Source organism: Amaranthus tricolor, chromosome 4 (genome assembly GCF_026212465.1).
Source record: "Amaranthus tricolor cultivar Red isolate AtriRed21 chromosome 4, ASM2621246v1, whole genome shotgun sequence".
Lineage (NCBI taxonomy): Eukaryota > Viridiplantae > Streptophyta > Magnoliopsida > Caryophyllales > Amaranthaceae > Amaranthus > Amaranthus tricolor.
The window spans coordinates 25,301,598-25,373,271 of NC_080050.1; the positions used below are offsets into that span (position 1 = coordinate 25,301,598).

Genomic DNA, 71,674 nt, shown 5'->3' on the forward strand with positions numbered 1-71,674 from the left:
TGTAATGTCATTACCAGAAACAGAAGCTGAGTCATCTCCAGGGATGACTCTAGACATTGGAAATGCAGTTGATGGCAAATGCCCACTTCGAAACTTCCCGGGTGGCGGCAGCCCGAAACCTCTGCTGCCGCATTTGCTTAGTATTGGGTCAATCCTAGTTCTAGACATTGATACTGGTTCTTCCTTTTCACTGTTCACAGAACCCTATAACAAAAATTCCACCCAAAATTAGAAAATAGCAGATAAAACTAAGCTAACAACATTACCATAATCCAAAGAGACCCTAAATCAAGCACAATAACTAGATATAAATCTACTGTTCTACATATCAAGATTACAAAATGCTTAAAAAAGGAATTAAATTTAGCAGAATCAATCACACTACCAAAAATCAAAGCAAACCCAGAATAACTAAGATAAAATTAAATACTGAAACATAATTAATACAAGAAAACTGACCCACATTAGCAAAATTAAATCACATTTTAAAAAAGGAAATAAAAAAGAAATTAAATCAGTACCTCTCTAACCCATTGAAGGGCATTTTTATCAAGGCCTTGAGTGAACATAATTGGGAAGAAAGTGTTGAAAAATTCGATAGAGTTCACCTAGCAAAAACCCAGATTTGTGTATTTACACATTTAATAAATGCACTCAGAAAACAATATCCAAATTGGGAAATTAAAATTATGTTGTTTTTATGGAATGGAATGCAGAAAAAGGAAGTTAAGTCACATAGAAAGCTTGAGCTACAGAAGCAGAGAAGCTGTCAATAATCAGAGAAATAGTAGAAAGAGAAAGCGAAAAACAGGAGGAAGAAGTTGAGGGTTTTTAGAGAGAGAATATTAAATTTAAAAGAAAAAAAGAAAGAAAGACTACTCCAGTGGAGTACGAGATTAGATTTTAAATCCTAGAAAAGAATATTGAGAGAGAGCGGCGTGTTGCTTAATTGGGAAGATTTACTCAAATAAATTTCCTGTTTTTCACTTATCCTAATTCTAAATCTAATTCTAATTTTGTTGTTTTGAAATAAAATAATATTTTTTTATTTATTTATCAAATTTGCAAATTTCAATACAAACTTTAATTTTGCATCTAACAATTATAGAATGTTAAATTTTAAAAATACATTGAGACCCTTGTCTTAGACAATAATTTTAGGAAAAAATATAGGCTCGATTTTCACATAACTTCCCCGCATATCCCGTAATAGAAACAAACAATGATCAAAGAAAAAAAACTCCACTTTACTCTTTTTTTTAAAATATTCTATCTTATTCATTTTAATTATTCTAACTGTGTTTAATTAAAATTTATAAAAAAAAATATTAAAATTAAGAAGATTTACATTATTGTAAATTCAACAAGCGCCGAGTATTTTTTAATTTTATAGATTAAAAATAAATACAAATTCAAAATAAGTAGTAAATAATGCAAAATCTCAAATTGAATATACTTGTGTAAGTTTTTTAGGATGGTTGTAGATTTATTTATGAAAAAGTTTTACCTTAGTTTAGCGTGTATCATTTTCCAAATTTAATTGAATTTATCAAATAAAAAATATTTAGTTTTGACATACACTAGAATAGAATAGGGTATACCAAGTTTATACTAGACTTTTTCTTTATTTTTTTTTAAAAAAAAGAGACTTTTTCTTTATTTTGGAGTATGATTGTTTTTGTTTTAACGAATTAGTTAATCTTATTATTTAATAATAAAAACATAAAAAAATAAAAAGAGATGGCGAAAACTGAGGGAGCACGATAAAGGTGGGGAGTGAGGGAGGAAGATAAAATAACCTGCGGGTGAGGGTGTATATAAATCTAACAGTCGAACGTTGCAGTGGGAACTCGTAGTGATTTTCGGAAATTTTCAAGGATGTCACATGGAATAACGGGCCCCCCTAGAGAAAAGTACAAGTACAACCTTGGTTTGTATTTTTCCGTGGTTGTTCCGCCAAAAAATATTTCTGTTTTATATGAGATTATCTTACAGTGAAATATCTTTATAATAAAAAATTTATAAGTTAAAATTTTTTATTATTAGATTATTTAATTAGTATGAGGCATGTCAGTTTTATACAAGAATTTGTGAACAATGAAATCTTCATTCACACTTGTACATGAATAAGTTTTTTTAAATAGTTTGGACTGACTCAATTGAAGTCGTTTCACGGTGAGACGACCTTAATAAAAAAATAAGTGATTATTAATTATCTCGTTTCATTTTGATGATCAAGCTTTGAAATATTTCATATTAGATTTATACTTATGTCATGCACGTCATCATGTTCTAAATAAAAATTGTTTATATATAAATTTTAAAAGAATTTATGTATTTTACATCATCAATAATTATATTGCATGTATGGTTATTCATGTGAAACATAAGGGCGTTCAATCATTTCATAGTAGTGACTCTAATGTTGTTATAATAGTTAATCGCGGTTGGATGTTGATTTAGGCAACAATATATAATTACGGTGACTTCAACTGATTCTCGCGCTTGTAAGTAAGAGCACTAATATTTTATAAAAAGAAAATATATTTGTAATAATACGCTGAGGATCAAACTTAAGACCATAAGTTATAGATAAGTTGTGCATTGACCAAAAGTGCTACTAAATTTCTTAAAATCTATATGTATTCGTTAATTAACATCCTCTACTAACCGATATATACGTGTAACTAACATAGCTAATCCACCCATCGTGGTCGTCACCATACACATATTCCCGCCACCATCCCAGTGCATAGAATTTTTGTAAAATACTATCAAATTTAATCAAAGTAGTAAAATTTTAAAAAATTAATTTTAATTTAAATTTATTCTTGATTAATTGATTCTTGTTCTTGATTAAATGATTTTTGATTAATTGCAATCATTGTTAGTTTTAAAATAAATTGCATATATGGTCTTGATCAATCGATTAGTGATTGTTCAAGTATGCTCTTGATTTTTTAAAATAAATTTCAAATTAAATTAATAATTTTTGATTACTGATATTTAATTGTTAAATATGTAAAGATTAGAGTGAAAAAATACCTTTAAAAAATTATTTTCATGAGAATCATCATCTTTGCAACAACAAGAAGTGAGACAAGTTAATGACACAAATATTTCCGAAAGAGTTGATGGTTCATCTAATCCACAACCTTTTAAATGTAGAATTAAATTGAACAAACTCGAAAAAGACCCAACAAAGAGACAAAAAAGTTCAAATGTTTTTTCAGCTCTAAAAATAAAAGTTCAAATATTTTTTCAGACCCAATAAAAATAAAAATTATAGTATGTAATATGAAGAGTTCTTCCAATATAAGGTTTTTTCAGCCCAAAGTTGAAAAAATCTCAAACAAATATTGGAGCGAAAATGTGCAAATTTATTCCTCAGTGGTATTATACGTATCCGAATTGGTTTGAAAGTATATTATTTTTCTTGCTATTTTTTTAAAAATGAAATAGGGGATCAATGTGGTGGTGAAACATTTGCCTACTAAGGGTCTTTAACTCTTAACAATAAAGACGAATATTCTGACATATGAAGAGAGAACTAATAAGGATAATTGAAAAGTTGAAATTGAAAAAAAAAAAAAAAGTGAGAAAAACTGAAAATAATTAAAAGTGAAAAAGGTTTGAAAAATTCAGATTTAAAGGTCAAGAGGTAAAAAAATCAAAATAAATTGAGAGAGAATTCATATTATCAATTATTAGAATTGATATATCGATTCAAGTAGTCGATCTTCATCTTTTGATAAGGGTTTAATATTGTCATTGTTACGATCTTTTCTCTGAATATGAAATAATTTAATTTTGATGTCTTCTAATTATAAGATGTAGTTTTATAGGAAATGGACGATTTTACAATAATGAGATCCAAAGTTTTTATCGTACCAATGGAGCCTATATAATTAGTTTGGAGTAGTAATTTTCATTTTGGTGAAATTTTTTTGTAGCCCAATATTTATGAGTGCAAATTTGTGTTTTTTGCAATGCTAAAGTACCTAGAAATTGAAAAAAGCAAGTAGAATTACATAATAAATCATTAATAAAGCTAACAAAAATGAAAAGAAAAGTGGGAAAATAAAGTCAATGATTATAAATTTAAACCAATACTTCTAGATAAATGTTAATTTAGAGGGAAAAAGAAGCCTTTTAATATGGAATAAATCCCTTTTTATTTAGAAAAAACATTGTATTAGGGAGAAAGTAACTTTAATTAAGTGGAAGGATGGGATTCTAACGGATAGTTTGATCATAAGCTTTTGTTTAAACCCAAAGTATGGTCACAACTTGAGGTGTTCAATGGACTGGATAAGGATCGGGTGGGGCTTAATTGAATATGAGTTGAGTCGGATAAGGACCCTTTAAAATTAATATGGGCTTTAAATGGGTCGGGCTTTCAAAACCCGGTCCGGCCCAACCCGACGCATTTTTACTATTAAAAATTATTTTAATCCCCACTTATCAATTTATAACAATTAAATTATCATTTATAATAATTAGATTGAAAAAATATTAAATAATTTAATTGATATTGTCATTTATAATATTTAAATTATACATTAGTTATGCTATTTACAAAGACCCGTTTCGGCCGTTATTGAGCCCTTTTATAGCACGCTTTATTTTAATTATAATATAGCCCGTTTTCGTCCCAGTCCATTTTCGACCAGACCCTTTCAAAGCCTTTTTAAAAACGGACTGAATAAGAGCTCAAAATAGAAATCTAGCCCATTGAACAACCCTGGTCACAATACATATACAATTATCATAAACACAAATGGAGGATTTGTAGATGACTAAAATTTTGGAATAAAGTCTCCTGTACGGATAAAAGCATGCACAGTAACGTGAATACTGAAAATAGCAATAACTTAGTATTTTAATTTATTTTCTAAAGTCTATTAATTTATTTAAAACCAACTTAACCAATGAATAATCATTAAACTTAATTCTACAGAGATAAAGAAAGCATAATACATTAGACTTATGTTTAAAGCAAATAAATCTAATGACTTGATGAATGAAATATATTGATAATATATGAAATATTCACATTCTATCATTAAATTATCTTCAAGTTATGAGCATAAGTGAAATATATTAAATATAATGATAACATCTATGAATGTAATGGACCAAATATATTAATAATGCAAACAAATTAAGAACATAAAGGAAAAAGAAAAGGAAAATTATGAAATGTGACCCATGTATACTTTAGTTTTGCTTATTCAGCCATGTTACTACTTACTAGTTTTTTTGTTCTGAAATACTCGCTATATAACGGTTTTTGACATTATTTATCGTTCAAACTTATTTTATAATTTTTAAATATATATAATTCAATATATAAATGATCAAAATAACACATTAAATTGCGTAAAAGTCAAATGTAACAAGTATAGTGAAACGGAAGAAGTATATATATTTCATCTATTTTATTATACTTATAATAATTGTTACTATCAATTATAAGTATTTTAGAACAAAGGTAATAAACTAAGTTTGCTCGTGTAAAAATATGGCATAACCATTGGATCTAAATCAAATAAGGAAGTTAAAATTGGGAATTCATGGTTTTAATCCTAATTTTTTAAGAGTTAATGTTGGGTGCATGTCCCTTATTAAACAAGATAGGAGCGGCCATCAAGTAAACATGGAAGCTGACATCATAAGAGTGGGTTTAAGCATCTTTTACGTCAGATCACAAATATTAATACATCTTTTATCTATTTGTAAAAACAAAATTTAATATTAATAATTCAATCTTTTAATTATCTATTTTTAATTTTAAATTATTTTTTAATAAATTAATATTTACTTTTAGGTTGTTGCCGGCATTCTAATAAGGTATGTTGATAGCAAACTTAGAATTATTATAAAATAAAAAGTTATGTTGATAGTAAAATAAAGTCAAATGTTAAATTATTAAAAAATAATCCAATGGTGGATTAATCATAGCAGACAGGTGAAAGGTTGTTGGATTATTAATATTAATTTTTCCTTTATAGAATCGAACTTTTGCTTATTAAGCACAAGTATCACTTTTTTTAAGATCAATTTTTATATAGTCTTTTTATTTTCTCAGTCTATTTATAATTAAAATTTTACACACAATGAAGCGTACAAAAGAATGGTCTCTAAAGTCTCAACTCGTAAAAATTGACAGATTTTTTGCAAGTCCTATGCAATTTCAAGAATTATGATATTTTTCTAACATTTTTATATCTTTAAACATTTAACATATATTATTTATTTTAATTTTAAGAGTTCTAATTTTTTGGGCTCAATACAATCGAATATGTTGAAGATATCAAATTCCGAAGAAAGTACAATACAAAGGTAGTTCTCAAAGATGTCAAAATAGTAATTGTAGAGCATATAAACAAAACAAGATATAATTTCATTCCTTTTCTCAAATTTTTTGGATGCAATGTGCACTTTATGACATACCATCGCTGATTCAAGTTTTGCAAGTCTTAGAGACATTACATATAAATTACCAACAACAGATTACATTCCATTCCTCCGGGCAACTTCCGACCATCACAGCGCAACACTCCGATTTCCTTCCTTCTTTATTTCTCAATTTAATTACTCATCAACGTTACATTCGCCAAGGAAGGCCTTGATGCTCCGAGGAGAACCACAGTTTCCTTCCGCAAGCAGCACTCTGTCGTTGGCTGCCATGTGCACTACTAACTTGTATATCATTTCGATCTGCACAACATAGTCAATTAAGCTCCAAATTAGAATGTAGGGCCAAGTAAGAAGCAAGCGCAAACACGTAGGAGCAAACAATTTACATCGTCAAGGCAATGGCAACGGTCCGCAATTTCTTCGATTGTCAATGGTTCAATGGGCTCCTTGCAACTAAAAACAAGTAAAAACACGTTTAGTTAGTTGAGGAAATGCATTGATGGAGTGGATGTAATACACAACACGTACAAGCGAAAGAATGAAGAATTAAGGGAAACACACCTGGCCTCGTTGAGCACAGCAAGTACCCTTTTCTGAAGAGCTAATACCTCTGCTGCCGCTTTTTTACCCGCCTCCACACCTTCATGTCATGGTAAATTTGATCCGTCACATAACAAACAAAAACATAGTAATAATGTTCGGAATAAATAGATCCCTCATTTTGTCACTCAAGGGAGTGTTTGGTTTGGCACAAAGCGTTTTTGAAGAGTAGTTTGGCCATATTCTTCCATTTGGTTTGGGAGGGAGAAACCTAAGGATATGATTTGGGAAGCAAGCAGTTAATAAATATATTGGAGTAACTATTTCAAGTAAATAGATTTTACACCATAGATGAAGCTTCCTTTCGCAACATTGAATGATTAGCCATGTATACCCACGATGACATACAGTGGAGCATGTTGATAGGGACGTACCGTAGAACAAGCAGTGACATTAGATAACAAGGAGATGCTCCGAAGTGATTTCAGATCAAATTTTCCAAAAAAAGGAGGGAAACTGACCAAAAGTTGACTCAGAAGGATTAAAATCAAGACTAGGTAGCTTTAATGAACAATTGCGGCTCGTTTGGTAATCAGTACTAAATGGTAGGAATGGTAATGGAAAGTAAGTGTAATTTAGTAGAAATATCTCTTGACAAGTTTAATGACCATGGTTATCCTCCTCCAACAATCTTATTTTCTTAACAAAATTCATTCCAATGCATTACCATTTAAACATGTCGTATTAGATAGTAATGGGAAATTGTGAAGAAAAAACATCTTTTATGAACAAACTTTCATTACCATGGGAATGACATGATACTAATCATGAAAATTTACACTACAAATCATTTCTATTCCCATCATTTAGTACCGTTTACCAAACGGGCCATTGGGGTATTGCACGATAATAGCATATGTACAAGGGTGAAAAGAAAATTCAACAGTTAAATCATCATATTACAGATCAGAATGTTAATAATTCGGACAGATATTAGCAATAATCCAAGATGGAAGAAGGACAGATACTTAAGCTATGATGGGTGTGCGAGGCAAACATTCAGGGATAGAACTAAGAATGAAGATATGTAAAGAAACTTAAAGCGGCATAAATTGAGGGTTGGAAGAAATAGAATCGACTATGTTGGTGTAGACACACATGAAGTAACTGCAAGAAAATCTCTATTCGCCGTAAATTAAAAGAAAGAGTTGAAACTACAAGTACTGTTGTACAAGTGGAAGAGGGCAAAATGACTTGGATGGCATCAGAGAAAAGTTATAATAAAAAACGGTCAGCAGGAGCAATGAAATTAGACAAAAATGAATGAAAGTAAGTTTTTGGGATGACCACAAGAGACAAACTCATAGATCATGCAGTCAACTCCATATTTTCGCATTGAGGCTTTGACATTGTTAAGTTGAATAAGGATTGCGACATATTCCTTTGTATCTGTTTGGTTCGGAGGTAACGCAGCCGATGCGATGCGATGCGACCTTGTTTTTACTCCATGGACTAGCGTATCCCAGACAACGGTGGAGAGGGTTTGTCACAAGAGTGAAAGGGAAAACCCTTAACCACTAGGCTAACCCACGATTCTCGAACCAAACACAGCCTTGATTCAGATTGGTGCATGGAATTTTACAATAAGTCAATTGAGTCAATGCCATGTATAATACCTGGTTGGTGATATGCATTAATGTTGACAAGTGAGGCATATAACCCAACAGCTCGTTCGTATAGTGCTATCATTGCACCAACTGCCCTAGGTGTCACTTCTTGGACAGTGACCGAAATAGATTCACGATTATTTGCATAAAGAGCTGATCTTGTCCCCTGTAAAGCACCAATTATTTGCAAAAAAGCATCAATTAGATAATGCAGAAAGAGCTACCAGTAGACGGTGTTCCAAATCCAGCTAACATTTCCGAAAAAAATCCAGTTAATATTTTAGGGCTCTCCGTTGAATCTCTGTAATGGTTAATTAAAATCAGCCTAAATTCAGACTACTAGAATCAGCATATTTGATGTGTCTGACCCCCACACCAGATGGATCAGCCAGGGCCCAGAGATGAGATCCCCGTGAACACAATTGGATGAAGACGCATCATCGTCAGAAATCTTACGCATTAAGGCTATGTACTGTAGTCTGTACAGTTGCAATTTCAACATCATAGTGAAAAGGTTATTTCAAGCTTAGTTTTAAAAAGCGCGCCTTTGCTGCCTCGTGCGCCTCGAGCTCAGGCTCGACTGAAAACGCCTCGGATAGGTGAGGCAAAGCCCACTACACGAGGCGTGCACCTTGGGCGCCTCAATGCGCTTCACGCTTTGTGCCCTCGGTGCACCTCCTTGTTGGGTTCGGTAATTAACTTATGCTTGTTTGTTCGAAAAAGTAGAACTTGAAACTGAAAAATCGTTGCTTCTCTAAGAAAATTAAAAAGTATTCGAAGAAGAAAATAACTTTTGGAATTCTTTGTATTCTCATTATAATAGTTTTGTGCTAAAGTGGTGTTTGCCGTAAAATAATAAATATTTTAAAGCTTGTTGATACTAAAATATGAATCATGTTGTTTTAAGTATTATATATGTTTTAAACTTGACTTTTAAGCTTTAGCGAAAAAGTGCGCCTCTCATTCAAAAAGTCCGCCTCTTCGCCCTGCGCTTTGCGTCTAGGCTCTAAGGGCCTTTAGCGCCTCCAGGTGCCTCACGCTTTTCAAAACTAAGATTTCAAGACTGCAAAAGCTAGATTCAAGTATCAAAACTCATCCCAATAATAATGAAACAGATTAAGGTTTTCCTCTGTTCACCTACAAAGTTTCCACAACAAAATGATATCAACATGAAGGCGAATAAGATCAGATCATACAAATTCATACGGACTACTCAATTTCACTTCAAGCCTCAAATAAATTCATTTCAGTTCAAATGTATAAAATCCACCCATACAAAGCTAGGTTAGTCAAGGTAATCTACTGCAGAAAACAGGAAGTGGAATAAATTTAGGGCAAATTGCAACTATATAGTTTCCATACCACAAATAGAAGGCATCATGCAATGTAATTCGTGACCTTAGAAGAATCTAGAATATTTATAAGCAGAGCCCTTATTTACCAACATTTGATCAAATATAAATATATGCTATTCAGGCCAAACCCCATAAGAAGGAAACAATACCAGGAAATCAAGTAATCAACTAAACGATCTTCCAAAAGAAGCTAACTTGGGGAAACACACTGCAAACTAAGCCTAAACAATTATCATTTGATATGCAAATAAGATCAAATCAAGTATCAAAAGCTTAACCTGTAACATTCCAAAGAGATAGTCACCACATGTTACACCTGGTTCAAGGTCCCAGTCATGACCAGGAGGTCTATCACGCAGTACTTCAATAAACGTGACAAAGAAGTTGTGAACACCCTCCCTTAGTTGTTGAATATAGCTACAAAAAGAAAGATTATTCAGTCATAGAAATCCCGAGATATGTTTATCCATATAGAAGGCTCATATGAATAACAATAATCCTGTGCTGACACAAAATTACACATTTGCAAAAACTTACGCGTGCTGATCTGTGCTTCCTTTATTTCCATAGACAGTAATCCCCTGGTTCACCTGTCACAACAAAGAAGACACTAAATAATAAAGGCTTTTGGAAAATCCAATAAGTCTAAATACATTTACAATTGATTGGTTAGGTGATTAGTTGGGGTATTCAAAATAGACTCGACCTGACATATATCCGACCTTGTATAACCGAACCAACTTTGACATGACTTTAAATATCGATTTACAATTATGTAAAAACCTCTGCAGACACAAGAACCACTTTTGACCCTCACACAAAACCGATCTGATAATCGAATGAACACCGATAGTGTTTGGTAAAATAGCTAATTGGACAATTTAAGCTTATTTTGGTACAAACAGATGGTTGGGGGTCAAACCATCGAATTCAAGTGTTGGATTAATTAGCTGGTTAAAATAACTTGTTATGAATCAGGTATTTGTTGTTCCTAGCAATGTGTTCTAAATTAGCTTGTTTTTCGTTTGCCAAACACCCTCCTTTTCAATTGTGCTACATAAGTCCGCAATCATTTGTCCAAATGTGATCATTAATTAGCACTATATGCTACTAAGGGCCGAGGATCATTAGCAAATGTGTCAACTTGGGTTGGTCAAAACGTATTTAATCATTGAGCTATTAGTGTTCGGTTCGAGCTCCAAGCATCAATCAACTGCTTTGAACTCATGTTGCAATTTTATTAGCAACTACACGTCTACACCACTTTAGGAAATCCCAATTTTATCTTCTACTAACCTATTATGAAAACAAATGCCCACTTATGCTTACTAATTGTTTCTTCCCCATCACATAACTCTTTTCTCTTCAATAACCCTTACACATTCTCTTACTACTTTACTCATTTTATCCACTTCAAACGATTGTATGCTGAAAACATTTTTGCCCATCCCCCACTACTATAATTACCTGTCTCAAACTAAATGCATGCAGTCATAATTTCCATAACAACTTTTAGTATATGAATGTTCTGAAGCATCAATTAAGTCAATTCTCATGGCAAAGAAGAAAAAAGTAGACGTAGCCAACAAATAGATGGGTAAATTATACATGGGTATCTTTAGATTAAATAGAGTTGAATGTCTATTCTAATAAATAAGATTTAAGTTTCCAGCCTATTTTCTAATAGTTTGAGACCCTGAGTGTTTGTTGTAACAAGCAATTGAAATAGATAACGGGTAAAACGGGGTTTGTTATTGGTGTCATTTTTCTAGCATAAAAATTGAAATTCCAAAACATCACCTTAAAGTACTTGACTATTGATACCATATAGCTTTAGGAGTAGTAGGTAAGTAATGTGAGGGTAGTATCTTATGACTTAGTGATTAAATCTGGTCTACATATTTTCCATTGTGGCTCTTTCTACACCAAAAAAAAAATGAATACCATACTTCTCCAAATCGCATTTCTTACATCAAATAAGTATCTGGTACAATTTCAAAGCACCACCTGTTATGGCTTAATAAGAATGAAGGTAATTATAGTCGAAGATGTGGAAGTACTCTTGATCCCTTCAGTGCTCAATTATTTCATTTTGCCAATGTAAATTCAGTATTTGTATAATCTCATAATTAAAAACAACATTCGATAAACCCAGTGCCCATAGGGGCTACCACCTAGGAGGGGTTTAGGTGAGGAGGTTGGTTGTACGCAATTTCACCTTTATAGTAAATCTGGTAATTTCCAGATCAACCCTTGATCGTGAACAAAAGACTTTGTTGGCTGTGCATATAAAAACACTGTTAAAGATGCATGCACTTAATCCTGCTGCATCACTACAAGCTATCAGGTCGTATATTAGTTTGGTGTCTAATCCAAGAAAGCACGGCAACCGGCTCCTAACAGAAGCTGCCAAAAGGCAGAATTTCTAGGCAAGTGAACAGAAGACTAATGTAAATGATCCTCCAGTAAAGAGCTATTATTATATGGATGAACAAAAATATGACTATCCAACATGCATACCCGGTTACCGTCAAGGTCAAACTCCTTTCCAAGTGATTCCATGACAAGCTGTTGCAAATACCGGCTAAAAAGTAATAGACTGTCCTTGTATGGAAGTACAACCATATCCTACACAAATGAAAACAGAAGGGGAGAGACGAAATCAACAATTCGTAGAACTGAACAATATGTCCCCAATTATTCAAATCACACATACACCAAGGAACAATAAATACCTTGGAGCCTACACCATCTGTAGCCCAATACCAGCACATAGCCAGCAATGCTGCAGGATTATTTCTCAACTGTAAAGGAGGATCACACGAACAGAAAGAGTAAGTATGGTGATTTATAGTCAGATTACAATATATTGCATGATTTATCTTTCATAAGAATACAAGTACAGCAATCGTATAATGAGCATGACAAGCAAGAGAGCTTACCACAGGAGTTCTAGTTTCCTCATCCATTAAAGCTGCACCGGCAAGCATTTCTTTTATGTCAATTCCCTGCAGAGTCATGGCTTCAGAAATTGAACCTAATCTAAGATGCGGTATATTTAAGTGCTCGCAGTGAGAGGACTAACTTGAAGCGCTGCCGGGAGTAAACCAACGGCAGACATTACAGATGTTCTACCTCCCACCCAATCAAACATTGGAAATCTTGCTATCCAGCCTTCAATTCGTGCAGTGTTATCCAACAAAGAGTTTTCTTGTGTAATAGCAACTCCCTGCCGATAGCAGTAAGAAGGTCCATCATATGAAATATATATGCTCTTATCTAATTGTCAAAGAAGATTAAATTTTCCAATTGAAAACACTGAGCTAATATGAACTAGTCGCAGAATATATAAGAAAAGGCATCCTAATAATGCATATAAGACATAGCATAACATTTATGAAAAGTTGAAACAGGGAGCTGAGATAAAGACCTGTTTTGCGAAAGTCAATCCAGCTTCACGGAAGGCCTTTTGTACTTCCAACAAACCATTTCTTGTTTCTGGCGTACCACCACTCTGACGAGAATGGAGGAAAACGAGGCAATTAGTTGAGTTGATTAACATTACTGAAACTCATATGCATGATAAGAGCAGAAACTTGTCTACAAACCTTTGAAATAACAACCACAAGTGTTGTAGCTAACTCAGGACCGAGCTGCGCAATTTGATGATCAATTCCGGCTGGGTCTGTATTGTCAATAAATCTAATCTGCATGATGTACAGAAGCAAAACATGTTCACAGCTTAAGTAAAGAGAAGAAATTCACAAGAAAAGGTCGATAGACTCTAAACGGAGAACAATACGCGAGCATTGACAATGACGAGAAAATACGGCTTGAGGAAATTAATGAAGCTAATTTTGTAGAAAGATAATCAGATACCTTTAGAGGAGGATTGTCAGGAGCCAGTGCTTCTGCAACAAACTGAGGCCCAAGCGCAGAACCACCAATTCCAACAGAAAGTATTTGGGTAAATTTTTCGCCAGTCGGGGCCCTAATCTGCAACACTTAATGTAGTATGATACCAAAAGCTCCAAACGTAACATTCATGAAACATAAATACTATGCATCCATCATGGTACTATAACTAAAATGTCTAAATACAGCTCACAACTTTTACCTTAACACCACACATAAAGACTCCATTTCCTACAAGTTTTTAAACCCAAATTTTGATACTTCTAGATCAATACAACTACGGAGATCAATGACTCCATTGTATAAGCTTGACCTTGATCATTACATTTGCCCTTAGCTGCTTTAAATTATAATTTTCAGTTTGCACTTAGTGTAACATAATTCGCTAGCTAATTCACTTTTAGAATTCACGATTCGCTCAAATTTTTCCAAGAATAGCCCAAAACCGACCATATTCGGTTTTTGCGATTCGTGATTTGCTAGGAGATTAGCGAATACATCATATTTCAGTTTTAAAAGTTATCCTCAAAGATACCGAAACTTACATTAAAGCTTTTCATGAAAGCAACAACTAGATAAAGTGAGCAAGTCCTTTTAAGCTTGTACTAGTTACCAAAGAAACTCAATATGGCTTCACTACTTTTGCCAAAAAAACCCAACCCCAAACTATCCATTAACAACTTTCCACCATGTCACTAACCTACAATGATCTCATAACAATGAAGTACCTGACAAACACAAAGATATATTCCCTCCATATAATAAGATGTTTACACCTTCTATTTGTGTCTGTTTTATAAAAAATCTTCTGCATACTTTTAATTATTCCTTCTTTTGGTAAACTCACTCTCAAATTTGTACCTACTTCTTGAAGTTGCAAACCACCCTTTCATCAAAACATACCACAAACTACAAATGTTCCTCTCATCACATTAATTCATCAAAAATAACGACGACTTGTCTTGTATGAGACCATCTCACCATGAGATGGATTCATATAACTATTCCATATCTCAAATTGATCGCTTCAAAATTGTAAGTGATCACTTTTACTCCCTTAACATGCATTCGGTTACCCCAATGTCATTAGTGGATCCACCTAGGCGGTGTTTGGGATCCAAAAAGTTATCTCCATTGAAACTACCCAATATCTCCATTCAAAGCGTTTAACTTTAATCAAACTTACCACTGTGGCAATGAGAAAAGAACATATAAATAAAAAGAGCAAAATGTTATTCTTACCCTTTAAAAAGCTTAAAGCTAAGTATGGAGCATAATATATACACTAAACAAAAATGCGTGAATTTGGCATGATAATAAAATGATCCAAAAAAACAGTATTTGGAAAACAAACCTTGCCGGAAACAACATCATGAGCAAATTCCCAAACACGATCAAGAGTAACATCAATCTGGGTCTTCAAAAATGAGGTAGGAGACAGATTAGAATTCCTTAACCAATAATGACCCACCATTCTTCCTTCATCAGGGTTAGCAATGGCACCATTTTCAAGCTCTTCCATAGCTTTAAAAGCTTTCTGAAACTTAGGCTCCATTTCCTCAACAAATTCCTCGGTAAACCCCATCCTACTAACATCCAAATAAAGACCCAACTCTTTGTGTTGATACAACCAATCCACATATCTAGCCCACAAGGCTTGTGGGTCTTTCTCCAAAAACCCATCCCCTTTCTTCTTTTTCTGTAAAGATGGAAGATTGTTATTGGAATATGATGATGAAATTGAAAGATCTGCTGGGATGTCCTTCGCAACTGAACAGATTGGCCAAAAGTTGACAGATTTGGGGTTGGAAATTGGGTTTCTTGTGATGTTTAAAAGGGGGGAAATTTTGGGTTTTAGAAATGTTGATGAATAAAGATTTGAAATTGAAGATGCCATTGTTGATGTTGTTGACTCAAAAGTTTTTTTCTCAAATGTTAAAAGAGTGATGTAAACAAGGGAGGATTCAGACCATTGGTGGCTGGTTGGTTGATATTTTTTGGTATGTGAAAGTTTGAACTATGGAAAGTAGTGAAAATGTCTTAATTGAGCCTACATTTTCCCTCTAAAATAGTAGTAAAAAGAAAATTAATATTTTTAAGAAAAATTGTATATATTTGATAATAAATAAAAAAAATTGTGTATCTAATTAAAAATGTTAAAATATATAAATGAGATTAAAAGCAAGTGATGATTCATTATCTAAAAATAGAAATAATATTAAAATAAAATGAACAACTAAAATGTAAAATGATGTTAAATGAAAAGAACGGACGGAATATATTCTTTATATTAACTCGGTTATAAAATACTTACAATTAATTGTGATATATTATTTGGCAAAATATCAATATCACTTCTAATTATAATGTAACCAAATAAGCATGACGTTTGTGGTCTTCAAAAATAGGCCGGGATTCTCTGTGCATAATGTTGTCAATTGTGACAGGTAAAGGTTTGTCATCTTCAACATAATTTAAAAATGGTGGGCTGAATTTGTGTTGATTATTTTAGGCTGTTAATATTTAATTTATATCTTTCATAAAGATACTTACGTGGATTCCTTTATGCTTTGTCCTCATGGTTGGATGGTGATTTCTTCCCTTTCATTTTTAAGTGACGGTTTCTTTGAGAGACCAGTTTTAATTGATCGGCCTATTATATATTTTTTAAAATATTGTAGATTGACATTAAGAATGATGTAAGTACATATTTAAGATATTAAAAGTAGACATTAAGGATATAGTAAGTAAGCATTAAAAATACGATAAGTAGACATTAATCTTTAATCGATTGGACTTGAAATATGTCTCTCAGAAAGATGGTCTCTGAAAAGACTAGCTGATTTCATTTTTGCCTTTTGTACTTGATCTTCCATTGGTGATCATTTTAATCATTAAATGGGATATTTTCTTTGAATGGGAACACATTTCATGAGCAAATGTTCACCTTAAACCACGTGAAAGAGGAGCAAGTCCATTAGAAATTATGTATTGAGCCTATTATGTATAATAGTATTAGTCTTGTGTATAAGAGTTTATTTTATTTGTATGTTTAGGATTTTAGTGAATTACAGTTTTAATGTTTATTTTTTGTAGTTACAGCCACTAAAATATCAAAGTCTTTCGCTTTCAAGTCAAATTACATAATTTCAACTATTTTAATGGTGGTAAATTTAGGTGAAGTGGTCGAAATTCTATGAAATGGATTGAATAGGCTTGATACTTTGATGTTGTGATTTGCAAAAAATAAATATTAAAGTTGTAATTCGTAAATTATTTATTTATATGAGAAATAGTAGAACAAGGGCTTTAGTTTCCCTTCATTATATTAGCATGTTTAGAATATCAATTTTTTAGTCTATGTGGCTATTTCTTCTTGCCCTTGACATCCATAATTAGGGTTTACCTTCATCCTTTATTACCCTACAATCTTTACTCCTTTAATTCACACCTCCTAAACCATGCTTTCTAAGTCTAAGGTGTGCACTGTACAGTAAATCCATACTAGACTAACTTATGAGTTAGAACTCTTCACATAATTAAAAATACGATTTCAAAAATACATCAAATTTTTTAAAAATAATAAAAAAAGTATATCAAGTTTCATAAATTTTTCTCCTCTATAAATAAACACTCGTTTGCATATATTCATCACAAAAAATAGAAGAGAAAAAATTAAGGCCAACTATAGTGAAAATTAGGATAAAAAAGGAAATAGTGATATATTTTATGATGAGTAAAATAGGAGATCATTTTTTTCTGTGATTTTCAAAATGAATATAATACTTAAATTTCAGTGATTAAAAATCGATCATTTTGGATGATCTTATAAATATACTAGTATTTATGATGTTTCTTTTTTGGGATTTTTTTAGATACGACTAAAGATACAAAGCACTGCATATGAATGATATACGACATACGAGTATAGGTTTTGATATCCATTATAATTGGGGTGGATATATGTATAAATTTAGTGGGTAATAGATGAATATTGCTTTATAAAATCTTACCCATTATGAGTAGTAGGTAGGTGATATATATGAATTCAAATTTGACCTATACCCATTCGCCCTGCCTTATACCCAATTCCGACCTGCCGCACCCCATACCCGATCACTTCATAACATGATACTTTATATCAACTTCATATATTTTGTTGAACATTTAGTATATATTAAATTCTAAGTAATTATCATCAAATATTATAAGTAATAATGAGACAAAATCTATTTTTATTTAATTTAATTTTATTAATATATATATATATATATATATATATATAAACAATAAATTTATTGACAGTAAAAAGAGAGCAATTTTTTTTACCTATTCATTTTTACATCTCATGAATAGTAGTGTTTTATATCTTGACACGTGTACTCATAGGAACACAAGATTGTTCCACGCAGCACTTTTCGACTGTTCATTTCATCATCAATCTTCCTGCTTCATCTACCCTTCCTTCATGATTCATCAACCCTTCTGATTCATCTTCCCATAAATTTCTCTTGTCATACATTTTTGTTTAGATATTACAGTTATAAAGAGTCCAATTTCCTTCATTTTCTGTTTAATTTTACTTCATTTTCTCCCACTTTCATTTTGCTCAGAAAATTTTGGTACTCTTGGGGTTGAATTTGGGTAGCAAATTGATTTGCTGATATTTATATGTTTGTTTTACCCTAATTTTCTAGATTAGCAAATTGATTTTACCCTAATTGTTATACAGGTTTGATATTACAGTCATAAAGAGTTCAAGTTCCTTCAATTGCTGACGCCTGGTATCACATAGCATTTTTCATTTTTTTTTGAATTTTATTTTCATATGTTAAAACTTGTTTGTATTCTCTTTGTTCAAATTATCAGCACTTGATCTAATTGTTTGGTACATTGAATTAAGGGTCCGTTTGGTTCAGTGAGCAGGATTGGAATGGTATGGAACCCCATACCAGGATGGTATGGATTCAGAATCCCATACCAGATTAAAACTGTTCAGTTCAATCCTGTAATAGATATTCAATCCATTTACACTGTTTGGTTCAATTATGGAATGGATTCTCTGTCCAGTTTATATATATATATATATATATATATGTAGATGCATACATACATTTATTAAACACACAAATACATATACACAAACTACTAGCTCAATACATTTTCACTCAAAATGGTGTCAATACATCTCTACACAAAAAGATTCCAATATATGTTTTTGACAACCGAACACAAAGTCTAGATAATTTATAAGTTAAGCATTTTCATTACATCACTTGCCCAAGTTAGGATGAATGAGGTTGATTATAAATTCTTTCTTCCACTTATCATCCGGGCATTGGTAAAAGAGTGAGAGTTCACTTGGATTGGAGGCCAACCTCTTGGAAGCTTCCATTACTTCAAATCTTGTCAATCCTTCTATGCGAAGCAATTCACTAACTAAAATTTTTTTTTTGATTTTCCTCAACTTCTTTACGAGCCATGATAGCTTGTTCATGTAGTTGTGTAGTAGAGAAGGCACTTGCAATGGTAGACATGTGCTTGTTCATCTCATTCATATGATTTGAAAAGCTAGAAGACATATTATTAAAAGAAGAAGTTAAGTCCACAACCTCCGGCTTCTTCCTTTTCCTTCCTTGTTCATTTGGAGCCTTTTCTTTTTTGGCTTTCTTTGAAGAAGGTTCACTTGGAGTTGATTGTTTTGATTGGTTGACGGACTCATTATCATCAAATTCATCATCTTCATCACTACCACCCTTATCTAGTTCAATGGTCTCTTTCTCTTGATTGTCAACAGCTTCGACAAAAGTCTCAGATTGCACTCCAGTAGCTCGATCGGCACCAAAGATAACTGACAGTTGATCATAAAATGGAAAAGGAACATTCCATAATCCTTGAGCATTTCTGTGTTGCTGAAATTAAACAAGAATTTGAATAAAACAAGAATTTCTAACAAATTGTAAACAAGTCAAAGTATTTGTATACCTTACAAAATTCTTCATAAGATTACCTTTCACAAACAATCATATTCTTTTCATTATCCCAAGAAAAACCAGAAGTGCGAAACATTTCAGTTAGCACATTATATTTATCCTTAAACCATTTGATTTTTGATTCAATATGGGGAATAGCTTTCAACCCACACCCGGGAAACTTCTCATTCAATTTCTCCTCTAACTTATTCTTGAAACCACCTTTGAAACCTCCATCAACTTTCCATGAAGGATCGGCACTCATCTCCAACAAACCATTAATCAAACACTCTTTCTCAGATTTATTCCATGATCGCTTGTTTTTTCCTCTTCCACTTTGAACAAATTGACCAACATTCATCTTATACAACAATGATGTATTAAAAAAAAGATTACCAAATAAGGCTATTTTCTTATTTGCAAGATAAAATAAATAATCCAATTACATCATAAAAAGGAACACCCAAACATAAGTCCAAATAAACTAAACAAACATTTATGTTTGGCTACTATGCCTAAGTCTCCAATTATTATACATATTTTGTGCTAAGCTATTCCGATAAGTAGTCCAAGCATCCGTAGTATCTATTTGAGTAATCAACTCAACTTCATCATCTAGGCCCTCATCATCACTTTCACCTTCTTCACTATCGGAATCCCAAAACATTGTGTAATCTGTTGGCATATGTTTTCGAATAAGATTGTGTAATAGTACACATGCTTGAACTATATGTCTATGAGTACGTATTGGAAAGAAGGTTGGGGTCCTAAGAATACCCCACCTTTCTTTTAATAGTCCAAAACATCTCTCAATAACATTTCTTGCCTTAAAATGTTTCATGTTGAAGTACTCTTCCGCGCTAATTGGTTGTCGGTCCCCCACTCTTTAAGGTGATATGGATGACCTCTATATGGTGCTAAAAACCCTTCACAATTCGTGTATCCTGCATCTACCAAATAGTAGGAACCTTGACATATGGAAAAAAAAAGGTCATGACATTGTTTATTGGACTCCACAATATAAAATCTAAATTCTAAGTATGATTACCTTGTGGCACTTTTAAACCATTAGGCCTAGTAATAGCATCTCGAAGGACACGACCATCATGAGCGGATCTTTCCTAACCAGGTTGAACATATATGAACTCCAAATTAGGGTTACATACACCTAACACATTCATAGCAATAGAACCTTTCCTTGTCCGATATCTTGCTCTATCCTCACTTGGCACATGAACACTAATGTGAGTGCCATCTAAGGCTCTTAAACAATTCTACAAAAAAAAAAGTTAAGAGGGATAAGTTTTACAATAAACAAAGTGGATAGATTTTTAAATAATATAGATGAAATTATGTTATTACCTTAAAACATTTCCATCTATCCACTTCACAATCTTCTGTTATAGGTGTTGGCTTTTTAGCAAGTGAGTATGTAGTTTTAACACGGCAAGAAGACATTCTCCACTTCGAAAGAAATGACTTCTAATTGTCCTATTTTTCAAATGATGTGCCAAAGTGTACAAGAACATAGCTACAATTTCCTCCAAAGACGTATTTCGAGTGCCATTTAAACCACCGACATCTCTGACCATCTCACAAAGGACATAAAAGGTTTTTCTATTCACACGAAGTTCACTTTTGCAGACTACATCACTATCCTTGATTAGTGCATCCAAGTGCTTTTGTCTAAGGTGTTTCTTCTCACTTTTGCTATAACGTAGTCGTTCAATTTCATAAACAATTACACCCATCATACACATCACCAAGTACATGAGTGTGACGACATTGTTAACAACCATGAGAAGTAGTAGTAATTCAATTTCTCTTCTTCCTTCTTCTTACTATGGCTAATTGAGATGGAATCATTTCTGTGAATGTATATATGCATCATCATATTAATCTAGCAATCATTACTATGGCTAATTGACATTGTTAACAAACTGAGCATTTGAATTGGAGGCAGCCTAGATTGGTATGCAAGCACATTTTTTAAAAGTAGAGGCTACTACATCCAATACTACTGAATCCAAGACCTAAACAATAACATTTTAACCACCACAAAGAAAATCATGAGAGCAACAGAGAAGACATGAAAGAAAATAAATCCAGTACAATCAAAACAAAGCAATCAAAAGATAAAAAAGCAATCAAAATAAAAAATCAGCAAACATCTAGTACAAAACAAAACAGCAAACATCCTTTAATTGAATGAAATAGCAATCAAAACATCAAAACCAAGCAATCTTCAGTACAATGAGTTTGATCGAATTGATTAACAAATATTGTTTAACGATTAACAAAGCAATGTATAGCAAATTAACAATTGAAATTAAAATTTCTAGGGAAAGAAAGAAAAAAAAATTTGGTGGTTATGGGCGGTGCGTTTGCCGGTCTGCGGCAGTACTGTTGGTTGCTACCGTCTGGACGCTGGAGGAGAGGATGGAATGGAGGAGACTGGGCTGCTGGCGGAGAGGCTGAAATGGAGGTTAAATAGAGGAAGAACAGAGTACGGGGAAACCGAATAACCGAAGAACAAAGGGAGCAGGAGGTCACCGGTGAGGGAAGGTTGAAGAAGAATGAAGGAGGCGGAAGAAGATTGAAGAACAGGGAAAGAAAATTTCAGATTGAAGGAAGAGAGGGATTTTTAAGAAGGAAGAGTGAATTAGGGTTTGAATATGGGGGGAATGGAGTTTGAAACTTGGGGGGTAGGAGGGTATGGAATTCTAAGGAATGGAATGGTATGAGAATCCTTTGGGTATGACATCCCAATGTAAAAATGCATAACCAAACATTGGAATAGGTTCTGATACCATTACATACCAATAAAATGAACCAACCAAACATGCCCTAAGTGCGTTGGATTCATTCTTTTATTCCATATCAATTCTGATGTTACAAATGCTTAATGAGGAGGCATAATGCTCATGAATGCCATAGTTTTAATGGTATTGATTGATGGTCATTATGCTTGATCATCAATATGTGATTGAATGTGCCATGACCTTTTGGTATACTTGTACTAGTATAAATAGAGGCTTGGGGAAGGATGTTACACACACCTAATTTCTGAATTCTTTGTCCTTCTTTCTCTCTTACTTGTGTTCTTTCAAAAAGAGTTATAATCTTCTTGATGGAATTCCCAAAGTTTATAATTCACCAAACACCTTGTCATTAAGTGACATACCCTAAGTACTAAGGGTGTGTTATGTTGTTTGTATTTCGTTGTAAATTTCCAAGTCAAAATTCAAGTACCTTTGTGGGGAAAATATCGTAAAAGAAAAGTGACTACACGCCTACAACAAGTATTAAGTTTTCGGGTAACGATTGTCGCTACAAAGTTCATCTTCAAGTTTATTTTTAGTGTTATTTTGTAAGTTTTATTTAGCCATCAACAAAGGGAAAATACAAATCTCAATTGTAATATGTATTTTGCATTATTCATTTGTAGAAAATTTCTATTGATAGCTATTGGCAAAAAATTTAAGGACGCTGTGGATATGAGTATACTCAATTGATCCTGATGGGTGGGGAAGGGTTTAGTAAAAAAAAGAACTACCTGCAGTTGCCATGAGTTATGGATATGAGTATAGGGAGGTCGAGAGGGGATAATGCATCGGCTCACCCATTTTGGCATTCCTAGTATAGCTACTCTTCCTATCTTTAAAGTTTATTCCATGAAAATTGCTATATTTTAATTTTTTTTGACTCTCATTCTCCCTTTAATTATATTCCATACATTAAATTTATCTTTTCATCTTATCACATTGAGTTAGTTAGATTATTGCTCTGGGTTTTTTAAAACGGGTATTAAGAGTTGGAATTAAATCACACCATTTTTTAAAATCTTAAATTAGTGTTAGATTGTGTGGAATGGAATCATTTAAGTGGGACAAAATAATTATGATTAATCAAAATAGAAAAGGAACATAAGAGTATAAATTATAGAGTAGAAGGAAAGTTTATAAAATTGGAACCAAAAGAGAGATTGTGTTCAACTACACCATTTGTGCAAAGCATCTTGCATGTTGCCCACCAATTTGGTTTCATATGCCAATACTCAATCCCTCACTCTCAATTATTAGCTAGAATTATTTAATCCAATATCACCAATGTCCAATTAGTATGTACAAGCAACATTCATTAATCTATTAGGAGTATTACTTTACACTTTATATGTAGGTTCATTAGATAAACATTGATTATAATAATCATAAAGCCAACCAAATAAAAAAAGAAATGTTGGAAATTAAAGTTTGAGGCTAAATGACAAATGAGTTTTTTAAGAATATTGGTTTAATAACAAATATTTTAATGTTTCATTTGTTTATTATTTTTTCGTTTAGTTTCTCATATTAAATAATAGTAGTTAACTGATATGAAATAATATATAGTAAAACTTTATAGTAACGGTACTTTTTACTTTAAATATTTTTTGTTTGAATTTTTTTTATCTTCACTTAATATTACATTTTTAAATAGTAATAAATGATAATGTATTATATTATTTTTTATTTTTTTTCATATAAACTATTTTTTTGTCTATATTTTCTCTATTTACTATCAAATACCAATCAGATGGAGCATAAAAATTAACCCCTTTACAATACAAGAAAGATAATAGAAGCCAACTGAGATTTTTAGGTTGAACAATAAAAAGATGATTTCTTAATTTCTCTTCAATATTTTGAAGGTTAGCAAAATTCTTTTTTTTTTTTTTTTTTTAAGAGAATCGTTGTCAAAGTGTACCATTTTCTATGCTTATACTATTACATTGTCAGCCTAATCACAACAATTGGAACTGCGCATGGATTTATGACGACTCATTTTATCAAAAGTGACAAAAGTGACTTAAGGGATCTATTCTCCACGTATTAGAATAATCACAAATTCTTAAATGAAACAATTTTATAGTGAAATTATTTTTACTAGATCGGTTTATGTATATTTGGTGTATTAAAGTGATCACTTCTAATTTTAAAATAATTAATTAAAAAAATTAACTGATTATATGAGTTTGTCTCATGGTAAAATAATCTCATACAAGACAAGCCATTGGAAAAATTATTGTATTAATGTGTGAAATGAACTATTGAAGACTATGTACAAAGACAAATAAACAATTAGAATCATGAGGAAATGGGGTGTTTGAGTGCAACCAATAAACTAGAACAAGATGCAAGGAAAATGATGAAATGACAAAGAATAACCACAAGTAAAATTAGACCAAGAATTATGAGATTTGCTAATTTGAGTACGTCCTCACTTAGACTAGTGTTTTAGTTGTTTGTTTAAAGGATGAGGAATAAAATTCGTTAATTTAAAGGAATTAGAATAGAAATAACTGAAGTTTTAGGAGAGAGAAGATAACTAGAGATTAAGGGAGGTTTAATACACTTTAGCAAAGAAGAAAAGACTTAACTGTATTAAGGCAAAGCTCAATAGAGTATATGCATGTGGAGCAGAAGGTTTGAGATTCAACTCCTACTGGGCACATGTATCAGTTGGAGAGTTTCTTGACTGTGCACATCTCTCTTTACTCCGTCCTTGGGGGAATGGGTATGATTTGTCCGCATCTTTCAGGAAAAAGAAAACCCCCACCCGAACCCTACTTTGTGCGGGATATTGAGAGTGTTTTTTACCTTTTATCAATTTGACTACTTTCTCACTTAGACTAGACCATTAGATTGTACATAGACCATGTCTAGATCCTACCCTATGCCACTCCTTAGGCATGTACTTAATTACATTTCAAATCTTTAATGACTTGGAGAAAATCTTTCACCTTTTAATCATTACCAAGATTTAGCTCATTTTGGAATAAACTCCTACCAACACTACATTGACTCAAAATAGGAGAGTCCAAAATGCTTAACATTACAAAGCAAGCAAGACTTAGGTAAAGCAAGTCACAAATTGTAATAATGAGTGTTAAAAATCAATTTTAATTAATTGCTTCCTTAACAATAAAAAATATTTTTACTTTGTAAAAATAATAACAATCAATAATTTTACAATGAACTTATGAAAAATATAGAAATAGTTATTTAAATTTTAAGTGCTAAGATCAATGTCAAAAAAAATTATATATTTAATTGATAAAAATTAATTTAGTCCTATTTTAATGTACATGTCGAATTTTGTTAGAAAAAAGTAACCTTTGGGTTGAGTGCGTCCATGTTTAATTACATCAAAAGGGCAAGATACCCTCTTTCTTCCCTTGTATATATGATATGCATCTTGGGTCTGTAAGAAATTTGTGAAGAAAGTTTTGAGTAGTGAGCCCATTGAACCATATGACTAGACCTGGGAAAACGGTCGGTCGGTCGGGTTTTGGGTCGGATCAATTCCGGTCAGGTCATTTTCGGGTCGGGTCAGTTTCGGATCAGGTCAGTTTCAGGTCGGATCACTTTGGGTTTCGGGTAGGTTCGGATTGACCCAACGGGTTACCATAAAACATTAGAATATCCAATCGACTAATTCAACATAAAAAAAAAATCATTAAAATGTCTAAAAAAAATCATTAGAGAAATTACATGTACGATTTTCAAAAAATAGTTGGTATGTCAGGTTCATTTAAGTGCAAGAAAAATAGGGGAATTAATACTTATTTTGAAAGACTTGTAAGATACGCGCTTTATAAAAGTTATTTTGTTTATTATAATTGTAACGTTAGATAAAAATGACGTTAAAATTATCTTCACAATTTTCATATTGGAAAGATATACAACTAACTAAGTACTTATTTCGTCTTATAAGATACGCGTTTTATAATTAAGGGTAGCGACATTCGTTTTTTGAAAAGCTCATTCAAACGTGCGAAACGTTCGTATAAATTATATTGATTTGCTTACTGAAATGTAGAAGAATTAAAAACTCATTTGACTGATTTAACAAGATACATGTATTCAATTAAGATGATTATAACGTCCTGTTTTTAAAGAAAAATAATTACGATGGCTAAAAAGACGTTAAATACGTGTTTTTTGAGATCTATTGATGAGTTTTAGGGTTCTAGTGATATACTCAATATGTTGAGATACTTTGAAAACTAAAATTTTATTTGAAATGAATTCTAACATTGAAATTACTTTAAAAATTGATATTAAATCGGTCAAAACGGGTCGGTTTCCGGTCGGGTCATTTTCGGTTGGGCAATTATCGGGTCGGTCATGTTTCGGATTAAGTCGCTTTCGGGTCGGTCGGGTTCGGGTTTTGTCGGGTCGGGTCCCGGGTTCATTTTCGGGTCGGATCAATTTTTCACAGGTCTACATATGACCATCCAAGTGGTTTTTGTCTTATCTATGATTTTTTTATGTCGGCTCACCCATTTACATTATTCTCTAAAATTTTTACATATAATTATATTACTCCCTATTATTCACTTTGTAGTGTAAATTTCAACTAAAGAAATGGAACAAACAAAAAAATTTCACATAGTAGCTTTCAAATTTTATGAAACTCCAGTAATAACGCTTTTGTAAGAATTTTTCATATAGTAACATCTAGTTTATACACTATCTAACTGCCGTAGCATTTTCCATTAAATTCTTGTCAGTTTCCGTTTAATTCACCATTTTGTAAGATTTTTCCATATGGTAGCATCCTATTTATGCTCTCAAATTTTTAATTTACCATTTTAACGTTTAATTCACCGTTTAAATGTATTAGTGTTCTGACAAAGGGTAAAGTGACGACTTCTAAGCCATCATCTTCAAAAGCATCTTAAAATGTAGTCTTGATTTTTTTTTTTTGTTTTCTCTTTATATATTAGTGCTTGAAATGTACCTTTGAACTTTGATAATAGTAGTTAATTACTTATGTATCAGTGCTTGAGATTCACCTTTTGAATTTTATAGTAATCCTCATTAAGTACATATGTATTAGTGCTTGGAATGCACCTTTTGAACTTATGAAATGCATGATTTGAATTATGTATTAGTGATTAAAATGTACCTTTTGAACTTTATAATGTCAACCATTTGAATGAAAACAAAATTGTTGCAACATTTGAGAGTGATGAATTAAACGGTGAATTAACGTTAAATGAAGAATTAAACATTTGAGAGTATAAACTGGATGCTATCATGTGGAAAAACCTTACAAAATAGGAGTAGTGAATTAAATGTAAATTGACATGAATTTAATGGAAAATGCTATGGGAATTAAATAGTGCATAAACTAGATGCTACCACGTGGAAAATTCTTACAAAAGTGCTACCACTGGCGTTTCATGAAAATTGGATGTTACCATGTGGAATTTCCCATAAAAAATTATTTGTGAATTAAAGCTTTAAAGTTTAGGGTTTCTTCGGATTACAATATCCATATTTTTTTACAAATTATAACTACTAAAGTATTAATATCTATAGTGTTCAGGCCATATCACAAAATTTCGACCACTTAATCTAAAATTCTGACCACTAAAATTAGGGCTGCACACGGTCCGGTCTGGTCTGGTTTGACAGAAAAATCAGACCAGACCAGAAATTCCGGTCTGGAAAATTTTCAGACCAGACCAGACCAGTCAAGACACCAGACCGGACCAGACCGGACCGTTCTAGAACGGTCTGGTCTGGTCTGGTCTACGGTTTTTTTTATTTTTTTGTATTTTTTTAATTGAGACCGGATATTGGCGACATTCTAAAGATTTTACGAGGGGAAATTGATCTTCCGACATTACCATTCGAGTTTTCTCTGTCTCCACCTTCGAAATTTTACAGCAGATCTAGGAGAAAACATTCAGAAGAGTAATCTCTTTGTGTTGATCGATTGTATGGTTATGGTGAATATAAATCACAAAGGTGAATAAATGAATAAATTATTAATCACTCTTTTTATCAAAATCTATATCATTATTTTTTTTTTATTACATGGTGAATTTATGAAAGATTCAACAGAAGGAGGACAAACCCATTTTTTCAGATTTACATGGAAATACAAACCCATTCTGATTTACACCAATGGAAATACAAACTCATTTTTTCAGATTTCAATCAACCCACAAAAACTGATAACATTTTCAGATTTCATATTAACATTTTCAGATTTCAGATTTCAATCAACCCACAAAAAATGGAGATTCAACAGAAGGAGGACATTCAACATATTAACATTTTCAGATTTCATATTAACATTTAACATAACAACCAGAAGCAATCCATTCGTCCATAACCACCAGAAGCAATCCATTCATCTTCGAATTTAAACAAAAACTGATAAAAAAAACCCTAAAAATCAAAAAATCAACCAATATACTTACATTACGAGATTCTGCACTTGATTCCGTGGTGAAGTGTTGAAGGAGGAGCGTCACTCGAAGCCTCGAAGAAGCACAGAAGCACAGCACAGCTTCAGAATCTTCAGAGATTAATCGAGGGAGAAATCGAGGGAGAAGGAGAAGGAAGGAATCGAGATTCGAGGAAGAAGGAGAAGGAAGGAATCGAGGGAGAAGGAGAAGGAATCGAGGGAGAAGGAGAAGGGATTGAGGGAGAACGAGAAGGAAGGAGGGAGATTGGGAGAACTGAGGAGAATTGGAGTCTGGACTCTGGAGAACAGAAGGGATCGAGAATTTCTAGGGGATTGGGGAGGGAGAGCTTTTGAATTCACGACTAGTTGCCCTAATCCCCTAAAATTTGATTTTATTACGGTTTTCCGGTCCGGTTTGGTCTGAAAATTTTAAAACCGGGACCGGACCGTAAACCGTTTTTAAAAAAAAAAACCAGACCAGACCATTTAGACCGTAGACCAGACCAGATATTAAATTTACGGTTTGGTCCGGTTTGGTTTACGGTTTAGACCAAATCGTGTTCAGCCCTAACTAAAATGGTCGAAATCTTGTGATTTAGCCTAAATGTTGTAACACAAAAAACCTAAACTTAAATACTTTGTAATTTGCAAAGGACTTAAAAAAATAAACTACCTCCTATTCACCCTAAGTGTCTCATTTTCTCATTGAATCAAGTTACCTAAAATGCTCATTTTTATTTTAGGCATGTTAACTTTATCAATTTATCCTTACCAAACTTAATAGTTTCATACCTTTACATTTACTAAGCTTATTTTACCCTTATCAAAAATTTAAAACCTACTAGTATATTTTCTCTCTTTCACATGAGGTCTTATTTGACAACCTGAAAAATGCTAAGAAAAAAAACGGAATACTTTAGGTGAATAGGAGGAACTAATAAAATATGATACGGAAGTTATGAGGACTTGTAGTCTTCTTGTAGTAGTAGTAGCAGTACACAAGAAAAACTAATAAAATAATCAAAACAAAAAAGAAAACAAAAGCATTAAAGTCATAAACTAATAAATTATTTATTAGTCAAATGATATTGGAGACTGCTTGTTTAGCAAATAAATTGCCTGTATTTGATGTTGCTATTTTTCGTGAACTATTAGCTCTTGTTAGTAAGACATGATCTCCCTTTCCAATTTGTTGAATATGAAGGGCTTAGGAGATTATTTAGTTATTTGAATCCTACGACTAAAACAACTTTATGTAATACATTTAAGTCTGATGTTGTTAAGATGTATGAAAGGGAAAAGGAGAATTTGAAGTTTTTGTTAGGTTCAATTAGTAGTAGAATTTGCCTTACTTCTGATTGTTGGAGTTCAATAACCTCAGATGGATATATCACTTTAACTGCACATTATGTTGATGATAATTGGGTCTTAAAAAAGAAGTTGTTGAATTTTTGTTTTATGCCTCCCCCTCATACGGGAGTTCATTTAAGTGATCATGTGTGTTCCTTGTTGAAAGAATGGGGTATTTTGCAAAAGATTTTTAGCATTACTCTTGATAATGCGGCTTCAAATGATGTGTTTGCAGATTGTCTTAAGGGTGAACTTGAATTGTTATGTGCGCAGGAGAATTTTTTCACGTTAGGTGTTGTGCACATATCATGAACTTAGTAGTTCCAGATGGATTGAAAGAAATTAATGATGCTGTGATTAGGTGAGAGAAAGTGTGAATTATTGTAAGGGATCACAAGCTAGAAAACAATGTTTCTTAAGTTGTATTAAGCATGTAGGCCTTCAAAGCTCTAAGGGTTTAAAACAAGATGTCATAACACGATGGAATTCCACATATTTAATGCTTGAAAGTGCATTGTATTACAAGAAATCTTTAATTCATTTTCAGAAAGTTGATGCAAACTATATTCATTGTCCTACTGCAGAAGAATGGGCTAAAATTGAAAAAAATTTCAAGTTTTTAAAAGTTTTTTATGAAGCTACTCTTGCTTTTTCTGGGACTAAATATCCTATTGCTAACTTATACTTTCCTAATGTGTTGAGGGTAAGATTGCTTTTAAAAAGTGAGATGGAGAGTACGGATGGTTTTATGAAGAAAATGGCTTGTAAGATGTATGAAAAATTTGGGAAATATTGGAGTGATTTTAGCATTATTATGGCAGTCGCTATTGTGTTAGATCTTAGGTTTAAGCTTCAATTTGTTCAATGGAGCTTCAAAAAAGTTTATGGAGATGGTGTTGATTATGAGGAAGAAGTGGCTAAGGTGAGGGAGAAAACACAAGAAATTTATAATATCTATGCTCTTAAACTATCTGCAACTTCTCCAAGACAAAAATATGAAAGTTTACATGTTGGAAATATTGAAGATGCTACCGATGAGTTTATGACCGTAAGTTTCTGATTTTTCCATAATTATATAAGTTTTTGTTTGTTTCTTTACCTTTTAAAGATTTTGATGTAAATGCTTGTTTTATAAGACTTTGATAGTTTCTCTAATGAACATACTGTGAGTATGAAATCTGATTTGGAGATGTATTTTGAGGAACAACTAGTGCCTCGTTCAGTTAATCTTGATATTCTTGCGCATTGGAAGGCAAATGTATCTCGTTATCCGGTACTTTCTTTAATGGCTAGAGATATTCTTGCCATTCCTATATCTACCGTGGCTTCCGAATCTGCCTTTAGCATTGGTGGTCGGGTACTTGATTGCTATCGAAGTGCTTTGAAGCCAAATATTGTCCAAGCTATTGTTTGTCTAAAGGATTGGACATTTGAAGGAGGTAATTTTCTATATACTAATATGTCTAAGTTAATATTGGTTTTGGTTAGTTGCTTTTTTTGGTGTTAATATTTTTGCTTGTTTGATAACTTATATTTTTGTTTGTTAATGAAGCAAAAATGGAATCACAATTGGATGAGCTTTGTGGGATGGTAATGAAGATTAAAGTTGAAGAAGAAGAAGACATATCTTGCCCTAGTCCAAGTCCAAGTCCAAGTCCAAGTCCATGTCAAAGTTTCGATCAACATGAATTCAGCTCAAAAGCATCTTCCTTAGCCACCATATTTTAGATTATGATGATTTGTAGAAATTAGAAACTAATTATGATACTTTTAGTTTTGACTTGTCAACTTAACAATTTGTTGTGCTATTTTGCTTGTTTGTTGACTTTTGAAGACTTTTAAGTTTTAACTAGTATACACTATGCAGCCATCAAGCAAGATAGTATTATCTTGTTATGAATATGATGAATGATGATAGATTGATAATTGAACTTTGAAGCATGTTTAATTTTATTATGAAATGTGAATATAATATATGGGTCCAATGGGTCAAATGACCTGAAATATATGGGTTCAATGACCTGAAAAAAAAACCAGGTTAAATGGGTATTTAGCAGGTTGACCCGACCTGCTATAGATCAGGTCGGGGTTTCAATTTTTGACCTATTTAATTAAACAGGTCAGATTCAGGTTAAGAGTCTATTGACCCATTTATATATGACCCCAACCTGAAAATGACCCAACCCGACCTGTTTTGACACCCTTAAATAAATACTTGCTACGTATAAGTAATTTACCAAATTGATAAATTATCGGTATTCACCTGGCAAATCTCTACAATACACGGTACACGTCTACTCCATTTTCCCCAGAAATGCAACACAAAATTATCTGTTCAATCTCCTTCCCATAAACCCTACACTACAATCAATATTTTTTTTTCTTCTCTAGTCCTCTATATTTGAAGATGACAGAAAAATACTACCAATTTTGGGACCCAAATCACCAAATGATGTGGGATGAGAATTGTTTTCAAGAACATAACAGCAATGATGAACAACAACAAGATTCTTCGTTTAATTTTGATCTTTTCTCACTTCTTTCTAAACCCAAGGTATAATTTATTAATGAGCTTTTAAGCTACCATTTTTTCATTCTAGCTACTCTTTTTAAATGGTAGTAATTTTTTTTTGTGTGGTTAAAATCTGTTTATTGTTGTTTATTTATCTTAAATTTTCTGTTATACATCTTTTTGTTTGTGGGTTTTGTCTTTGAGCTGAAATTTTGCACTGATTTTTCTGGGATGTGATTGATTTTGTGTAGGATTATTATAGAATATTGGAAGTGGACTATGATGCTACTGAGGATGAAATTCGGTCTAATTACATTCGGTTAGCATTGGTTGGTGTTATGTTGTTCTTAGATTTGCTTTTTTTTTTTAAAAAAAAAAAAAAAGTTAAATGACCTCATTAAAGTTATTGTTCTATGCATTGCAGAAATGGCACCCAGATAAGAAAAAGGATGAGGGTGCAACATCCAAGTTCCAGGAAATAAATGAGGCTTACCACGGTTTGTGCTCTTTGGTTATTTAGCTGATGATAATTTTCATGTTAGTTTACTTCTTTTTGGCTGAATTGTGGAAATTGAGAAACTTTAGTTATGAATACATGGGAAACAAAGTAAATTTTAGTGTACTATGCTTGCATGATTGTTTTTGTTAATGGCTTATAGTTCCCTGAAGGCTGAAACTTTACATTTCTTGCTCGGTATGGTCGGGTTGAGTCTTGAGAGGGGTTTTTGATGTAGTGTGTTTGTTTGGAGGTATGAGTCTTTTGAGTATCAAACAAGTCATTGTAAGTTCTCTTTACAATACAATAAAGAATCTCAAATGTTCTTGTATAGTGGGGGGAAGGCACAACAAATAAATAGCCAAATCCTTATTATCAATCGTCACATCAATATTCTTCAAATCCATCACTATAGAGTAAAACTCGACAAGGTATGGCTTCAAAGTCTTACCTTTCTCTAAGCAAAGATTATACAACCTACTTTTAGTCGGTTGGTTACACTTTTTACCATGTGCAAAGACTAATGTTTTCAAAATCCCTTAGTTGTCTTTTACATGCTCCCCTCAAGTACTTATCCAAAAGACATTTTTGGTTTATGGGACAACGCCTTTGTGTCACTCTCCTCCTACTTAGATGCATTTGTCGTAGTGAGCTTTTTCTCGATTCCTTCAATTGGTTTATGCATACTTTAATGGAGTAGTACAACTTTTATCTTGAATTTTGCAAAGGAGTTGCGTGTAGTAACCCAAGTTGAGACCAAGAAGAAAAGCAAAGGAGCTTTAAAATGATTGATAGTACTACTAATATCAAAAATATTTATCTTCTTTTCAAAGAAGCTCATTTGCATAAAATTCCATAGTTAAGCATGAATGGTATGGAGTAATTTTAGGATGAGTGACCTTCTGAAAAGCTCTCATGATACGCGTGATTGATAACAAAGTGCACAATAAATACACGTGTGTTTGTTTGTGGGGTCAATCTACAACCCCATGGGTAGTATGACTGGTTTGAATGAAGTTGATTTGTTATGTAGCTCGCCCAAACAACGAACAAGTGATTGGTCGAGCAAACTTGATGCTCGTCACATCATTACCTCCCAAAATTTTGGTCGTCAATTCACACTTTCGGTTGTCCCAAACATTGAGATGTTCGCTCGAACATCCTTTTGGTTGCATCTTTGATTCCTCTATTTCCAAATGCTCATAGGAGCTCATGGACATTGCTTGTTCGAACAACTAGCTTCAAGTCCAACTTGTTCTTCAACACCGCTACTCATCTCCCCATGTAATTTGATGTTTGATGATTATGGGTCTCAGTGCAATCGTAATCTTGGCTATAGTTAAAAAACAGAAATGGTTACTTCATAAATTCGAGCTAAAAGTCCATGTGTTTTGTCCTCGGCTAAGTTGGTGCAATGAGATCATTGTGTGATCTATTCCCTTTTAACACAATTTTTTGTGTATGCTTTGTGTGTTTATGGATGAACTATTCGGAGGGACTCATTGGACATCTTAGAGGTGGTCTTATGATTTTGTTTGTACATTGGCAAGGATAATGTCGTCACTTATTACAATTATTGTAGTTGGATCGCCAGTAAATTCTTTTGTGTTCTTTCGTCAAAAATGTTGTCTAGTTTTGTTCGACTTAGACCAGATCGGTTTCAAAGAACCTATCTAATTTGGTGATTGCTTCCAATGCATGTATTGAAAATATAGAAAGTCAATTTACAGCATTGTAAGCAGCTTGACAACTCAATCATGTCTTTCAGCGGGGGAGGAAGGATACCTAGCATGGAGCATTGGGGTGCAGCCATACTCCAATGTACTAGAAAAATTAAATGCAAATCTATCTTCTGCAGTAATATACATAAAATGAAATGCTTCCTAAATAGTCCATTTCTTGTGATGACATCTTGTTTATTAGGTATCCCCCCAGCTCTGATTTTTGCTAGCAAAAGCTTTTATTTTTAGTTCCTCCAAACTGCAACTGGGTTTTGCCGTTTTGCTACTTATGACAATTTTGTGCTATGTTGTTGCCAGAGAGCCCCAATAATATATATTTTTATAATAACAACTTCATGCATTGCACGAGTTTCTATACTAGTACATAAATATATATTGACATTACTTGTGACTTTAATCTTTTCGGTGTCTAATCTCATATTTATACCTCATTTTTGAATATGTAGATCCACCACTTCTATTGTTAGTACTGATTGTATTAAAAAAATCTTTTCTAATGCATTTAACAGTCTTGAGTGATCCCATGAAGCGGCAAGAATACGACTTGAAAGGGATGATGACTTACGACTACAATGTTATCGTAAGAATTCTTAGCTCTTATGTCAGTGTTTATTTGCGTAATAAGCCTCAATCCTCATTCCGATGATGGACTTTCTTAAGAGTATACACATCTACTTTTTGTGCAGGAATATCTAAGTCGTTATAAAGGGCTTATTCTAACTTGCAATGGCCTTGGCATGCAGCATTCTATATGGTAGATCTCTTAAACATGCTCTAAGATTGGGGTTTTACCTTCAAGCTAGAATAAACATTAGAAACATAGAGATTTTGGGGTGAGGTTTCTAGATGAAACTGGTTGAATCGCAAACTTTTTGCTGAGATGGGTGAAGCCTCTAGAGTTAGACGACTTTTTTCCGTGCTAGCGCTAAAAAATGCATGTATAGCCTTACCAATTTTCATCTAATGATACTCGAGAAATAAAGAGGTTCTGTATCAGGACTCATTTGTGCTTATCATTAGTAAATTTACGCGAAACATTCTTGGAGATATATATGCTTCTTTTATGTATGTGTTATGTTTGAGTTCTATTAGAATGGTTGATGATACATTTGTGAATGTAGATTGTTAGGGACAAATTGTTATATGGTGCTCTTTAAAGCATAAGAAGCATTGTCGTCTGAGAACGAATGGTCAGAATTGTTGAGGCTTTGATTCCCATTTCAGTATCATCATGCTCGTTAGTTTTCTTGTGAGCAAATGTTAAAGAACTAATTTAACCAAAAGCTTAAGCTGATAGTTTAACCAATGATATACCCCTATCATTCACTCTACCATGCCCCCTACACGAAAAGTGTGGATGCAAAAGTTTAACCTTCCGTCATGTTGCCTTTCGATAAATTTTTTTAAACTAAGAGTTTAAACTTTTGGTTGAATTGATACCGTAACAACTAGATCCCTCTATTGTGTGTTGTGTTCAAAGGTTGTCTCTTTGCTACTTCCTTCGTTCCATTATATTTGCTATATTTCACCTTTTACGTATTCCAATGTGTTATTTTGTTATTTATATGTTGAATTATGCAAATCTAAAAATTATAGAAAAATAAATATTATGAAAGTGTGCGATTAGACGATTTAAATTAAGATTCCACTTGACTATATTTTTATTTACACATTAGTCGCAATATATAAAATAAGCTTAAACGATAACTAGTGCACATAATCGAAATTTAGCGAGTATTTTAGAACGGAGTAAGTACAAAATAGCATTGCGCTTAATTTTGGACCTATTTCTAAGAGGAAAAAAATTTAGAGGTTGTTTGGTATAGGAATATAAAATGTAATGGAAAGGGAAATGATAAAAAAGATTAAGGGTAAAAGGTAAGAGTTATAGTTATATATTACTATGTGATTGCCCGTGCTAAGCACGAGTTATTTAATACTTTATCATATATAACATATACTTTTAAATTAATAAATAAAAAAATATAAAAAGAAACAAATAAAATAAAAAAATAATTATTGATACAATTTGAAATATAAGTTTGTGTACCATAGTACATAACAATAGAAAATAAAGTTAAATAATATATAAACTTCTTGAAAATGGGTACGTTTATAACAATGTCAACTATAAATATTGATACACCTTTTTGCATACAACATTGTATGTTCAAGTATAAATATTACACTAATTCTTTATTAAGGCTGTATCACTATAAAACGATTTTAATTGGGTCATCCCAAACTATTTTAAAAAAAAAATGCTTCCTTTACAATTGCGAATTCAAATTTCATTTTTTTTTAATGTGTTTTTTACTAATAAGCCTTTTGTATGGATCCGTCTCACGGTGAGACGTTCTCGTACAATCGAGGTTGAAAATTTTAAATGCTACAAAATGTTTAGCTAAACTAAAAAGATTTAATATGCTGCATAATCATATATGGTAATTGGGAAACAACTTGTTGAATCTAATTTAGCAATCAATCAATCGTGAAGTATTAAGATTGGAGTATTTCAAAAAAAAATTACCGAAATCATTACAAAATCTTTTCAAATATTCCATCTATGCATTATATTTTAACCATAATGGAAACAATTAATGATTAGATTCTCATAATAATTGAAGATTTTATAGTCTCAAAGATCTTTCAAAAAAATTTATAAAAAGAACAAAACATTGTTTAATTTTCTTCAATCCCATAATCAATGGCAAACAATAATGATAAGCAGGAGATTAAAGAGGATAACAAACGAGAAGGAAATAATACAAGAAGTAATGGAAGAAGAAGAATCCCAATTGCTACAATCACTGATCCAACAAAAAAACATGTAACATTCTCGAAACGACGAGTAGGACTCTTCAAGAAAGCGAGCGAGCTATGTGCATTATGCGGCGTGCATATGGCCGTTGTGACTTTCTCCGAAAGAGGCAAGCTCTTTTGCTTCGGTCACCCCAGCTTAGACGATATTATGAACCGTTACATCAGTTATCAATCTTGTTTTATAAAAGAACAAGATGGGTATGAATTGGTCGACGAGCAAAATAGGCAGCACAAGGAGATCAGAAAGAGGATCGATGAAGAAAAGAAGTTATCCGATCATTATATTGAAAACCCGGAAACATATGAACAAGACAAGGAAGTTTGTCGATGTTGGTGGGAAGAGACTAATATAAATGAAATGGGGTTAGATGAACTTGAAGAGTTTCAAGCTTGTCTTATGGAGCTTAGGACAAATGTCGTAGCGAAAGTTGATCAGTTATCACAGATGTCTTTGATCAACCCGACAAACAATCGTAGTAATCTAGATTGTACTCCTTCGAGCTCTACTACAATTTTGAATACAAACTACTACAACAATGGTTATGGTTTTGATAATCTCGAACTAGGAATGATCCAGAAGGATAATAAGTTTACGGATGAAATTAAGTTAGAAGATAGTCGATATAATACCCGTTTTATGTTTGAACATGGGCATCTCTAAACGTGCTCAGTTCTCACAGTCGGATGCAATGATTGTTAGTTTTTGGCATTGGATCGCATCAGAACTCTGCAGTTATTCAATCCTCACGGTTAGAGTCTAATTAAGTTGTTAATTGTTAGTTTTTGGCATTACTTTTAGTTAAGTTCTGACACAAGAGAACCTAATGAACTTATTGATTGGCATTCTGATTTAATCAACTGTTTACAGAACTAGAAGTATAATCCTCAGAAAGCATTTGTTATAGTGGCTTAAAGAGAAAACACTAATTCTTAAATGACACAATCTCACGGTGAGACCATTTTTATTAGGCTGGCTCAATATATATTTTCTCTCTTAAAGTGATTATTTATAATTTTAAAATAATAAGTTTTATAGTCTGATTACTTATAAGTTATAACTTTAGAATGATTACTTATGATCTAAAAATAATCAATTAAAAAAATGAGTTGATTATATAGGTCCGTCTCATGGTGAGACAGTCTCATAAAGACGGGCTAGAAAATTTAATAATACAATGAATATGGGCCATTTGCATAAATTTTTTAATGTACTTTTTCATTATTCTTTAATTAAAAGATACTACTAGTTTAAAAGTTTGTGCAACGGAGCTTTTTATAGAGACATATAAATAAAATTTTAGATGAATAATGCAAGAAAAAACTCTTTTGTTTAAAAAATTATATAAATACTACATATTTTAGTTAAATAATTACCTTGAATAACAATATCACTTACTAACATATTTAATTATATTTAGCTCGTAAATTTGATTAAAAAATATTTTTGATGGTGTTATAAAATTCAATTAAATAAAATGAACTAACTTTTATTAATAAATTGAGCATATCTTGAGACGATTTAAACTAAGTTATTTGGTTTTGATTTTGAACTAATTAAAACAACATTTTAATAATTTAAAAAAAAAACATTTTTTAAAAATAATTTTTTACTTACATATAAAATGTACTTTTAATTTCTTAAAGATTTTTATTATTTTGGTATAAAGAATTATTGTAATGACATCTTTTAATACTTATCTTATTCACTTTTAAATTTATTAAAAAAAAATAAATTTTCACGTAATTAATTATGGCTTTATTAATTAAAAACTTACCTAACTTAACTTTGAATGTATTTAGGAAAATAAATTTCCGTATAATTAATAATAATCTTATTAAATCAACAAATTTGGTAAAACTTTAAAATGTGTTAAACTAGTAATAAGGTTAAAAATGTAATAGGGTTATTTACTTATTATTGCCCCAGTTCATTTATAGCTTTTAACTTTGATGTTATTATCACTGTAACTAAGTATTAACTCCCTTCGTTTTCTATTGTTCTTTTTGTTTATTTTTTGAATAGTTTTTAAAGTAAATTTTGAGCTTTAGTATCTCTAAATATGCATCATAAAAAATTATAAAAAATATATAATAAAAAAGTATACATTACGGCGAATCTAACGAGATCTCATTTGGATATATTTTATCATCTATATATGTCTTAAATATTTTAATCAAATTTCTTTCTCCTAACTAAAATATTATAAACGGAAAGAACATTAAAAACAGAGCGTGTACAATATACCCAATTGCGTCAAATTTTCAGTTCTATGTTATCTTATTTGTTCAAGAACCACTATATTTATGATCAATTTTATTTTTATTTAGTGTACATTTTATGTCGAAGCCTTAAAAATAATATATTTTTTTTAAGAAAAATTTTATATTTTCAAAAAAAAGAATATTTTTTATAAAAACATAATATATTCAGTCTTTCTATTGAAAAAAAATTTAATGATAAGAAATTTTTTAAGAACACTTGATTATGAGACTATAAAATCTTCAATTATTATGAGATTCTAGTGATTAGTTGGTTCCATAATAGTTAAAATATACTGCATAGATGGAATATATGAAAAGATTTTGTAAAATATTATCAAACGATGATTTTGGTAATTTTTTTTTGAAATACGCCTATCTAAAATACTTCATGATTGATTGATTGATTACTCAAATAAGATTGAACATTTTGTTTCCCTCCACCTCTCAAAAAAAAAAAAAAAAAAAAAAACAAACATGTTGTTTCCCAATTCTTACTTCTATTTGTTTATGCAGCATATTTAATCTTTTTAGTTTTGCTAAATACTTCTGTTTTGTAGCATTTAAAATTAATAAACAATGAATATAGGCCATTTGCATAAAGTTTTTAATGTGCTTTTCTTACTGGTTAATTAAACGATACCAGTATAGAATTTCGTACAATACACAGTTTTTTTTCTATAAAGACATATAAAAATAAAATTTTTAATGAATAATGCAACAAAAAACTCTTCTATTAAAGAAAAGTATATAAATAATACATATCTTAATAAAATAATTATTATGAATAACAATATCGCTTACTAAAATATCTTTTAATACTAATCTTATTTAGAAAAATACATTTTCACGCAGTTAATTATAGGCTTACTATAAAAACTTACCTAATTTAACTTTAAATGTATTTAGGAAAATAAATTGTCACATAATTTTATTAAAGTAATATATTTTGCAAAACTCTAAGAAGTTGTAATGTGTTATTTTCCAGTTCTTTTTTAGTATTTATTATGATTATGATACTAAAGTAATTAATCTCAGTAACATGTGTCGCATATATATATATATATATATATATATATATATATATATATATATATATATATATATATATATATATATATATATATATGTATGTATATATGTATATATATATATGTATGTATATATGTATATATATATATATATGTATATATGTATATATACATACATATATATATATATATATATATATATATATATATATATATATATATATATATATATATATATATATATATATATATATATATATATATATATATATATATATATATATATATATATATATATATCAAATTGATTGTTTTAAAGAAATGTAATAGATTAAAAATGCAATAAGGTTATTTACTTCTCATTACCCCCTTTCACTTAAAGCATTTTAACTTTGATGGCATTGTCAATGTAACTAAGTATTGAAATACAATGTACCCAATTGTGTCAAATTTTCAGTTGTATGTAATTTTATTTGTTTAAAAATCACTATATTTCTAATAAATTTCATTTTTATTTAGCGTACATTTTAAGTTGAAGCCTTAAAAACAATATATTAGTTTTTTTGAGAATACTTGTTATATTTAAACAATAGAATTTTTTTATTAAAGCAAAATATTTTAGTTCATTCTTTTGAAAAAAATTTAATGATAAGAATTTTTTTAATACTTGATTTGTTACACCTAAATTAAAACTAATCCGATCAAAAAAATATGTGACAAAATATTAATCAAATTTGATTGAAAATAACTCAACTCAAAACCAGGCTGTCAGACCATTTTGTCTATACACCATTATGAATTAGCTTGAAAGGTAAAGAAAATTCCCAATTCAATAACATAAATTCTTATAGTAGACATTTTCATCATAAAACGTTTATACATGACTTATACGGTCAAATAATACAAATTGTTAGCATATGAACTTTTAGTTTTGCAGACCGTCTTATATGAGACAGTCTCATGGTGAGACGACCTCAAAACAAAAAGTCAATAAATTAAATATTTCTATTATTGGGCAATTCAACCCAAGTATGAGATATGTCTTACGGTGCATGAGACCGTCTCATACAAGAATTTGTTAGTTTTGAGGCCGTCTTATTAAGAGACGATTTCTGACAATAGTAACTCTTCCGATAATGTAGACAACAAACCTCGAAAGATATAAAAAAAATAAGCTTATTATAAAAAAATCCCAAAATAATCTTCGAGAAAATTTTAATTCCCAAAATTAGTGTCTTCATGTCCAAACTAAGATAGGTATGCATTACTAACAGCGAACAAAAAAAATGGTCAAAAAAGTCAAAATTTTTTGTTCATACAACTATCTGCAAACAAAAAAGAAGACAATGTCATTTTTTTTGCCCCTTTCAATATCATGTCATTGTCTCCCTTTTATTCGCTATTAATAACAAAGAAGATACCTGCCCTTAAACTTAAACGCAAAGACTCTTATTTAGATAATTTTTTGATAATAAACTTATTTTTTCCAATTTAACCTCAAATAAATTATCCTTTTTTGATATGCAACAACCCAAGAAATGAAACACAGGTCCACAGCCCAAAAGTCCAAAGAGAAAGTACCCCAACATAATTAGCAGTTTTGTCCAAGAAGAACCTGGAAGCTACACAAACATACTTCAAACTTCTAAGCTTCTCTACCATGATCTGAGAAGACCAATCTAGAAGCAATTAGTAACATTAAGACTCCCCCAGTAACTTCGACTCACAATCTATATAAACTGGTGTACATACCTTTCCCATCTCACCATCACTGAAGACAACAATCAGTAAATACAAACAATCCTCAAAAATCTAATCCACCATTCCTAAGCAAAACAATCAATCAACAACGATGTCGTTGATCCCAAGCTTCTTCGGAAACCAAAGAAGCAGCGTCTTCGATCCCTTTTCTCTCGACTTATGGGATCCCATCAAGTCGCTGTCCTCAGTAAACAGCGACACTGCCACCTTCGCCAACACTCGCATAGACTGGAAGGAGATGCCTGAAGCACATATCTTTAAGGCTGATCTTCCTGGAGTCAAAAAAGAGGAAGTGAAGGTGGAGGTTGAAGATGGCAGGGTGCTTCAAATCAGCGGAGAGAGAAGCAAGGAGCAGGAGGAGAAGAATGATAAATGGCACCGTGTTGAACGGAGCTCTGGAAAGTTTATGAGGAGGTTTGGACTACCGGAGAATGTCAAGATGGATGAGATCAAGGCAAACATGGAGAATGGGGTGCTTACTGTGACTGTGCCTAAGAAGGAAGAGAAAAAACCCGAGGTGAAGTCCATCGACATCGCTGGTTAAACTTCAAATATTAGGCCTGAATCAATGGTTGCTATCTTTGTGTCTTCTTATTAATCACTTTTTTTATTTGTGTTGTGTGTGAAGAGTGTAAACAAGAAAGATTAAACTAATGAGTATGTAAAATTTAAAAAAATATATATCAATGACAATAAAATTCTGTTTTATGTTGTGCTAAAGATGATTTTGTGTTTTTAAACTCAATTATCAATGGACTACTAGGTGTTTCAGGTCTATTTAACTTTTAAAATTTAGCTTTCTAAAGGTCTTCTCAGAAGAACTTTCAAAATTGAGGTCCCAAACACTAGCCAACTTTATCCAAGGTTCAAGTTATAAGTGTCACCTTTAATAGAAATTTATGAAAATATGAACTAATAATTGCAATTTCTTAATATGGGATAATTAAGTAACAAGATAAAAGCCAAAAATTCATTAAAATGTAAAACGAAGTAACATTGTTTCCGTTTCATATGCAATTCCTGAAAACCACCATGCAACTAACAAGTTGAAGGCAATATCTTCAAACAGGAAAGGAAACGTTAAAACTTAAACTATTGACCACATCCAACAGGGCTTGACATCTTCTATGATTCGTCCAATTGATCCTGCATAGCATTGGGCACAAAACATGATCAGACAAAACATGCTCGCTTAATAACTATATTACTTTCACTTCATAAGGTTACAAATTATTAGAAGACAAAATGATTGTCAGTTAAGATAAATAAATAACTAAATATAAAGATGGGAAGTATTCTCTAGATTGCATGTGACCAAAAATTATTGAAAAGTTGTACAGACCTGGTCTGATGTCCAAAGGGTGAGGTTGTCCCTCAGAAGTTGCATGATTAGAGTGCTGTCCTTGTAAGATTCTTCACCCAAAGTATCCAGCTCTGCAATGGCTTCCTCAAATGCCTGTCAAAAATATATTTATTCAACAAATTATTGTCACCCAACATGAAGATTAAATTGAAGCTGTCATTTTTTAGGTCACGCTTGGATCCCGCTAAAATATTTGAGGTGTAAATAATCCACAGAAAGTAATACAAGGGGAAACTTCAAAGGAGAAATATTTCAGCAAGTATTAAAACCACGAGTTTGGTACAATTTACTGACTCGTTATTTTTCTCATTCCAATAAGTTTTTCTCTCTTATCTTTCTCATTGCATCAACTCTTCCACTTATCTTAAGACTTCAACCAATTCTCAAACCCTAGATCCACCACAATTCTTTTCTCAGTGCACCATCTCCACTATTTCTTTCTCATTAACGGGGATTTTGCTCCCATTGCTCAAAGAAAAAGTAAATAGGCAAAAAAGAAGCTATGGAGATGGTAGTGTTCAAACCAAATAAGATTAGACTTTCATAACAATTGGACCTTCAAAGTTCAGATTCAAAATTTGTATGAGATCAATTGGAAAATTTGTTTCATGCCTTATCAATTAGCAGCACTTCCACACTTTCGTGTTGAATGTTCAATTTTGAAATTCTCTCTTCTCGACGAAGGAATTTGAGACCATCGACTTCTGTTTAAAGATTCTAAAATTCAAATTGAATAAAAAGATTTCAGGGAGAATGAACTAGATTGGCTATTTGTGTATTGTGGGTTACCTATTGGGTATGAGGATGGAGGTGGTTAAGATAGTATTGATGATTGACATTGGTGGGATGGAGAATGAGCAAGCCAAGTTTTTCTAAAAGGATAAAAGATTAATTCTTTACTCTTTCCTCCTCTTTCATTATCAATCCAAGTCTATAACATTTCCATAGTTTTTCTCATTCAGTGTTTCCTCTCCTTTTACACTAATCTAGGGAGGCCCTGAAGGGAAACTTTCTACACTCAATATCACTAATTCAACACAGCAAATAGTTTACCTACGTCACCACTTAATATTGGACTACAAGAGTAATAGACAAATATAAAGAGCATCAATGATAAACAAGTACATTTTTTGATCAAATAATAAAACCAAAAACTTTGGCATGCTCCTACATGGAATCAATGCAATTGGTACAATCTACAATGGAAACCACAATACCTTTTAGCATCATTATATCAGAGCTACACTCAATAGTATCATCCACATTAAGATAAGTGGGGATGAAACAAAAACAAGTTCATGTTGGGTTATTATCTATTGCAAAAATGCAAAATACCTTAACCATAGAAAATTTAATGATGGAACAGGACATGATTACCTGTTTAGCCATGCTACAAGCTTTATCAGCAGCATTGAGGATCTCATAGTAGAACACTGAGAAGTTGAGAGCAAGACCCAACCTTATGGGATGTGTTGGCGGCAAGTCCGTAAGAGCAATATCCTGAAATAAATTACAAAATTAAGTCAGACATAGCTTTTCAGAGTATTGGACGTTACTGTTAAAGATTATGGCTGAGCTGAAATCACAAAGATGAACAGCCAACTCTGAAAATCAAGAACTTTAGCAACCAGATCGGGAAGGATATTAACTTTTCATAACCATGAGTCTTGCAAGCAAAAATGATTATGCGTGAAATTATTTTCAGATCCTTCAGTTAGGTTGCTGCTTTTAAAAGAAGGATGCATATGTTGAGTCTTAAACATCAACTATTGAGTATGACTCCAATGTCTAGGGTCCAAAATCAGGTCCAGTATCATAATCTACAAACCCCAAAAACTAAAACCACTCAGAGATTGTAAACTGGAACTTCAGAAAGCATATTTTCTCCTGTTGTTCCTTGTGCCTTTATATTGTGCCTTTATATTATCCAGAACATTATATATACCTACATCCACCAATGTAAGATTGTTGCAAAAACCAAGTAAATAAACAAAGTTTCAATCAAAACTACAATCCTTATTTCAAAATCAATTCATGACACTATGATCCACCAAGTCGCTTCTTCCCGAGTCCAAGACTCCAAAAATTAGTGAACAAGCTGGACTACTCCTAGTTCTGAATACCACCAGCATCCTGAAACTAATTCCCACCGCAGTATCAACTTCTTATTCAGTTTCTTCAATCTCAATTCTCACTACATACAATATTCTAACAACACATCTAGTATCCTTGGAAACATCAATAGCCACCGCAAATATTTGAACAAAATCCACCAAAATACATCAATAAGTCAAATTCATTTCAAAATTCGAAATCAAGTCTAAAGTCTCAAGTATGTCACTCTCCATTAAAATAGTCAGTTCGGTAACTAATTCTACTGCCTACAGTATGAAGCACATATTCTCACATAATTTTACTTGAATCTCTGTTATTCTCGGTAACTACGCATATTCAACCCTAAAATTATAACATAAAGTCAAAGATTCTATCCGAGAAAATAAAATCTACTTGTACAAACAATAACATCCATAAATCAAATTTGAGTTTTCTCTGATGAACAAATTGAAATTTTAAGCCAAATAGTCAATAGATCTAAACGAAATTGAAAACCTAACCTAAAAAATCGTAGAAAAAAATTATACAAATTGAAGTATATAAAAAATACCTGAGCAGCTTTGTAAGCAAGCATAGTTTCTTCAGCAGCAGATTTCCTTTCATCAGCAGACTTAAACTCAGCCAAATAACGATGATAATCACCTTTCATCTTCAAGTAAAAAACCTTAGACTCACTTGCAGAAGCAGAAGGAATGAGATTGGAATCAAGAAGTTTAAGAATACAACCACAAATATCAGAAAGTTCAGATTCAATTTTTGTACGGTAGTCTTTAACTAGAAGGACATGGTCATCATTTTTGCGACCTTCTTCTTTCTGCTCAATGGAAGAAACAATACGCCAGGCAGCACGAAGAGAGCCGATAACATTCTTGTAAGCGACAGAAAGAAGATTACGTTCTTCAACAGTAAGTTCGGAGCCAGAAGAGGAACTGGTGAGGACGAGTTTGTCCATGCATTTAGCCATCTCTTCATAACGTTCAGCTTGTTCAGCGAGTTTCGCCAAGTACACATACTGTTCTCTTGTTAGGTTTTCGGGGATCGCCATTGTTGGAGGAGAAGAGAGATGTTAAGGTTTTGTGAAAAAGAGGAAGATGGTAGTTTGAAGGAGGGGAGAGAAAAGGAGAGTTTTGTTAAAGGTAGAGAATCTTGAATTGTGGGCCACTTTATTTATTTTATTTAAAATTTTAGTAAAAAGTAAAATTGAGTGAGAAAATAAGATGAAAAACACAACTAGATAATAGTGATGAGTAATTAAAATGGGGAGAGAAAATAAATTTGTAAAAGAGATTTAAAGATAGGAAGTGGGATCATAGCAAAAAGGAAAAAGGTTTAAAATGAATGGAACAAACTAAAATAAAAAGAGGTGCAAATTAAGAGGGATATACATACTAATTAAAAATGCTGAAGAATAACAAGGTCAATTAGGCATGACAAATGAAATTATTTTAATAGATGATGGTTGATTATTTTAATATAATTTATTATAACAATTATATATCTTACTTAAAATTTGATATATTTAATTGAATGAAAAAGTAATGTATTTAATAAATTATACATACTAACACAAATGTTGAAAAATGACAAATGTCTTTTATAGAGAGCCATGATAAATGGAATTATTTTAGTGAATTATAGTTGATTACATGATTATATTTGCTTAATTTAGAATTTAATTACTTTTAAAATTAGAGCTAAATTAGGTAAAATATTTATATGATTTATTATAGTAACTCTAAATATCTAACCTAGAATTTAATATATTTAGTTGAATGAAAAAGTGATGTATTCATTAAATCATTTTAAAAAATCAATTTTTAAATTTTGCTCAAAAAAAGTCATGTATTTGATAAATTAATTCACGATAATATATATTTACATTATTTTTTGAAGTTATATTTTATATATTTATTTCATATTCATAAATTCGTGCACTGCACGAGTTTTTATACTAGTAGCTCAATAATACAAATTAATGTTATATTGACTTTCTGTTTTAAGGTCGCTACATTAAGAGTTGGTTCTCTTATAAGAGTTGCTTATTTTTGTATTTTACTGTCATAGAGGTAAGACAAGTCTAAAGTATATATTTTTGACTATTTTTGCTAAAGGTTTTACCAAGTACAGGACAGAACCAAGTATAAGAATTAAATCAAAAATCAAGTTGATGTTTGTTCTCAAACTGACATAAATCTCGATTCGTTAAACTTAATAATTTGAATAACTAAAGTTAGTTTATTTATATTTAAAGTGTCAGTTTTAATATCAAAAGTAATATTTTAAATACATAATTAAAAATGAGCTTTTTATGTTCGGATGTGGATGTTTTGATTAATTAGTTGGCTATTCAGAAAAGGGTTTTTTAATTAAATAAATTATATACCTTTTATTTGGAAATATTACTGAGAATAATACAAATTTTTGCTAATTTTCACTAAATTATACGCCCTCGGTTTTCATATGTTCTTCTCAAATATAATTTAAGAATTTTAATGTGAAACTTTGACTATGATTTCTCATCGATTTATATGAAAAAACATATATATGTGGGATCTTGATAGATTTGTTTCAATGAATGTTTCTAAATATCAACTTTTTAGAATTTTTAATAACTCACAATTAAAATTATTTGATTTTAAGTTTACAATGAAAGTGCGCAAAAAGTAAATGGGAAGAACAAATGAAAAACAGATTGAGTATCAACTTTTGATTAACCATGAATAATATCAACTTAATGGGTGTTTTCCTACAATAATAACATCAACATATAACAAAAGAATGACAAAATCAACAAATAACAAGAGAATGAGAAATTTTACCACCTTATTCTTCTCAAAGTCTTACATAACATTACTAGCGTTGAATCTAGGTGGTTGAGCATCTTCTCCGAGTTTCAACTTATACACCCACTTATTCTTAAGTGCTCTTTTATCATCTGGCAAATTAATTAGATTTTAAAAGTAACTCTCATGCAAGGAATTTATCTCGTCTTGCATAGTATTGTACCACTCCTTACTATTCTCATGTGGTATAGCCTCTCTTCCCCATCAATCAATAACACAAACTCTGTAGTAGGATACCACTTATAAAGATGTGGTTCTCTAGTAGAACATCTCACATCATTAGACTGTGGTTCCGGTTCAGTAATTTTGGCTTAACCTCGGGTTGATCATCATTGATCATCAACACCAACATTGTCATCATCATTCTAAGTATCTCCCCCTTCAACTCCAAGGGTCATATGTGGTAAGATTAGATCAAACGTGTTTCAAGTAGGAGAGGATGTTTGTTGCTTTGGCTTTTCAATATCTTCAACTTCAAATGACACATCTCTACTTTGGACAACTTTATCTATCTAGAAGATCCCACAACCTGTACCCAAGAGCATCTTCAGAGTATTTCAAAAATATTCACTACTTTGTCTTCTTATCTAACTCGGACCTCTCATCTCTAGAAATGTGAACAAAAGTACAAAATCTGTATATCCACAAGTGCTTCTAGGATACATCTTTCTTGATTTATATTTTTTGAGGAACTACCATCAAGAAGATTTGAAGGTGAAAGGTTAATCAAGTACACAACTGTAACCAATATCTCTACTGAGAAAGTCTTAGGTTTTGGGATGGTCGTGTTTAAGTGGCTAGTTACATCATTAGTCATACTCCCTTATCATTGCTAGGTTTTAAAACTCTTTATGAAGTGTTGTTGGGTATCAACAGGGAAAAAGGATGAAAATTGTATAATCTTGAGATGGAAACATATTTTATGAGTTTGATTTCTTTTTTACTAATATCTCCTCTTCAACTACTCCCACATTGTTGCCCAAAACTTTGATACTTTTGAATATTTGAATTCACTAATGATTCTAAGGTTGTGGACTCTGGGCTCGAAGCATTATTTAAACCTGCTACAGTTGCAATTGGAGAAGAAAGAGCAATTTGTGTAGATGTTGTGCCTAATCCTAAATCACTTGGCAAAGAAGTTCAACTTTTTTGTAGGCTTGGTAGCCAACTTCTTGTTTAGCAGATCGTGATGGAATGTTCAAAATGTTGGATGACACTGTCATAGCATCTGATTCTTCTTGTGTTACATTAAACACAAAAAAACAAGTTACAGTCTTTAGTTTCTCGACTGAAGGAGAATATCGTTCAATAGTTGCCATCACATGTGAGCTTATGTGGTTAAAAGGTCTTCTTCTTTGCTTGGGGGTGCATCACCCGAAACCTAAGAAGTTGTTTTGTGATAGTCAATTTGTTCAATATATTGTGCGAAATCCGGTATTATGAACGTACAAAACATATTGATCTGATTATCTGTTTGTTTAGGATACAATTCAGCATAGTATTTCAAGTCGAGAGACTTTTTGGCCGTATCCTCTTTTTATGAGTATGAGTTATCGCCTTCCTTTCCTTTCCATATCCTGATCTAAGTTTCCTATAAGCGGAATACGCTGAGTACAATGATGATATTGATATTCCTACTACCGCACAACTGGGGAATTATACGAATCATGAGATAATAATAATAATAATAATAATTGTTATGAATGGTAGTATACTAATGTGATTATAAATGATACTATACTAATGTGTGACTTGAGTGCACATTAAAGGGTTGAATTCATGTGTGTGACTCTTGAGTTGTGGAATCCAAAAGGGTGTAATAAGGTGAAGAGTATTCATGGGAATTATTGGTGTTAATAAAGATTAAGGTGAAGAGTCTCATGTGTGTGACTCTTGAGATAATGCTTTTTCAAGTTCTTAGAGTTATTTCATAGTATTCATTACCCTAAATTAACTATGTATTTATGTGAGCCATTCATCTTCAAGTACCTAGCACTATAAATAGGGCTCTCATACCCACACTTCAAGTATGCAAAACACATCAAACACAACCCTTAAGCCAAACACATAGCCTATTGTTGTTATCTCTATCTCAATTGTAATTCTTCATATTGAAGTGTTGTTTGTATTCATTTGATATAATATAAACATAAACTACACACCACGGAGGACGTAGCCATCATTGGGTGAACCTCCTTAAATCTTTGTGTCCTTGTTTGTTACTTTGTCAAACTTAATTTTGCTCATTGTTGTTTGTTCTTAACATCGTAAGTATTTGGCGATCATTTTCAATTGGTATCAGAGCCAAGGTTATTTTGCGGTGTTTTAAGAAATTATTACTTGAAAATCATGACTACAATGAAGCTCGATATTGAGAAGTTTGATAGGAATGTAAACTTTGGCTTATGGCAAGTCAAAATGAGAGCCATTTTGATTCAAAATGGTGTGCACAAGGCGATTGATGGTGTAGAGAAGATGCCGGAAGGAATGTCCGCATCGAGATGGGAAGAGATAGACACAAAGGCGTTATCGGCAATCCAATTATGCTTATCCAATGAAGTTCTAAGAGAGGTTGTTAAAGAAACAACAACCAAGAGTATATGGGAGAAATTGGAATCACTCTACATGGCCAAGAGTGTTACCAATAGGCTACTTTTGAAGAGTAGACTCTACGAATTACGCTTGGAGGAAGGTAAACCTTTAAAACCTCACTTGGATGAGTTTTGTTCCATTGTTATGGATTTACAAAACATTGATGTTAAGCTTGATGATGAAGACTTGGCAATTTATCTTTTATGTTCTTTACCCCCTTCTTATAAAAATTTTAGAGAAACTCTACTTTATGGTAGAGATAATTTGAGTAGTGATGATGTGAAGAATGCCTTGACTCAAAGGGATCTCATTGATACACAATTGTCACAAAAGTCACCAAGCAATGCTAGTGACGGTTTGTTTGTAAGAGGGAGGTCACAAGAGAAAGGTTCCACTAGTGGGAGTGGAAACAAGGGTAAAGGAAGGTCCAAGTCCGTGAGGCCAAACAAAAATAAGACTTGTAACTATTGCAAGCTTAAGGGCCACATCAAGAAGGATTGTTGGAAGCTTAAGAGAAAGCTAGAAGAAGAGGCAAGGGAAGGAACTAGCAATGCCAATGCTAGTTATGTGAATGATAGTGATGATGGCGATGTTCTTGTTGCCACTCATGAGTACAAAGGTAATAATGAATGGATTCTTGATTCGGGGTGCACATTCCACATGACTCCCAACAAAACTTTCTTCCATACATTTGAAAGTGTTGATGGGGGAAATGTTACCATGGGAAACAACACCACATGTAAGGTTGTTGGGATTGGGAGCATTAAAATTAAAATGTTTGATGGGATTGTGAGGACCTTAACCGATGTAAGGTATGTCCCGGGCTTGAAAAAGAATCTTTTATCTTTGGGTACTCTTGATAAGATCGGGTGTAGAATCACTTGTGAAGGTGGAGTTATGAAGGTAGCCAAGGGTTCACTAGTGGTGATGAAGGGGAGGTTGAATGGGAGTTTGTATGCTCTTCAAGGTTCAACCATTCTTGGCTCGGCGAATGTATCCACAAGCACAATGTACGATCGTGACACCAAACTTTGGCACTTAAGGCTTGGTCACATGAGCGAAAGAGGTATGTTTGAACTCTCTAAACAAGGTTTATTTAATGGAAAAAATTTTGGGAACCTTGGTTTTTGTGAACATTGTGTTTATGGGAAACACAAGAGAGTTAGTTTTAAACCCGCCATCCACAACACTAAGGGGATATTAGATTATGTCCATTCCGACTTGTGGGGGCCTTCACGAACGCCCTCCCTTAGTGGTTGTAGCTACATGTTGACCTTTATTGATGATTACTCTAGAAAAGTTTGGTGTTACTTTATAAAACATAAATATGAAGTTTTTGATGTCTTCTTGGAATGGAAGAAGATGATTGAAAAGAAAGCCGGTAGGAGCATCAAGACCTTGAGAACCGACAATGGTCTTGAATTTGTTGATAGCAAGTTTCTCAATTATTGTTCTAATGAAGGTATTGTTAGACATAGAACTTGTGCAGGTCGTCCTCAACAAAATGGTGTTGCGGAGATGATGAATAAAACGTTATTGGAAAGGGCAAGATGCATGCTAAATCAAGCAAATTTGGGGAAACAATTTTGGGCCGAAGCGGTGGCTACGGCATGTTATTTGATCAACCGTTCACCTCATACCGCCTTGAAGTTCAAGTCGCCACAAGAGGTATGGTACAACACTCCGGTAAACTATTCTAGTCTTAGAATCTTTGGTTGTCCAGCTTATATTCATGTAAATGATGGTAAGTTAGAACCTAGGGCTAGAAAAGGTATCTTTGTGGGGTATGGAGTGGGTGTAAAGGGGTATAGGGTATGGTGTAATGATTCAAAGAAAATTATTGTTTCTAGAGATGTTGTTTTTGATGAAGATAGCATGCTTATATCTAATGTTGAAAAACCTTTTAATAATAATGATAATGAAGCACAAGTAGAGGTTGAATCCTCCAATATTGATAATGAGAAAAATGATGATGTTCAACAAAGGTCTCCTCCTTTGTCCACAACTAGGCAAAGAAGGAAGATCGTGGCTCCAAGGAGGTACATTGAAGAGTGTGATTATGTTGTTTATGCTCTCAACATTGCTAGCGAAGTTGAAGGGTTAAATGAACCAAGTACGTACAAGGAGGCTATGGCCTCAAATGACTCAAGCAAGTGGTTGATTGCTATGAAACAAGAGATGGAATCTCTTGCTAAGAATGGAACTTGGGATATCGTTGTTGCACCAAAGAAAAAGAAGATTGTGGGGTGCAAGTGGATATTCAAGAGGAAGGAGGGTTCTTCTAGTGATATTCCTCCCATCTACAAAGCAAGGGTTGTTGCAAAGGGATACTCTCAAATTGAGGGTATTGATTTTCACGAAGTTTTCTCTCCGGTCGTGAAACACTCTTCTATTAGGGCATTGCTTGCTTTGGTGGCGATGGAGGATTTAGAGTTACATCAATTGGATGTAAAGACGGCTTTTCTTCACGGTGAGCTTGAAGAAGAAATCTTTATGAAGCAACCGGAAGGTTTTGAGGTAGCCGGTAAGGAGAATCATGTGTGTAGATTGAAGAGGTCATTGTATGGGTTGAAGCAATCTCCAAGGCAATGGTACAAAAGGTTTGATTCCTTTATGATTTCACATGATTTTGTTAGAAGTTCTTATGATAGCTGTGTTTATCTTAAGAAATTTGAAGATGGTTCTTTACTATATTTGCTCGTATATGTTGATGATATGCTAGTAGCATGTAGCTCTTTGCTTAAGGTGGAGGACTTGAAAGAGTTGCTTTCAAGTGAATTTGATATGAAAGATCTTGGTGAAGCCAAGAAGATTCTTGGGATGGAGATTTTGAGAGATCGGGCTAAGGGTGTCTTATACCTTAGTCAAAGGAAGTACATTGAGAAAGTTGTTCAACGTTTCTCCATGGATGATGCTAAAGGTGTGTCTACTCCTCTTGCTTCTCATTTCAAATTGTCCAAGAATTTGTGTCCACAAACAAAAGAGGAAGAAGAGCAAATGGTAAGAATTCCATACACTAGTGCCGTTGGTAGCGTTATGTATGCTATGGTATGCTCTAGGCCCGACATTGCTCATGCGGTGAGTTTGGTGAGTAGATATATGTCTAATCCGGGTAAGGGACATTGGGAGGCACTAAAATGGCTATTGAGGTATTTGAAAGATACTTCAAATGTTTGTCTCATGTATGGGAAAAATTCAAGTGAGCTAACCGGGTTTTGTGACTCGGATTATGGTGGTGATCTAGATAATAGAAAGTCCACAAGTGGGTTTGTGTTTACTTTGGGTGGTTCGGCGATTAGTTGGCAATCATCTTTGCAAGATGTGGTTGCTCTTTCTACAACCGAAGCGGAGTACATAGCCGTGGCCGAGTCATTCAAGGAAGCAAAATGGCTTAAAGGTCTTGTTGGTGAAATGTGCAACAAAGTGTGTGAGGTAAGTGTGCATTGTGATAGTCAAAGTGCAATTCATTTGGCTAGGAATCAAAACACATTTCATAGAAGGTCCAAGCACATTGATATTAAGTATAACTTTATCCGGGATGAAGTTGAGCACAAAAGGGTGTTATTGAAGAAAATTGACACTACGGAAAATCCGGCCGACATGATGACAAAGTCATTACCTACTACCAAGTTTGAGTTATGTGTTGACTTGGTAGGTTTAGCTCCTTGCTTGAGATAATGCCCTCTTGGGCATTTTGAGGTGTGTATGTTTTTTGAATATGAAGTGGATTGATGAATGTTGTGACTTGGGTGAACTCAAGTCAAGGTGGAGATTGTTATGAATGGTAGTATACTAATGTGATTATAAATGATACTATACTAATGTGTGACTTGAGTGCACATTAAAGGGTTGAATTCATGTGTGTGACTCTTGAGTTGTGGAATCCAAAAGGGTGTAATAAGGTGAAGAGTATTCATGGGAATTATTGGTGTTAATGAAGATTAAGGTGAAGAGTCTCATGTGTGTGACTCTTGAGATAATGCTTTTTCAAGTTCTTAGAGTTATTTCATAGTATTCATTACCCTAAATTAACTATGTATTTATGTGAGCCATTCATCTTCAAGTACCTAGCACTATAAATAGGGCTCTCATACCCACACTTCAAGTATGCAAAACACATCAAACACAACCCTTAAGCCAAACACATAGCCTATTGTTGTTATCTCTATCTCAATTGTAATTCTTCATATTGAAGTGTTGTTTGTATTCATTTGATATAATATAAACATAAACTACACACCACGGAGGACGTAGCCATCATTGGGTGAACCTCCTTAAATCTTTGTGTCCTTGTTTGTTACTTTGTCAAACTTAATTTTGCTCATTGTTGTTTGTTCTTAACATCGTAAGTATTTGGCGATCATTTTCAATAATAATAATAATAATAATCTTTGGAATTCGCCATGGCTCAAGCAAGAAATTTCAATCTTGTACACCTAGCTTACGAGTTGACGAATTTACATCAGATAAGCTTGATAGGCGATTCACATTTAATTCCATCATCTTATGTCACAATATATTAATATAAGTAGTTTTATGTATTTTGGTTTTCTGTACTGTGCATTTAATTTATGTTTATTTCATTTAATCATAAATGGCCTCATTGAGAATATATTGATGAAATTTAAGTGCAATTATGAATCATAGACATTGGGAGGAAGTCTGAAAATTAAAGTTAAGATAGTTGGATAAGTATAAAGCAATAATAAAAATTTTGATCTTTAAAATAGACCGTAAAAGTAAGGCCTATGTATTTAAAAATATTAGCTCAATCAAATTCGCTTTTTAACCATTATTATTATTAGAGAGCAAATTATCTCAAAGTTTCCTTGATTAATCTATCTTCTATACGAAAAAACAATATCTGTAAATTCGTATACTCTATTATTAAATGTCATAAAAAGAGATTAAATCTTACAATGTAACAAATGAGTTGGAATATTATAAGTGTCCGCTTCTAAATGTAGGAAATCAGAAAATATTTTAGGAAATCAGAATATTTTGTATTTTAGGAATTATATTATTTAGTCTTTATTTTCCTACCTAAATTAGAAGGGTGATTAGTGTATATAAACCATGCTTGTAATTCTTCAGAAAATAATACAAAGTATTCAGCCGTTATCAAACCCCAAACGTTTCTTTTCCATTTTTCATGGTATCAGAGCCGAAGGTTCGTTTCAGGACGATACAGTTCCTTCGACAACATCATTTACCTTTCTAACCCTTACCTGCAATGGAAGATGAAACACAAAACAAAAACCAAAACAACTAGCAGCTTATCTCAGTTGCACAAATGGAGCAGATGTTCCAATATTTTCAACAACTTACCAAACAAAATAATCCCACCAGTGAAACACAATCAACTGACCTTCGAGTAGCCGAAAAATTAACATACCACAATTACACTAAATGGTGCAAACTCATTCAGATTGCAATTGAGGGTAGGGGACGCCTCAATCACATCATTGACACCCCTCCGGAACCCACAGCCTCAAATTACCTACAATGGAAACAACGGGACTCGATCGTTTGATCTTGGATTATAGCCAATATCGATTTAGATCTAGTGAACCAATTTCTTGATTACACTACGGCATGGGATCTCTGGAAAGGGATCGAGACTCTCCTAAGTAGTGAAAGGGACGAGTTACAGATATTTGACCTAAGCAGTAAAGCAGCAAGTCTCAAACAGAACAATGACTCAATTGAAGTGTTTTATGGAAAACTTAATACACTGTGGAAGGAAATCGATCATTGGATGCCAAATCCGATGAAGTGTTCTGCGGACATCACACAGTTTAATTCATTTATCCAGAGATAGAGGCTCTATCAATTCTTGGCTGGCATAAACGAGAATCTGGACAAAGAAAGGTGTGAATTACTAAATCAAGATCCTTTACCCACTATCGAAATGGCATACGCCATGATCCGTCGAGAACCAGCACGACGTGGTATCATGGATACCACCTCATCACTAGGAATGAATCCTTCAGAGATTGGTAGAGGACTTGCAATCAAAAGCCGGTCAAAAGCCTCATTCCGGCATGAAAATGGAGATCGGACTCACCTTAAGTGCACTCATTGTGGAGGTACAAAGCACACAAAAGAAGGATGTTTCAAGCTAATAGGGTACCCGAAATGGCGGGAAGAACATAAGCATCGCAGAGCCGCCACCAAGGCCACGGTTTCCCGTAACGGCGGCAAGGCTCACCTTGCTACTGATTTTTTCTGCAACCGGCAAACACCACAAAAGCCCACCGCCGACCTCCATAATCAGACAGGTAATGCAAGTAGTAAGGGAAAACACACCAGCAGTCATGGGAGCAAAGAAGAGTCTGGAAAGGACTCTAACAATGGCGGAAAACAAAGAGAAAGAGAGAAGGACGGTTCAGGAGAGAGAGAGGGGAAGTGGGTTATTACCCAAAATAACCCCTTTTATAGGGACAATAATGATAACCCTAAACCCACCCATATACCCGGATCCTCCCACATCTCAACCCACAAAATCAATAAACCCATTCCACCCTTAAATACTCATAAGGGATTACTATGTGAGCAAAAAAATTTGACGTAGATTTTTGATTGTGGGGCGACTGACACAATGACATATGAACCAACTGATCTCATTTTCACACTTACTCCTCGCCATAAAATTCAGACTGCAAATGGTGATTTTATTGATGTTACTAAGGATGGACAGGCCGATATTTCCCCGTCTCTACATCTTAAAAATTGTCTTTTAATTCCTAAATTAACTCATAAACTCCTGTCTATTAGTCAGTTAACTAAGGAATTAAAGTGTACTGTTCTCATGACATCTAATGGTTGTACTGTGCAGGATGCTCAAACAGGAGCGATCATTGGGCGTGGTACTGAGAGAGGAGGATTATACTATGTGGATGAGGTGGGTCACAAAGGTCATACATCGCTTGCTCGTAGATCTCCTAATCACCAACTAAGGATATGGCATAAACATCTTGGACATCCGTTAATGGGTTATTTGAAACGTCTTTTTCCATCACTTCATAGTTGTAATAATTTTTTGAACTGTGAATCTTGTATGTTAGCTAAAAGTCACAAACATTCATATTCTCCTAACTTATCCCGTACTCATAAACCTTTTGTGCTGTTACATTCTGATGTGTGGGGCCCCACTCCTGTTTTCAATTCTCATGGTTTTTCATATTTTGTTCTCTTTGTTGATGATTGTACTCGTATGAGTTGGCTGTATTTTTTAAAACACAAATCTGAAGTCTTTGATGTTTTTGTTACCTTCTATAACATGATTGTTACCCAATTTCACATTCAGCCTCAAATTCTTAGATCTGATAATGGGGGGAATATGTCAATCTAAACATGAAACAATTTATTAATGCTCATGGCCTTATACACCAAACTACATGTCCTGATACCCCTCAACAAAATGGTGTTGCTGAGCGGAAAAATAGAACCCTTCTTGAAATTACTCGCTCCCTCATGTTTGAATCTCGGGTTCCTGCATCATATTGGCCAGAAGCTCATGCCACTGCTACTTACTTAACCAATCGCCTTCCTACCAAGGCCTTACACTTCCAGACTCCTCTTGACACTCTCAAAACACATCATGAGGTTTCCTCTTCACATTCTCTTCCTCCTCGGGTATTTGGGTGTGTTGTATATGTTCATCTATCCACACGAACTCGTAACAAGCTTAAACCTCGTGCTGTCAAATGTGTGTTTTTGGGATACGGAACCACACAAAAAGGATATAGATGGTTTGATCCCATATCTCATCGGATGTATGTGACTTTAGATTGTGAGTTCTTTGAGGATTCCTACTATTTTTCCCAACTTCGATCTCAGGGGAGAACCATAGTGAGGATCTAAGCTAGATCACATTTCCTAGTAGAAGAGGCCCTTCAGGATCCTAAGTGGAAGAAAGCAATGGAAGAGGAAATATCAGCCCTTCTGAAGAATGAGACTTGGGAAAAGTGAGCTACCTAAAGGAGAAAAGGCAGTAGGTTGCAAATGGGTGTTTACTATCAAATACCATGCAGATGGAACCATTGAACATTACAAAGCTCGGCTAGTAGCAAAGGGGTACACTCAAACATATGGTGTAGACTATTCTGAGACATTCTCACTAGTAACCAAGATTGATACCATCTGAGTTCTTTTCTCAATAGCAGCAAATAAAGATTAGCCCTTACATCAATTCGACGTGAAAAATGCATTCTTACATGGGGAACTCGAAGAAGAAGTGTACATTAAACCTCCCCCAGGGTTCTCAGAAGCATACAGCCTAATAGAAGGGTGTAGACTCAAGAAGGCTCTATATAGCCTCAAGCAATCTCCTCGTGCATGGTTTGGGAGGTTTACATTTGCTATGAAGAATTTCGGTTACAAACAAAGTAATTCAGATCACACACTGTTTCTCAAGAAAAGAAAAGATCGGATTACATGCTTAATCATTTATGTGGATGATATGCTGATCATAGGTAATGATGCAGATGAGATTCGGGAATTAAAGGGAAACTGTCAGGTGAATTTGATATGAAAGACTTAGGAAGCCTAAAATACTTTCTTGGCATTGAGGTTCTACGATCAAAGAAGGGAATTTTCATTATCCAACGAAACTACATCCTAGATCTCTTGGTAGAGACTGGCATGCTTGACTGTAAACCTGTAGACACACCCATCGCAACAAACCATGGGTTGCAGATAGTTGAAGGAGAGAAACCGACAGATCATGATAGTTATGGGAGATTGGTAGGGAAACTCATTTATCTTTCTCATACTAGACCTGATATCGCATATGTAGTAGGTGTAGTCAGCAGATTCATGCACAAACCACAAATCCAACACATGACTGCCGTAATGCGAATATTAAGGTATTTGAAGGGTATAAGTAGCAGCGGACTCTTGTTTGGTAAAAATGATAATTTGGATCTCCTAGCCTATACAGATGCAGATTGGGCTGGTGATAGAGATGACAGAAAATCAACATCAGAGTATTTCACCCTTGTCGGGGGAAATTTGGTCACTTGGAAAAGCAAGAAACAAAAGGTAGTAGCACTGTCTAGTGCAGAAGCAGAGTTTTGGGGAATTGCGAAGGGTATCACTGAAATTCTATGGATCAGGAAGCTTCTAGGAGAATTAAACTTTCCACAGAAAGGACCGTGTAATCTTTTTTGTGATAATAAAGCAGCCATCAGCATCTCCGGTAATCCAGTGCAACATGATCGCACAAAACATGTGGAAATTGATTGACACTTCATCAAAGAGAAACTTGAGAAAGGGATTATAAATCTCCCGTTTGTTCGTTCAAAAGAACAACTTGCAGATATTCTCACTAAAGCAGTTTCTGCAGAATCATTTGATAGTGCTATATGCAAGTTAGGTCTCGCTGAACTATACGACCTAACATGAGAGGGAGTGTAGGAAATCAGAAAATATTTTAGGAAATCAGAATATTTTGTATTTTAGGAATTATATTATTTAGTCTTTATTTTCCTACCTAAATTAGAAGGGTGATTAGTGTATATAAACCATACTTGTAATTCTTCAGAAAATAATACAAAGTATTCGGCCATTATCAAACCCTAAACGTTTCTTTTCCATTTTTCACTAAAATGCTAGATCTAACAAATGAAAAATATTAGCGGTTGAAAAATAATTATGTCTAACATGCTTCCTAGTAAAATTATCATTCACTAAGAATGAAATTAACAATTAAATGTCAAAAAATGCCAATGGTCAAATATTTTGATATTCTGTCATTTGAATATTTTTAAAATTTTTTTGTTTCAACTTTAAAAGATTATGGTACTGTAGCTGTTTTAATAGAAATTTTACTATTTAATAATTTAATATTATTTCAGGATTCCTAAAGTACAATCTTAGACAACGATTTTAAGTATTGAAGCATAAATCAATAAAATTACCCTACTTGAAGTTATTTATAATATAATGTTGATAACGGATTTTTATTTGATCGGTGTTCTTTCAATTACATCCAATACTTCACATTTGTGATTTATGTGCCATCTCGAAACTCTATCTCAACTTTCATTTATTTAAATTTCGCGGCTAAATTGTAGCAAGTATTATTTTCTCAAATAAATATCATAAGTTAAATTTTCACTTAACCCTCTTCTTTTAACTTACCATATAATTTCAAAAAACTTCGTCTCTTGACATAAATATAAAATAATTCGATTTTGGTTTTTTAAGTCATAAAAATTGAATTCAAACATAATGATTTCGGTTTTTTAATTTCCAAATCTAATTTTAAAAAATGAAAAATCACTGTGAAAAATACAAATTTTTGCTAATTTTCCTATAATAATACCAACTTTTGATTAACCATAAATTTAGGGGTGTATTTTTCTAAAATACTAACTTTTGTTTAACCATTAGTTTATCTTTGTTTTTTTTTTTTTTGTTTTTTTCAATAATCTACTATAAACAAAAGTTGATACTATTCAGGGCAAACATCCCCTAAATTGATATTATTCATGATCAATCTAAAATTTGTATTATTGCAAGAGAAATTAGTGAAAATTTATATTATTACGATAATTTTTCCTTAGTTTGGGCTAACTTCATGGTTGGAAGTTCATGGTTTGGGCTAACTTCAAATGGTAATTCATGGTTAGAAGTTCTCTGTATAAACATGTCTTGGGCTGTGATCAAATGCATTAACCAAAATTTCCTGACATGGTTAGTGATTTAACAGCTAATTTCTTGAGAGACCGTTTTTTTAGAAACGTATATCAAGTCCAACCCATTAAAGATTATTGTTTACTTACCGTATTCTTAATGCCTACTTATATTATTCTTAATGCTTACTTGTTGTATCCTTAATGTCTACTTTTAATATCTTAAATGTCTATTTACATAATTCTAAATGCCTACTTACAACAATTTAAAAAATACTATATAATAGGCTTGCCCAAATTAAAAATAATTTCTCGAAAAGAGCATCTCTTACAAGATTTTGGGGTAATTTAATGCATCAACCAGAACTTTTAAATTGGGCTAACTTCAGTTACAATTCACGTTTTATAGGTACATTTCGGTTTGGGTTTGATTAGGCTCAAGAAGGCAACAATAAGATACTCCTATTTCTGTTAAGATTTCTCGAGTATTGGGCTGCTCATTGGAATGGCCCAATGCGAGATAAACGGGGCTCTTTGGAGCCTAAAACAAGGACTGAAACATTTTTCAGCAATGAGATGAACCCATAACATCTAATTTTTTTTTAATGGATCACTTTAAAATTATATTTAATCACTTTAAACTACAAAAAAATATTCAATTTAAAACTGTAAGTTATCACTTGAAGACAATAACTAATAAATGTATATTGGGTCAACCAATAAAAATTGTCTCACTATGAGACCATCTCATTTGAATATTTGTAAATATTTTAATAATACGGTGCATTAATCTCTTCGTTTCACAATATTTTTATATTTGTTTATTTGTTATTCAAGTATAATTCAAAGTTTAATATCAATAAATATACTCTATTAAAAATTATAAAAAATTCATATTAAAATTTCATACATCGAGATTAATCTAATAAGATATCATTTGAATATATTTGAACTTTTTATATCCATATAAAAATTAAAAGGAAAATTGATGTTAATAATTTGACCTTTTACTTATTCGTGTGAATAATACCCCCTTTGGATTATTTGGTTTATTTTCTAGTAATCTAACATTTGTCATATATTTGCCCACAACATGTTATATTACGATATGCTGCTAGCAAGTTAAGACAAAAGTTGGATCATACACAGCGGAGTAACGGTAAATGTGGTACAACTAAAAAATTAATCTATGATTGGATTATTCACAACGGAACAAAAAGGTTGGATTACTAATGTTAATTTTTCCAATTTAAAATTTCTTAATCCATACGATTAAAATTCTTATGCTTTGAATCTACAAGTTTTTTTAGAGAGATAAAAGTGCTATAAATTGAGATGAGAATATTTTATAGAAAGTTATGTCCCACAATATTTTAGTAATTTCATTTAAAAAATGACAACAGAATAAAAAAGATGATGATATTTAAACAACAGTCAAATATTTCAATGTAACCTAATGGAGGTTGAACTAAACTTTATTTTTAATTAAGATTGAACTAAACTTGGAAAGCAAAAATATGGCAACTTCATCATGTAGATAGGATAGGACTTAGGAGTAGACCTAATTTGTGGACTTGCCAAAGTCAAAACAAAACGTCAACAAGATCCCAGGACCACAACGCTTAGAGTTGGATTAAGTAACCAATAGTGGCAACATAGACGGCGCCTCTAAAAAAGGCAACGGCGTAACGGATTTCCTTAATAATCCATCTGTTTTCAAAATTATCACGGTTTTTTTTATTTTGAATTTTTACAATTATTTTGTTTACTATAGGATCTTCATTAAATTTCATATATATATATATATATATATATATATATATATAAAAGAGAAATCCAATGAGATGGGTATTGAAAATGAGAAGGGTAAGAAGAACTCTACACCTTTGATTTCACTAAAATAAAAAAATTATGGTCACAATTAACCCAAAAACATATAATTGTAAAAGTATCTATGTTACACAGAAAAGTATTATCACATTAATTTTTAGAATGTTCTTAATTTATAATATAGTATTTATTTTTGTATATAGAGTAACAAAATAAAATCAAACAAAAATTCTTTTCTAAACTTATTTATAAATCCTTCTTATTTGATCATATATATATATATATATATATATATATATATATATATATATATATATATATATATATATATATATATATTTCTTAATGTGTTATTAAAACTCTATTTCCTTAAAAAAAATCTCTAATTTACAAAATGATTCAAACTCATGTGCATACAAAAGTAGTTATTATGAACTATTTTATGAAAATCAGACATAAAAATAATTAAAGTAAATATATGTCAAATATTAAATTTAATTTAAATCTATATTTTTAAATAAAATCATAATTTTTTAACATTTTATAAAACCAGTTTACAAAACGATAAAAATTAAAGTACATACAAAAGTTTACTCAAAAAAAGTGCATACAAATTTAAGAAAAGACTCCATATATGGCTGCGCCTGCGCATGCCTTGTCCTAAATCCAAGTGTTTTCTCAATAAACATTAAAAATAGTTTGACCGAAGGAGTACAACAGTTGTAGTAGAATAAGAACAAGATATAAGATGACAAAATAAAATAATAAAAGTCTAATCAAAGAAAGATTGATATCTGTGTGGAATTGTAGAGTTTAATTATAACTAAGAAAAACGAGCCCAAGAGGGAAGCGTGCGAGAAAGGCATGCGTAGGGTGCTGACTGCTGAGATCAACTCACTTACTCACTCAGACTCGCAGACTCGCTTCCGTGAAAGATCTGCACGCATATGTGTCATTTTCAGACGACTCAGGGCCCACTCTCCATATCAGCATCGCTCTATCAATAAATTAGCTTAAAATTCTACTCCAATTTCTCTAATTAATACTCTATGTAACAAATGGCACGAGTAGAAGTATTCAGTCGGTTTGAAATCGGATTGTGTGTCCATATTATTTTTACATAATTATAAGTCATTGTTTTAAGTCGGGTCAAGTCGGATTTTATAAAGTCGGATGAATTTCGGGCCATCGGTTCTATTTTGAACTAGGCACAACATAACTCATGACCCATAATCGTGACTCGCAAAATATCCACTAATCTATAACAAAATTGAATAAAAACATTTAAATGATGGTTTAGCATGCAATCGACAAGCCAGGGCATCTTATTTGTGTCGTACCAAGTGAGTATGTGACATGGGTGAAGGAGGGGTTCTAAAACAATGGAGAAACATAATTGGGGAGCGAGCAGAGACATTTAAATTAAGAGGCCCTAGAGTTTAGGGCATGTTTTGGGCAGACATGATCCACAAACATATCGAGCTTGTTGTCTCATGGGACATCCCTTCACCCATATTTATACAATAGTATATTGCAAAAACAAGTTGTTCCTGTTTTTGATTTATGGAACAATTAATTGTGAACTTAATTCCTTGATTAATGTTTTATCTATGGACCCAAGTGCTGGTAGAGGTCTTGTTCTTAATGCTTTGCCAAGTTGTGCTGAACGATCTTTCAAGAAGATGATGTCTCCTACGAAAAACAACAAGGGGTTAGCAGTGCCTGGAATGTTTTTCCGGGGACCTGCTCCGACGCCTAAGACAGTAACAGTATAAGACAAGTTTGCCTAATAGGTCCTTCTAGGAGCACTGTGGCTACAAGGTGGATTACTACTTAGGACTTATTTAGATGTGAGGTCTTTTGAATATCTGACTAAGGTTCTTTTAAAGATTGATCAGAATAATTTATAATTACTTTCAAATTTGTAATGCTATTAATGTTCTTCTGAAAATCAAAGTAGGTCTTTGAAGTTCAGTTGTAATAACTCCCTAGTAATAAATTACTTTTGAGTTCTTTTTGGTGTTTTTCTCTTAATGATGAAGAATTCAAGTTACCTCATTTATGTGCTCTTTTATCCGTATTTATAGCTCATGATTGTGCTTGTAAAACATTCTCCTGAATTTCTCTAATCCCCCATAACTTTTTGCATGCCACTATGCTTGTTTTTGACGTGTCAATCCTTCATTTATTCTACTGTATCTTATTCTTCACTTTCCTTTTGGACATGTGTCTTACTACCTTATAATATCTATCCACGGTTGACTAGTGTCTCCTATCCACAAGTGAGCTTCCCATACACTAATATTACTATATACGTACAATGTCTATTTTGACCTTCCCAGATGAATGTTGCCAGATAATTATCTAGCCTAAATAATTCTTCCCAGATTGGTATTAATTTAGCCTCTCTGGATGATCTTTTATCATAATTACTCATGCTTAATCTTTTACACACACAATTTGCCCCCCTATACCTATAAATTCTATCTTAGGAATTTATGGGTCTATCTTTTTAAGTTGAACTCGCACTCAAAAACTTTCACTTACCAAAATCTATGTAAAAATCAAGCAGACTTTCCTTCTTTGTTTCTTCATCCTCCGTATCTGGCACAGGTTTGTTCTGGCAGTCTCTTGTCTGGGACGTTTGCAAACAAATCTTTATTTTTCAAATTTCTGGCAACATGAAAATCTGGGTACTTTCTCTAATCTGGGATCACGCAACATCTGGATACTTTTTCTCTATCTGGCAACATTCAAGATCTGGGTACTTTTATCCCTTCCCTTTTTCTTGGGAAAGTTTAGAAATTTCTTTCATCAGTTTTTCTGACGGTTTTCTTTTTTGGTGCAATTTTTGAAAACTTGCTGAACACGCTTGATTTTTGCAGTACTCTTTCATCATTGTCCTTACTGAGCCGCACAAACATTAATTGCACATCCAATCACTGTTTCCTACACCTAAGAAAATTTTGAATTTTTGGCGGTTTAATCTTGACGGTTAATCTTCCTTCCCTCCCTAATCTTGACGATCGATTTTTCTCTTTCAAACTTTATAATGATTTCTCTGCCTATATGTATTCCTATACTTGCATTTATTTTAGTTTTACGTTTTTAATCCTCAAAAAATTTTCGAACATTCCCTGATTTAATTCCTTGCAAATTATTCTATTAGTCTTCGTTTTCTTCAATCTCATTCTCATACTAGTTTCAAACATGGTTTCTTCCAAAGCTTATCTCCGTGATTTGACTTTTGATTTCAACGACAACTTAATTGATGGACCTGTTTTTAAGTTTCCTCTCTACATGCAGCCACAAGCATTGCTGCACGAACCTCCAACCGAATGGATAATGAAAGCAAATGGTCGACCACATTTTCATTGGACTGACCCAATTGTCCCTCTTTCCTTGAAGGGTCTTGAAGGTATCCATTTTTCTCCCCTCAATGTGGAGGATTCTTTTGCGACAATGAAGAAATTATTGACCAACGAGCTTACCCCTGAGATTTTCAGACAAATGGTGGAGGGTAGGGCTCAGTTTGTTTTGGAGGATTACTGCCATATCCCTAAAGAGAAGGGGTACTGGTGTAGAATTGGTGAGGAGGGGATGATGGCTCATAAATACATCATCTCTGAAACCAATGAGGAGGACTTTTTTATCCCTGTATGTATATATCACTTTACCTTTGGTTTATGTTTTCCTCTTCATCCATTTTTCTCTCAAATTCTTTGCCATTTTCATCTTTCTCTCAACCAACTCCTTCCTCAGGCTACTAGGAAGATTATGTCCTTTATCTGGACATGTGAATAATGAGACTTCCCCTGACTCTTAATCTTTTTAAGAGTCTTTTTAAGTTAGATAAAAATAAATAAACCCTTCATCACCTTTTCTTCAATAAATGGGGCCATGGTCATCTACCCAGAACTCAACGACCTCAAAGAATACAAAGACAAAATCATTTGGTTAGAGTTCCTAAGACACCTGGTCACCCTTTCAGATACATGCCTCTAGTTTTCTGGAGTAAATTCAAAATCAGAGAAACTCTGGGGCTGGATGAGATTCAGCACCTTTCTCGAAGAGAAAGGCACTCTTTTTTATATTTTATTAAGCCCAAGGATAAGAATCTACCTTCTGGGTGGATTCCTCATGCGGCTATCTTCCAACAGGACCTATGTTTGTCCTTGGTGAAGATGTCTTCCTGCCTGGCTTCTAGTATGATATCAATTTCCTTTATTTTCCTGTTTTGTAATGATATATACTATATATTATTATTATTATTATTATTATATATATATATTTTTATTATTATTATTATTATTATTATTATTATTATTATTATTTTTATAATTATTATTATTATTATTATTATTATTATTATTATTATTATTATTATTATTATATATATATATATATATATATATATATATATATATATATATATATATTTGTTTTTTTTTCTTTTGACAAGTTTTTTGTTTACTCTCCCAGATCAAGCAGGCATGTTAGTTCCCCGGAGGACTTTAGGTATTTCTCCTCATGGGAAATACTATAATCCTCTTCCTTCCTCTCCATGGGCTGACAACACAGCTAACAAACATCTATATAGGATGTGTGTTAGTTGTCCACCTGTCCACATTAAAAATTACAGGCAGAGGAGGACTGCCTCATTCTATTATGACCCTCTGGGTCCAGCTGAGGCCCCCAGGTGGAGGAGGAGTCACATATGCCCAGATAGCACTGCCTTCTATCTTAGAAGAGGGCAAGGTCCTCTTCGTCCTGGTAAAAAGGAATATAGGAATCCTGAGACTTAGGTTGATCCTCACTCAAAAGTTTTCTAAGTCTCAGACCCTTTTATTGGAGGGGGTTCAAAGAAGGGCAAATTTGAGGACCCCGCTGTTGCTTATCAAGCTGGCCCTTTAACCAGAGGCCCAATCAAGAAGAAAAGGAGCCTCAAGAAGAAGAAAGAGGCTGATGTTTCTTCTTTTCTAAGAAGGTGATAATCTTCCCTTTCTGGTTACTCCGTGTGCTTATCTGGCTCCTGAGAGCTCACAAGTTATTTTGTTGCTCCCAGATCAAGACTTAGGTGGATGTTTTCCTATTGAGTGAAACTTTATTAATCATCATTCTTATTTTTCTGATATCTGACTTGTTTTCTTTTTCACAGCAACTACCGACGTTGCTACCGCTGAGGCTGCTTCAACTGAAGAGGTTACTCTGGAGCCTGTTTAGGAGGTTGTTGTGGATGTGACCTCTCCATCTCCTCCTGCTTCTCCCGGGTATTCCAACATATTTGCCTTTACAGCTGATGATGCTATTGATCAATTTTTTAAGGGAGCCGGTACAGTTATTTGATTTTATTTTCAATTTTCATCAAGACATGTTTACTTAGAAAAAATTCATCCTCACTAACCATTATCATTTTCAATTTTTTTTAGCTGTTGAACAGCCAGCCTCCCCTACAGTTTTTCCTATTGATGAAGTCATCCAGGTGGCAGGTGATAAAGCAACTGAAACTGTTGCTGAACCTTCTATCTCTATGGCTGAGGCAGCCACGGTCCCAAGTTAAGGTTGCAGCTGATGATTCACTTGTCCCAGAAGTTGATGTTGGGACCCCACTTGTACATACCAGTCTCCTAGTCATTGCGACTGAGGAGATTGTTGATGAAAGCCCTTCCCATGACTTACAAGAAGTCATGGAAGGTGGAGCTAATCTGGAGAAATCCTTCCAATTCCATCTGTTAGGGAATTAAAGGATCCCAGTCCCATTGAAGTCGTTCTTGCTGAAGGTAATTCTTTTTTTCTTTTTTTTTTTCCTTTTTAAACATTTACTTACATATTTTAGAACATTAAATGTAAATAAACGGGCTGCTGAGGGCCCTCATCCAAAAGAACCACCTTCTTCCAGACTGAAGCTGGATGAAGTAAATAACACCTCCCACCAATCTGGGTCGATGGACATTATGGCCAGTGTTGGAAGATTTTTGGAACTGAATTTGATGAGGTAACTGAATTTGTACTTAGAATTTTGCATTTGATTCTTTCAATCTTCAACCTACTAATTATTATTATTTTATGTAGTTGGTTAATTCCAGACTTTCTGAGTTGGGTTCTTTGATGAAGAAAACATACCATTTTGATCTTCAAAGTCTTCGTCAGAAAAATCAAACCCAGTAGCCTCATGTATTCCAGCCCTTATGACCCAATACAAAGCATCATCTGGTCAGGGAACTGATACCTCTGCTCCCTCTGTCTCAACAACTCCTCCACTAAGCAAACCATAACTTTTTTTGTTTATTTTTTTTTTTGTAAACTTCTGGAGACTTTAGAAAAATTTTTGACAGATATCTGCCTTTTACTCCCCCCAACTTTTAAGTATTTTCAAAAATGAAAGATACTTAAAAGATTTATGGTTGTTATGAATTTATTGTATTCCTCCTCATGCCTAATATCTTCTTCGGACACTTTCTGGGTTCCTTAGTTATAAAAAACCAGGGCTTCCCCATGAACTCAGCTGGGCTTCTTAACTCTAAAAGTCATAAATTTCCCACTGGCTCTTTTTCATGACTTTACTATTTATTTACTTTATTTAATTTATTACATAACTGTTCTTGAAAAATAATTGTATTAAATCTCCTTACTTACAAATGAATGATTATAAATATTTTTTTTCTATACCTAATATTTTTTCAACATTCTGATGTTCCATTTGTGTTTTAATGGTTTACCATCAGATGCCTTTAATTTGTTTGTTCCATTCCCCCAATATTCAGAAATTATATGAGGACCTTCCCATTTTTCTGATAGTTTTCCATGGTCATGCTTTTGTATGGCCTTTGTGTTTCTTAAGACCAAATCACCTACTTGAAACATTCTGCATTTGACCTTTCTATTATACAGTCTGGCAATCCTGTTCTGGTATGTTGCCATTTTCAAGGCTGCATTTTCTCTGACTTCATCGATTAGTTCCAAATCTATGAATCTGGATTGCTCATTTTCTTCTTGACTCAATAGCTTGACTCTTATAGTTTGTACTCCAATTTCAACTGGGAGGAGTGCTTCTGAGCCATAAACAAGCTTGAATGGAGTCTAACCAGTTGCTTCTTTCACTGTCATTCTTAGTGACCATAGAACATCATAAATATCATCAATCCATCTGGCTTTTGCATCTTCCAGTTTTTTCTGAAGTCCATTCAAAATTTGTTTGT

The 71,674-nt window shown here is 32.8% G+C and overlaps 9 protein-coding genes across 9 annotated transcripts in view; 4 read left to right on the forward strand and 5 right to left on the reverse strand.

Moving 5' to 3' along the window:
* LOC130810478 (uncharacterized) overlaps positions 1–879 on the reverse strand; it is a 9,995-nt gene extending 9,116 nt beyond the window's left edge. The window contains exons 1-2 of the mRNA XM_057676553.1: positions 522–879; positions 1–204 (exon numbers count right to left, since the gene is read on the reverse strand). The exon at positions 1–204 is cut by the window's left edge and continues 399 nt beyond it. Coding sequence (XP_057532536.1) covers positions 1–204; positions 522–569 — 252 coding nt within the window. The 5' untranslated portion in view covers positions 570–879. The remainder of the gene's footprint in view (positions 205–521) is intronic.
* Positions 880–6,385: 5,506 nt separating this feature from the next.
* LOC130809828 (glucose-6-phosphate isomerase 1, chloroplastic) lies at positions 6,386–15,999 on the reverse strand. Its single transcript, XM_057675660.1, has 14 exons — positions 15,255–15,999; positions 13,865–13,981; positions 13,594–13,692; positions 13,416–13,499; positions 13,071–13,214; positions 12,928–12,993; positions 12,721–12,789; positions 12,506–12,613; positions 10,523–10,575; positions 10,264–10,402; positions 8,640–8,796; positions 6,985–7,063; positions 6,810–6,876; positions 6,386–6,723 (listed from the first exon to the last, which is right to left on the reverse strand). The coding sequence occupies exons 1-14, from the start codon at positions 15,795–15,797 to the stop codon at positions 6,598–6,600; spliced, it is 1,851 nt and encodes a 616-aa protein (XP_057531643.1). The 5' UTR covers positions 15,798–15,999; the 3' UTR covers positions 6,386–6,597.
* Positions 16,000–19,335: 3,336 nt separating this feature from the next.
* On the reverse strand, positions 19,336–20,233 carry LOC130810884 (uncharacterized). Its single transcript, XM_057677009.1, has 2 exons — positions 19,911–20,233; positions 19,336–19,804 (listed from the first exon to the last, which is right to left on the reverse strand). The coding sequence occupies exons 1-2, from the start codon at positions 20,231–20,233 to the stop codon at positions 19,336–19,338; spliced, it is 792 nt and encodes a 263-aa protein (XP_057532992.1).
* A 135-nt stretch (positions 20,234–20,368) lies between these two features.
* Positions 20,369–20,713, reverse strand: LOC130810885 (uncharacterized). Its single transcript, XM_057677010.1, has one exon. It carries the CDS (start codon positions 20,711–20,713, stop codon positions 20,369–20,371), a length of 345 nt encoding a protein of 114 aa, XP_057532993.1.
* A 10,254-nt stretch (positions 20,714–30,967) lies between these two features.
* LOC130810886 (zinc finger BED domain-containing protein RICESLEEPER 1-like) lies at positions 30,968–32,196 on the forward strand. The gene is made up of 3 exons (XM_057677011.1): positions 30,968–31,520; positions 31,605–31,907; positions 32,021–32,196. Exons 1-3 carry the CDS (start codon positions 30,968–30,970, stop codon positions 32,194–32,196), a joined length of 1,032 nt encoding a protein of 343 aa, XP_057532994.1.
* Positions 32,197–32,715: 519 nt separating this feature from the next.
* LOC130811149 (uncharacterized) lies at positions 32,716–36,786 on the forward strand. Its single transcript, XM_057677332.1, has 5 exons — positions 32,716–33,022; positions 33,232–33,309; positions 33,405–33,477; positions 35,728–35,798; positions 35,905–36,786. The coding sequence occupies exons 1-5, from the start codon at positions 32,876–32,878 to the stop codon at positions 35,974–35,976; spliced, it is 441 nt and encodes a 146-aa protein (XP_057533315.1). The 5' UTR covers positions 32,716–32,875; the 3' UTR covers positions 35,977–36,786.
* Positions 36,787–37,925: 1,139 nt separating this feature from the next.
* On the forward strand, positions 37,926–38,702 carry LOC130810887 (agamous-like MADS-box protein AGL61). The gene has a single exon (XM_057677012.1). The coding sequence runs from the start codon at positions 37,926–37,928 to the stop codon at positions 38,700–38,702; it is 777 nt and encodes a 258-aa protein (XP_057532995.1).
* Positions 38,703–42,959: 4,257 nt separating this feature from the next.
* Positions 42,960–43,812, forward strand: LOC130810241 (17.8 kDa class I heat shock protein-like). Its single transcript, XM_057676221.1, has one exon. The coding sequence runs from the start codon at positions 43,184–43,186 to the stop codon at positions 43,634–43,636; it is 453 nt and encodes a 150-aa protein (XP_057532204.1). The 5' UTR covers positions 42,960–43,183; the 3' UTR covers positions 43,637–43,812.
* A 236-nt stretch (positions 43,813–44,048) lies between these two features.
* On the reverse strand, positions 44,049–47,770 carry LOC130810240 (14-3-3 protein 1-like). Its single transcript, XM_057676220.1, has 4 exons — positions 47,121–47,770; positions 45,833–45,955; positions 44,435–44,548; positions 44,049–44,238 (listed from the first exon to the last, which is right to left on the reverse strand). Exons 1-4 carry the CDS (start codon positions 47,613–47,615, stop codon positions 44,218–44,220), a joined length of 753 nt encoding a protein of 250 aa, XP_057532203.1. The 5' UTR covers positions 47,616–47,770; the 3' UTR covers positions 44,049–44,217.
* Positions 47,771–71,674: the final 23,904 nt, after the last annotated feature.

What these genes read in the sequence shown, in the direction of transcription:
- LOC130809828 (XM_057675660.1), bottom strand. Translation starts at nt 15,797, where the DNA reads ATGGCATCTTCAATTTCAAATCTTTATTCATCAACATTTCTAAAACCC. An exon ending in ATCTCTTTGGAATGTTACAG is followed by an intron (nt 8,797 to 10,263) that starts GTTAAGCTTTTG and finishes GGTGCTTTACAG; the next exon opens with GGGACAAGATCAGCTCTTTA. An exon ending in GCTGTGCTCAACGAGGCCAG is followed by an intron (nt 6,877 to 6,984) that starts GTGTGTTTCCCT and finishes ACTTGTTTTTAG; the next exon opens with TTGCAAGGAGCCCATTGAAC.
- LOC130810884 (XM_057677009.1), bottom strand. Translation starts at nt 20,233, where the DNA reads ATGAATGTTGGTCAATTTGTTCAAAGTGGAAGAGGAAAAAACAAGCGA. An exon ending in AATATGATTGTTTGTGAAAG is followed by an intron (nt 19,805 to 19,910) that starts GTAATCTTATGA and finishes TCAGCAACACAG; the next exon opens with AAATGCTCAAGGATTATGGA.
- LOC130810885 (XM_057677010.1), bottom strand. Translation starts at nt 20,713, where the DNA reads ATGAAACATTTTAAGGCAAGAAATGTTATTGAGAGATGTTTTGGACTA.
- LOC130810886 (XM_057677011.1), top strand. Translation starts at nt 30,968, where the DNA reads ATGCTTGAAAGTGCATTGTATTACAAGAAATCTTTAATTCATTTTCAG. An exon ending in CGATGAGTTTATGACCGTAA is followed by an intron (nt 31,521 to 31,604) that starts GTTTCTGATTTT and finishes TTGTTTTATAAG; the next exon opens with ACTTTGATAGTTTCTCTAAT. An exon ending in GGATTGGACATTTGAAGGAG is followed by an intron (nt 31,908 to 32,020) that starts GTAATTTTCTAT and finishes TTGTTAATGAAG; the next exon opens with CAAAAATGGAATCACAATTG.
- LOC130811149 (XM_057677332.1), top strand. Translation starts at nt 32,876, where the DNA reads ATGACAGAAAAATACTACCAATTTTGGGACCCAAATCACCAAATGATG. An exon ending in CACTTCTTTCTAAACCCAAG is followed by an intron (nt 33,023 to 33,231) that starts GTATAATTTATT and finishes GATTTTGTGTAG; the next exon opens with GATTATTATAGAATATTGGA. An exon ending in CTTACGACTACAATGTTATC is followed by an intron (nt 35,799 to 35,904) that starts GTAAGAATTCTT and finishes CTTTTTGTGCAG; the next exon opens with GAATATCTAAGTCGTTATAA.
- LOC130810887 (XM_057677012.1), top strand. Translation starts at nt 37,926, where the DNA reads ATGGCAAACAATAATGATAAGCAGGAGATTAAAGAGGATAACAAACGA.
- LOC130810241 (XM_057676221.1), top strand. Translation starts at nt 43,184, where the DNA reads ATGTCGTTGATCCCAAGCTTCTTCGGAAACCAAAGAAGCAGCGTCTTC.
- LOC130810240 (XM_057676220.1), bottom strand. Translation starts at nt 47,615, where the DNA reads ATGGCGATCCCCGAAAACCTAACAAGAGAACAGTATGTGTACTTGGCG. An exon ending in TTGCTTACAAAGCTGCTCAG is followed by an intron (nt 45,956 to 47,120) that starts GTATTTTTTATA and finishes AATTTATTTCAG; the next exon opens with GATATTGCTCTTACGGACTT. An exon ending in CCCTTTGGACATCAGACCAG is followed by an intron (nt 44,239 to 44,434) that starts GTCTGTACAACT and finishes AATGCTATGCAG; the next exon opens with GATCAATTGGACGAATCATA.